Consider the following 72089-nt stretch of genomic DNA (forward strand, 5'->3'; position numbering starts at 1 on the left):
CGCAGATCAAATGCATGTTATTCATATCATTAGGTATATCGTAATTTTAATCAGATCCTACCCCTTACATCTTAACTCGAAAACAATCTCATTCAAGCTCATATAGACACCTAGGAGCGTGTTATAATGTTTTGACCGTGCTCTCTTTGCGTGATCAATGAATTCGTGCTTATCCCCGAGTCGACTCGTATAATCCAGGAAGTCTGTTTAGAGTATATTTATACCAACTGCGAGCCCGATCTAAAATCCTTGTAGAGAAATGAGAATTTTGCTAATTTATTTATTTTTTTGCTTTTTTCCCTACTTTTTTCAGTCCAAATGATATTGAAATGCTTAAAAAGGTGGAAAGGCCGATAATTGTTCACTGAACAATTAATCTACTAGTTTATGATATGTCTGTCTTTTTTAAAATAGAAAAAAAACATCCTGCATACAGATTAATAGAGGAGAACGGAAGACCTTCTTTGTTGCTGTAGCAACAAGAGTTTCTAGTTATGTTCCCCAAACGGAGTTTGGGAACATATTGTTTTTACTCGGTTTCTTATTATTATTATTATTATTATTATTCTTTTTTTTCTTCTTTGTTCTCCGGTACTTTTTTTGTCCGCGAGTGTTCTCAGAAACTGTTCACCCAATTAAGTTAAAACCTTTTTAGGGTTAATAGGTGTCAAGTGTAGGTGTGCACAACGAAGGTCATTTTGCGCGCATACGCATGCACGTGCGTGCGCGTGAAATGAGTGAAATGACTGATATACTTATTATAGCCATAACTTTTACATTTTTTATTGAAATGCTTTGAAACTCATTCTATAAGGATATATTAATAGTCATGGTATGACATGGTCAAATTAGCACGAACTCACGTGCATGCACGTGCGCTTCCCTCTGATTGGCTGAAACAAAGATTTCAATATCTCTTTTGTTTTTTGACGAAATGCTTTGAAATTTTAAACATAGTCATGCATTAGGATATACTACAATATAATATATAGCAGGTATCATGAAAACACGCGCATGCACGTGCGCTGCAATCTGATTGGCTTAAACTTTAAATGGGTATAACTCCTTTGATTTTCAACCAAACAGAATGGGATTTAGAACATAGATAGACATAGTGGATTCCTACAAAAAGGTAAGGTCATCATGCACATGCATGCACGTGCATGCACGTGAGATGGGTAAAATCAAAAATACACTTGATGAAGCGTATTTTTTAATACTTTTGGATTAAATGCTTTATTATCTTATTATATTAATGTATATAGATAGTGTAGACAAGAGAATATGGTCATTACGCACATGCATTTACATGTGCACGCGTGCAAATGCTAAAATTTGAATATACTCGGTATACTTCAGGGAAACGTTGTTAAAGTGTAAAATGCATAGAGTTTGTCATTTTTAATGAAGCTTAAAGGGAGTGTGGCACCAAAAGGGAGTTGGGGAGCGTTTGGGGAACATCTGTAACGGTTCCCGTTACAATTAGCCCTAGTTATTATTATTTTTCTTCTCGGGAAAATTTTGTCCGCGAATGATCTTGTAAAGTACACATCCGATTAAGGGGAAACCTTTTTAGGGTAAGTAGGCATGTTATGTAGATTTGCGGAACGAAGGTCATTTTGCGCGCACGTGCTTGCAAGAGCGCGCACGTGCAACACGTGAAATGACCAATATACTTGAAATTGCCGTAACTTTTACATTTTTCGATGTAATGCTTTGATATTTAGAATATGTAGACATATTATAAATGTGGATAAGATGACATTGTCAACATGCCATTTTGTGTGCACGTGCTTGCAAGAGCGCGCACGAGCAACACGTGAAATGACCGATTTAATTGATATAGACGTAAATCTTTACCGTTTTGATGAAATGCTTAAAAACTCATAATATAAGGATATAGTAGTAGCATAGACAATATGACAAGGTCAAAATAGCAAGATCTCACGCGCATGCACGTGCGCTTCGCTCTGATTGGCTGAAACTAAAGTCTCAATATCTTTCTTCTTTTTTTTATGAAATCCTTTGAAATTTTGAACATAGCCATGCATTAGGATATCCTACAACATGATATATAGCAATTATCAAGAAAACACGTGCATGCACGTGTGCTGCAATCTGATTGGCTGAAACTTTAAATAGCTGTAACTCCCTTGGTTTTCAACCAAACAGGATGGGATTTGGAACATAGATAGATATAATGGACTTCTACCAGAAGGTATGTCACCATGCACATCCATACACGTGCGTGTACGTGCGCTGCAATCTGATTGGTTGAAACTTTAAATAGCTATAACTCCCTTAGTTTTCAACCAAACAGGATGAGATTTGGAACATAGATAGATATTATGGACATCTACAAGAAGGAATGATCCCCATGCACATCCATACACGTGCGTGAACGTACGCTGCAATCTGATTGGCTGAAACTTTAATCAGCTAGAACTCCCTTGGTTTTCAACCAAACGGGGTGGGATTTAGAACATAGATAGATGTAATGGACTTCTACCAGAAGGTGTGTCACCATGCTCATGTATGCACGTGCGTGCACGTGAAATGAGTAAAACCAAAAATACACTTGAATGAGCGTATTTTTGAATACTTTTGGATTAAATACTTTAATATTTAGTATATTAAAGTATATAGATTGTGTAGACAAGATGATATGGTCATTACGCACATGCATTCACATGCGCACGCGTGCAATGCTAAAATTTGAATGAACTTGGTACCCTTCTGGGTAAACGTTGTTAAAGTCTCAAATGCATAAAGTTTGTCTTATTTAATGAAGCTAACAGGGAATATGGCACCAAAAGGGAGATGGGGAGCGTTTGGGGAACATCTGTAACGGTCCCCGTTACAATTAGCACTAGTTTATTGAATGTTGAACCTGTTTTACAAATGAATTCATTGAAATCTCGTCCACATTGACTCTAATTTCTTATTGTATAAATTTTCACTGATTCATTCAGTTGAGCTAAAAGATTGTCATGAAATACGAGTAGAAGAATAGTTTAATTCGGAATAATATCTAAATTATATCTAAATTATAGTCTAATTAGCAGTGATTAAAAAAAACACCAGAAATATATAAGAGATAAGTGTTTTGCGAAAATCAAATTCATTTCTCAGTGCCCTTGTCATTTGACTGAACTCTAATCTTTCAAGTTTAATATTTATCTCTTTTAAGTATATACATAGAGTCGTTTCATTTAAAACATTTCAGATAAACTCTAAAAGACATTTGTTAATCTGAAATTATTCAAAGTGGTCTCTACACGGTTTGCTATCAAGAAACGTGGACTGTGTAAACATTTCATTGTGTAATATCTGTGTAAACGGTGTAAAAGACAACCAGGAAGGATATTCGATTTTTTTTCTCTCGAAATTCTATTGGTCATTTTTGGGATTAAATTTCGTTATCTTCGACCTTTCATATATACTCTGCAGAGGTTACTGGTGATAGAGGAGTCCATACAAAAATGTAGAAAAAGGACTAAGAAGAAAATGTGGAACTGTTTATTATTTGTCTGTTTCTTCTTTGCATCATGTAAGTTGTAAAATTGTTAATAGCGTGTGTCTCATTTTAATTTGATATATATAATACTTTTCGCTGAAATAAAAAAAATTTATTAATAAAATTGATCCCATTCTGAAATTGAAATATCAAAGTACTAACATAAAATGCATTTTACTTCATAATTAGATTTCTAAAACTGCATTGAAATATGTCTTGCTTTAAAATACTTCGAAATATCTTTATTTCTAATTACATTAGTTTTTAACCTTTTAATTCAACGAGAAACTGGTCATTTTCAACTCTGGTAGCAAAATTTTCTCTTCTAGATATTTTTACGTAAGATGCACGAAGTTAAAAAAAATTGACATTTCATATGCATTTTCAGGTACAGCATACAATTTTGTGTGTAAATCGGGTTGGAGTTACCAGCATAATGATTATTGTTACAAGAAATTTTCTGGAATGTCAGTCAACTGGTACACGGCTCGAGGCATTTGTCGAGGACATGGAGGTTTTCTTGTAGGTGTAAGAGACAGGTCTAAACAAAACCACATACAAGGTATTAAATAATGTATTTTATTTTAATGCAATAAGTATTTTGATACCCCGGTTACCCATCAACTGGTTAATTTCTTTCCATAATCCTTTCAACTCTAGAACACCTTATCTTATCCTCCTTCAATGAGTAAAAAGTCTGTAAAACAGTTTGTCGTATGTTGCCACTTTTGTGACGTTTAATAATTTGTTTGAAATTCTCAAAAGTATTATTAATAATGACATATAATTTTTAGCAGACACAAGATATCAAGATGAGAAATAAAACCAATTTTTACCATAATACATTTACAGTTAAAATAATCTTTAGGAGTACATTGATAAGGTTTACCTTTATTTTTTCCTGAATCTTCATTATGAAATGAGAACACAACTGTAAATTATGAAGATAACGTTCGGTAATTAAACAGACAAAATGATATTTGACTACAAAATTGTGAGAGCTTAACTTTTAATTGTATCTCAGTATGCAATCGATGCGCAGTTTTTTCCTTAAAATACATGTATTGAAATATACGGCAGGTGTAAAACTCTTTTGTGTCTTTGAATTCAGTGCAATTCAGGAAAAGACGTCGATTCATAAAGGTGGTTGATATACAAAGTGTATCTCGAAAATTGAAGACCGCAGCATGTCTAAATGTAGAATGGTTTTTAAAATTAGATTAAAAAAGAAACTGATTTATTAGGTCCTCTGGTCGGCATGTTGAGCTAACATTGAATTCCATTTCAATTTTTTTTTTGTGGTCTGTTCTTTTGATTTTAATGTGCAGCAGAAGTTTGGTATTTCTAGGTTTGGCCAGAAGTGGACATCTCTGGACCGGAGGAAATGATCTCTCCAGAAAAAGACACTGGGTTTGGGACGAGGGAGATCGTATTTCTTTTTCGAACTGGGATTCACGTATGAAATAGAGCGTTATACGTAATTATGTGTTTGTATCCGAAAAAATTATAATCGTAGAAAATTGGGATAGCACTATGCTGAAGATATTCATATAATTTTCTTGTAAAAACAGATGAACCAAGCAATAGCAATGGAAACGAAGATTGCATAGAGCTTCGAAGTGAACATTCCTGGACCTGGAACGACGAGTCTTGTTCAAGTGAAAGGCCATTTATGTGTGAATTACACGGTAAGTACAAATCCTTTGTGAATATTACCACAAATTTTATTCATAAACAGAAACTTTGCAATTGTAAGTTATTGAAAGACACATATACTAGTAGGTACTAAAGTCTTATTTTCTAAGCAAGGAAACGATTTCCAAACAGAAATTAGGCTTTCATCTTCAGATCTATGTACAGTACGTTGCTTTCGAGGTTGATGACCAAACCTTGTGCCTGTTATATAAAAGTATGAAACAACGCTAATATAATGAATTTTTCTTCTGGTTATGTAGCTTGCCATCTTCCGGAACATTGTATATCTACGACTTGTACCACCACTGATGACTATCAATGTGCAAAATGTCAGGATGAAAAGTCAACACCTGAGTATTCTATTTACTGGCCTACTTCAAATAAGAAAGTTTGCAAAGGTATATAGATTTAGAGGGGTTTCCTTTTCTGATCACATTTTGTCCGGCGTCCGTCTGTCTAGCTGTCTGTCCGTCTGTCTGTTTTTTTAAACTTTTCACATTTTCGACTTCTTCTCAAGAACCACTGGACCACTTTCAACCAAACTTGCCACAAAGTATTCTGAGGTAAAGTGGATTCAAGTTTCTTCAAATAAAGGGCTACGCCGTCATTCAAGGGGAGATAATTGAGAAATAGTGAAAAATTTGGTGGCATGTTTTAAAAATCTTCTTCTCAAGAACCACTGTGCCAAGAAAGATGAAACTCATGGGGAAACATCCTCAGGTAGTGTAGATTCAAGTTTGTTCAAATCATGACCCCGGCCACAATGGCCGACCAAATTTTAACATAGAAATATACAGGAAGATTCTTTAAAAATCTTCTTCTCAAGAATAACAAAGGCATGATTGATCATATTTACCTGCAAGCATCATCAGGTAGTGTAAATTCAAGTTTGTTCAAATCATGACCCCTGGGGGTAGGTCGGCGCCAAAATCGCCGACCACACTTTTACATAGAAATATACAGGAAAATTCTTTAAAAATCTTCTTCTCAAGAATAGCAAAGGCATGATTGATCATATTTATATGCAAGCATCCTCAGGTAGTGTAGATTCAAGTTTTTTAAATCATGACCCGGGGGGTAGGGCGGGGCCACAATGGCCGATCAAAGTTTTACATAGAAATATATAGGAATTTTTTAAAAAAAAATATTCTTATCAAGAATAACAAAGTCATGATTGATTATATTTATATGGAAGCATCCTCAGGAAGTGTAGATTCGAGTTTGTTCAAATCATGACCCCCGGGGGCAGGGCGGGGCCACAATGGCCGACCAAATTTTAACATAGAAATGCATGGAAAAATTCTTTAAAAATCTTCTCTCAAGAATTACAAATCCATGATTGATCATATTTATACGGAGCATCTTCCGGTAGTGTAGATTCAAGTTTGTTCAAATCATGACCCCCGGGAGTCGGGCGGATCCATAATGGCCGATCAAAGTTTTTCATAGAAATATATAAGATTTTTTTTTAATCTTCTTTTCAAGAATAGCAAAGCCATGATTGATCATATTTATATGGAAGCATTCTCAGGTAGTGTAGATTCAAGTTTGTTCAAATAATGACCCCGGGGGTAGGGCGGGGCCATAATGGCCGATCAAAGTTTTACATAGAAATATATAGGAAACTTTTTTGAAAATCTTCTTCTCAAGAATAGCAAAGGCATGATTGATCATATTTATATGGAGGAATTCTCGAGTAGTCTAGATTCAAGTTCGTGCAAATTATACCCTCTCCCCTAAGAAATGGTTGGGAATACTTTTGGGCTTAAAATTTTCATTAATAAACTAATTTCTTCTTTTTTCCTAGCCAAAGTGCTCAGGTGAGCGATGTGGCCCTTGGACCTCTTGTTTGTTATTTACTTATAAAATCAATATTTGAAGGGGTTTTAACTGTGTTTCTTTCCTCTACATTTTTGAATACGTAATGTTACCTACAATGTACCTGATCAATACATAGCCATTAGGACTCACAGAGGATATGACAGGTCCACAGGGGATGCTTACCCCTCCTTAGGATTTGAAGGAGCCTGTGTCATATGCTCTATTTATTTGTATTGTTTATAGATTTTGTTTTAGATCGATCACTGTGCATTATCTTCATTTTTTACTCATTTTTTTAACCAGGAGTATCCCTTTGATGGGTCTTCCTTGTTTGATTTGAATGTTTCCTGGCTTGTTTTAGAGGGAGGAAGTTATTTTCTAGACTGCTTCTGTCTTCATTATCTTTATTTTTCATTAAGCATAAAATTCCTTTCTTTATTCTACTTTTTACATGTTTAATGTACTTGATACATGTTTTTTAAAAAATTCAATTGTAAGAGACAAATTAATAATTTTTTGTTCAAGCTACGTGTTCATGGAAGGAGAATTGGTGTTGGCCTGGCACATGCGCAGGAAATTTGGCAAAACACTGTGTTTGTAGCGATGGCTTCCTAAAGTCATCTTCTGATCCGGCTCGTTGTCAGTGTAAGTTAATTATGAGATGATTTAAAGGTGACCAGTTGCATCAGAACTTTAAGAATTTTTTACACGGGGCAACTGGAAATGCGGTTGTCAACTTTTTTAACGACTTATATTGAGAAAAAGAAGTCCTTAACGGCCTTAGGATTAAAAAAACACACAAGATAAGTTCTTTACGCCGATAAAAACCGAAATTGCTGCTTTAATTTAAATTAATTTTTTGACAATAAATATTTCAAATTTTTATTGGTTAGTGTCCAAAAAGCCACAGATTCTTACTTGTCGGTTGGGTGCTGAAAGTAACAAAGGTGAGATGGGTAATTCAACCTCACATGGAGAGTGCAAAAATGAAGAATCAACATCTATCAACTTTCAACCAAAATCGCTGTCTTTTAATTTTGTCATGTTATTTGAAACACCAAAGAGTCTTCCCAGCAAACCAATTCGTATCAGCGAGTCTCATTTTGGTGTTGTCCATGCTGAAGTCCAAGTATATAAGGAGGATTTAACAAGTAAGTGAATCTACACATTAGACGATTTTAATGCCTATTTATCTTATATTTTTCAGAGAAGTTATTTATTAAAATACATTTATCTATTGACACTCGAGGTATGTCATCGCATGAATAATCATACGATCAAAATTTCATTTTTATACAAGACGTTGGCTGGACGATTTTTATTTTTGACCTTAATAACTTCGTTGTCTCCATATGTCATATAATTTGTATGGTCATGACTCGCTTAGATTAAAATCAGCTATAGAATTCAGTGGATTCTAAAAAAAAAAATCATAACACAGAAAGCAGATTTGAATAACATGCATACAACATGCATATAAATAAAATAAACGAAATTTCTTTTAAAAATTCTGAATAGTGCGATGGGGTTCCTAACTCTTTTAAATTTGATTAATAGGGGGCACAACCACAGGCACTTGTTTCTGCAATAAATTTTTGACCCATAGTATAATAATAACACAAGGTATCTAACTCCGATTTACACCGAGCACCCCCCTCCCTTAGAATCGCGCTCATTTACACTTTCAGAGGAAATGCACGGGTAAACTGTTTATTCATTCCCGAAACAAGTGTCTGTGGGCACAACATGCAAGAAAAATTTATACATAACTTATGTCGAACACGTAAAATATTCACTTAATGTTACTCTTAGTGTTAATCTACTACTTACATCTTTTTTCCAGTGTGTTTACAAAACACTATAAATGAAATTTGTCATCTGCTCTGTGTACCATTTTGATATCCTGATATCATTAGATGATCACTCCTCCACGGCACCTGATCCCACCTCTGATGTTTTGGAGATTTGTTTGCTCTGCTCCTATTTTGTATTGTTTTATGGACTTTTGATCTTTTAAAAATATTGTTCATTATCTCCATATGTTTAATAATCTCTCCTTAGGAGCAAAGTCCACCTTGCATGTAGAACAGTTAACAGACAAATCAAAATGCAATTCACGGATGGACGATTTACATCCAAAGTCAGACCATCCTATAGAGTGTAGGCATGTTATTCTCAATCAATCAACATGGTTCTTAAACAATGGACAAAGGTTTGTAAAAGTTGTGTTGTATAAGTGATTTATCCGTATTTGCATTTTTTCCAGTTTAATTTTTCAATCATGAATACAAGTTTATTTCACTAGGCTCTGCTTATCGTATAAAACTGAGAGCGGGGGATACATGAAGTACAAAGACTTCAGTAACAAAGAGTACCCTGCAGTCACTTACAACAGAGTAACTGAATCAAATGATGTATGTTTCCTTTTTGATTCCTCGCCGCCAAAGCACTGTAGTGAAATCCTTACTTGTCCAGGACAAGAGCCAATAAAATTGATATCCGGTCGCTTGACAAAAGATTCGACTTTAAAGATCAAAATTGAAGGATGGAATGATCCATTCCCAAGAAGACCCGACCAAGCATCAGGCATTAAGAGCTTTTCCATTAGTATCCATGAAACAAAGGAAGTAGATAACCTTACACTTTCCATGGATGAAAAAGCTCTTCAGACTTTCAATATTTCTCATGGTGAATTCAATGTTACACTGCCTCACCAACCAGCCCTTTTTGGCATTTCCCTGGAAGTGTTGGATCATGCTGGAAATGTGAAATCTGCTAGAAGATTCGTTATGTTCGATAATTCCTCCGAAATTAAAATCAATGACGAAAAAAGGCTTAAGGTATATACAGCGAGCTCAAAAACCAATTACACCTGGCAGACAAATAAAGGTCAGAGTTGTCTTTCATGGGAAAACCGATATTACAATTCGTACAATCTGAGATATAATCTCCTACGCAAAATGCAAAAGGATTATCATGGAATATATCAAGGCGTGTACGAACAAGAGAGCGGAATTTTACCGATATCTGGAACAACCAATGTTTTTGGAATAGTATCATACCATTACTCATGGTTTAAAGAAAATAAAAGAATGTCCTCAGACGTTTTGGTACCACGCTTTCCTATCCAATCTTTATGTGTTGATCTTGATTTGAAAGATGGAGAAACTCGCACAATCACCGTGACTTCAAAAGATTTGATGAATAATTCGCTTTCTGAAAATATCACTTTTCATGTCGATTCCAGTGTACCTGATATTGAGAATATTTGGCTGAAAAAGGATGGCGTGAGACAGTTGTTTGTTCATAACTCCACCGATCTGTCAAAAATGAAACTAGAATTTAAAGCTTTTGACTCACACAGTGGCCTTTATTCAATCGAATATTTCCTTGGCACGTCCCTCGGAGGGAAAGAACTTGCATACAAAGCCATTGCAGTGCAAACTTTAGGAAATAAGGTAAAGTAACTGCGTTTTTCTTTATTTTGAATGTAAATAAATTAGCATTTAGGTATCAAAAGTAACTGTCTTGTCTTCATCAATTTCAGACTTGCGAAGCTCTTGTGGACTGCTACTGTCCTAGTGTGGGACCTTGTGAACACTCTATATATAGAGTGGAATTCAACCATCTTATAAAGAACAACACACATATTGGTCAGCACAATCGAGAATACCATTTTACAGTTAAAGTTACCAATGAAGCCAGGTTAGTTAGTATACAACACGTGGATATCCTTTCGGATGATTCTCCTCCACATAAAGGTGTCGTTTACGAGGGACCTCAAGGATATCCTGATATTGACTACACAAGTGAAAATTCAGTTAATGTTAGGTGGGACGGATTCATAGATCATGAAAGCGGGATAATGAAATACAGGATAGGTATCAGCGACCACTGTCTTACAAATGGAGAAATGGATGTATATTCTCATAATTTACCAAATAATTTTAGCATCTATGAGTCTACAGAACAATTTTTAAGTATAAGTCTTCCTAACGATGGTCTATACGTTGTATCCGTGATTGCATATAATAATGCTTTGGAACCTTCCGATGTTGCATGCTCTGATGGAGTGACTCGAGACTCTTCCAAAGTAATTGTTACCGATGTCGTTCTAGAATCAGCAAAAGGAAAGGCAGTTATTGGGTGCTACGAAAACAAAGCTTGGCATATTTTGCAAAATCTAACAGCTTACGAGCTTAAGACTACTGAGAAATGCCTCGAAATATGTAGTAGTAACCTTTCTATGTCACTTATAGCTTATCTTCCAAAAAGTAATCTATACGCAAATCATTCTGAATACTCTACAACCATGTGTAGCAAACTCTCACAGTATACAGAAAACTGGTTTATTTATCTTCCGTCCGATAAAATCAAAGTGACCTGGAAGTTGGAAGAAAAGGAATCTCAGATACAAAATGTTGAGGTCGGACTTGGTTCAACTGCAAGTACTTTTTCATTTCCTGATTTGATATCGTACTCAGATTCTCATAAGACTGACGAGTATCATATCATGCACGCAGGCTTAGATACTGGTTTGCCCCTTTATCTATTTCTCAGAGTAATAAACAAAGCTGATCTGAAAACGCTTGTGACTTTTGGTCCACTGATCATTGACGAAACACCTCCAATATACAAAGGGAATGTTGTTGTATTCCAAGATTCTGCAGATATCGTTGTTGGATGGAACAGTGATACATTTCTCGAAGCAGAACAGAAGGAGCCAATGGATTCAATTCTTTTCCGCTTAGGTAAGAAAAAATACTTTATTGATTTATTCAAATTGTTATTATAATACACCTTTGGTAGGGCATAGAAATATAATAGTTGATGATTTTTGCAGGAAGTGCTGGAACGTTGCTGACGCCTTATTTGGAAGCCAAGATAAAGGAACAGTGTCCAAGAAATCTTTCATTTTGCTTCAAGTACTCAATCAATCGTATCTTCAAACTGAATTTCAATAGTAACACCAGATTCAACTTCCATCTGTATATTTACAACATAGCCGGACACTTTCTCGAAGTTCGATCTGAATCTTTTCTCTTACCCTCTCGGTTTCCACCGTCAAATGGGACAATCATCGAAATTCTTCCAAATCATTCTTTAGCAGGGGAAGATGTTGACTTCATATTTCAAGCCAATAAAGTATGCTTTGACTGGAAAGGCATGTGGCATACTCAAAACATTTCTTTAGAAGTTGGCATTGGCTCAACTAAAGAATCTGCAGATATCGTATCGTTTCGGAATATCTCAGAAAATACGAAGTGCCTTTACAATTTGAAGTTAGCGCATTTCAAGAAATACTATACCATAGCACGCGCTACCGTTGGGCTTCACTCAACTTTGATTGTTTCGGATGGATTTGCCGTTATAGATAACTCAAGTATTTTAAATTCACTTGTTGTTCATAGTGGAACTAGCTGTAGGATGAGACGCAACAATCATATTCCGATTATTTTAAATAAAAATCAAGGAACATTATCAGTAATCAACGCTCTTCGGCAGATCCAGGTCTACACAATTTTAACAGACGGAAGCCCGGTAACCAGCCAAGATGTGGTTTGGATTGATAAATATCAATTTGTTCCTATTATTTCCTACCCTACTTTCCACATTTTGAATACCACCGCTTTAAGTAATGTCTCCATTTCCTCTTGCGAGGAAGGAAAACAATATCAGGAAAGTAAGCATTCTTTCGAAGTATTTTGGACTGCAAATAATGAGACTGCAAACTTTATCACTCATTACAAGTGTGGTTTGTTTAAAATTAACAAAGACGGGTCCAACACAATTGTGGAACCACTCAAAGACATAAGTAGGAATTCACAATTCCAGTTTACTGGATTGCATTTACAAAACTTCCACACTTACCGTGCATTGGTACAACCATGTTTCCAGAAAGTCTGCTTACAAGGCAAATTCTCGGAATCAGTCACTGTTGAAGAAGCTAAGTATCCTATAAATGAGACAGAAGCTTTTGTTAAAATGATTCCAGGAGAAACAAGAGTTGTAGATGTACAATTACGGTTTAGTGCTTATGAGTGTGGTTTATCTGGAGAACCATTGGGGTATGCGGCGGCCTTTCTTGATACTAATGTGCCACAAAATCAATTGACTTCATGGATATTATTTTCTCCTTATTCTGGGAAAGGACGTCTTAATGTAAGTGCACATAGATTAAGCTCAATTAAAGTATTTTTTTGTCTTCTTTCTTTCATTTTGTTAATCTCGAATTATATATGTAAGGAAATACGGGGCCACTTGTTCTGTTCTTACTTTTGGGTTCACTTGTCATTTGTTATACAACAACGTTCCTAAAACAATGCAATAATAATCAACATACCAGCACTTTCCTGAAGAAAGAATTAGTTTTATTCTATGATCATGAATTATACTCTTGTGTCATATTTACTATCAAATACTCTCTTTTACCAGGGCAATCTAACATTTCACTTACCTGTTTATGGACACAGAAGAATGGAAATTTGTATCAAGGGAATTTGTAAAACAGGGCAGTCAATCAACACCTGTACACGTCTTACTATGTTGTCAGATCCAAATGAATTTTCCACACTCACTCTGTACGAAATATACCCTAGCTCTGTAAACCTTCAGGATATTTTAAGACTAGCAAATAGTCAGTTCCTAGGAGATAAATTACAACTGCTACACGAAAACGAGGTTGATGTAACACCACCGGGTAGGAAAATATACGGATTTTTGAGTGGGACGTCTGGAAAGTCCATTACCTGGTATCTCACAAAGAAACAATTATCACAAAAAGTCTCCTGCCAAAGTGATATGGATTGTCTTCAATCAGTAACCTCAACAGATGGAATAGGAAGATTTAATACACAAAGACTCCCACCTAATCATAAATATTTCATATGTGCCTTTTCTGAAGGAATGAATTCTACTGAAAACAAAGTAAAGAGTGAAGATATTTCCCTCTGTGGAAATGGATTTATTGTTGATAATTCGCCTCCGAAAGGCGGAGAAGTTAAGATTTTAAGTAGCAATGAAGAATTTGTTACAAGCGAAAAGGAATTAGAAATACAATGGTCAGGCTTTTCAGATATTGAAGTAGAAGTTACCCATACTGAACTAGGCATTGCAAGATATGAATTTAGTATAGGTAACTCTCTCTCTCTCTCTCTCTCTCTCTCTCGCTGAACTTAATAAGTGAATATTAAAATATTGTTGTAATATAGTGCTAAAACGTGAATTTATGTTGGCAGGTTCCTTTCAAAGTGGGCAAGATATTTTACTGTCCAGAAATGTTGGATTACAGACATCAGTGTTTATTCCAAACTTGAACCTGACGAACGGAATGACGTATTTTGCTACAGTGAAAGGTAATGTCAATTAAATTTATAATCACATATACAATATGAATTTAACAGTAAATTCACATAATCAAACTCACTATCATTTCTTAAACAGCATTTGATCGAGCTGGTCATGTGACAGTCGTTTCCTCTCCGGGAAAGACCTTAGATGTGACCCCTCCTGACATTGGTACTATCTTTATTGGAAATCCTAAATCACAAACTGCAACTCTTTCCACGGATAATGTTTTTGTACACTGGGAGGGATTCGGGGATAACGAAAGCGGTCTAAAGCAGATTTTGATAGGCGTTGGTTCCAGTAACGTTTCTACAGATATTCTAGAATTCTACCCAGTGGATGGAGAGTTTGTTGAAATTCAACTACCAGAATTCATGACTGATGGATATCAGTATTATATTTTGCTAAAGGTATACGTTTTACGTAATCATATTTGAATTAATTTTTTTGACATTATTAGTAAGATTATTTGAAATGTATGAAAGAGATCTACTAAAAAGTAATTGTACGGTAAAGTAGTTTTCTCTTCGGGGGATTAATTCTGAGCATGTACGCATTTTTAAAGTGTATTTTAAAAGACAAGCCAAGAATTCCGCGTAGTTTTCTACCTGCAAAATTAAATAGAAGTGTGATTCTGTGGTATTTTGAACCAACACAAATAAACAGGTTTACAATATTATAATAATAACAGGAATTTTCTTAGAAGTATGTTGTACAAACATTACATCGTAAGCAATAAAAGTACCGAAATTTTTTTTAAAAAATATATTGATTTTCTGTAAAAAAAAAAAAAAAACAAACAAATAAAAAAATAAATAAATAAAAAGTTAATAAACCAAGAAATTGGAGTCAAAAAAAATTCTGAAAGATGAAGAGTATTGATAGCGAAGAATCAGTTGAAGGTGTAAGCGGAGAGTTTTTAGATAAGTATCTAAATGTATTTTTGCAGATTGTAAATCATGCAGATCTGAGTGTGATCGCTGCATCAGAAGCATTCTTGTTTGATCGAACTCCGCCACTTCGAGGACTTGTTCAAGATGGTCTAACGGTTCGTTTCATTACGAAAATATTTTACTAACAAAAAGTATATCAATCACTTGTTCATGTTGTTATCAGTGTGTGCCTTGTGTTGTGCTTAGATATCTTGACAAACTAATAAGCAGCTTTACATCTTAGGACGATGTTGATTTCCAAAATGATACCGGGAAGTACGCATGTCACTGGTCAGGTTTCCTTGATTCTCACACCGGAATTCAGTATTTTGAAGTAGGTATTGGAACACAGCCGTTTAACTTTGATGTATTTCCAGCCAGCAATGTAGGACTCTTAACGGGTATGTTTTGTAAAGAAGGTAATAAAGACATTGGCATTACTTATCTGACTTTTTAAAAATAGATAAATGCAGTTTTAAAAAGGATTTATTTCAACAAATTCTGATTACTGTTTTTTAATTTATTTGATTCGTTAGATTATTATTTGCATGCGTCAACTTTCTTTCTAACTTTCTTTCTAATAAGCTATTCGTTTTATATTTGGGAAAGAACCCCTTTTTATTGAGTTAACACAAGTTTTAATTGTATTTAATCTTCATGGACCCTTTAAGTGTAATTAATTCTGTTTTATATGCAAGAAGAATATCAGTATTCTTGAGGATAAAACAAACGTACCAATTTTTTTTAATCAAATCAAAACTTTAAAAGTCAATCACTGGTATTCAGAAAAACTATAGTTACTGAATACATACGAATATACAGCAAAACTGTTACGATTTACCGCTAATTACGATTACCTTATTAAATATACCAGCACTTGGGTTTCAATAAAACTTAAATTTTCTTTAACAAAACAAATTCTTTCCAGATTTTACTTGGAACAGCATATTTGAACCTGGTGTTAAATACTTTGCTACTGTGACAGCTTGTAACCATGCTGAATTGTGTACCAGCGTATCGTCAGACGGGGTGATCATGGACAATTCTCCTCCAATCCCTGGACTGATCCATGTCGGTTTTAGCGACCAACACGAACCTTTTATGCCTTATAAGTACGTAATCTATTCATCTGACTTTAAAAGGAGGAATGACACACCCAAAATTTTATTAATATATCTCTAAGATTTTCCTTCTTAACGATGGTTTCAGCATTGAGATACTGATATTAGCTCATAAATATTTTATATTTGTAATTTTTTATGAATTTTTTTTGTATAATTTTTTTTAAATATAAAATAACTTAGAGCTAATATGGGCATTTCAATGTTTAAACCATGACCGAAGAGGGATGTCTTAAGATCGTTGAAAAATTTTCAGTGTGGCTTTACTCCTTAAAGAAGGTTATTAATTTGAAATTAATTACTTGCCTCATTCTTTTTAGTAACTCTATTTCTGCATCGTGGGTTGGGTTTGTGGACCCACATTCTGACATTGACCATTTTGAGTGGTGTCTGGGAACTTCCCCGGGATACTGTCAGATCGTAGCTTTTGAAAACATAATGCTATCTAACCGGGTGACAAGGACAGGCCTTCACCTTCCTCATTCAACCGATCTCTACCTAACACTTCGAGCATTTAATCAAGCTGGCTTGGTGACAGAGCGTACTTCTCCAAAATTCCAGGTAGATCCAAGTCCTCCAGTTTTAGTCCAGAAACCAGAATTCATCACAGGTGCTCATGGTCTATCACTTATCAACGGAACGCAGTTTGACGGTTCTTTGATTACTATTAGATGGCTTTTTCAAGATAGGGAGAGTTCCATCATTAAGCACCATATAATATTGATTAGCAGTCGTAATGGGCATGTGATGTTTGAAAAGAATGAAATTGGTAGCCAAACACATATAACAATTAAGTCTTCTAATGAAACCTTACTTAGAGATGGGGATTCCTATGTTGCTAAGGTAACTAGCTGTAATGGCGCTGGTCTTTGCACATTTGCAACATCAAGTACACTTCTTATTGACTCCTCTCCGCCGTCACTTGGGGGATTCATGAACCCATTGTTATGGCACAATAATGGGACGACTACTACAATTCACCTAGCATGGTATGGTTTTGTGGATAATGAATCAGGACTTCAGAAATACACTATAAGTGTTAGTAAATCATACTCTGGGAATGAACTATCAAATGGTTTGATTTCTGTGCAGCACAGCAACAGAACTCAGCAAGTGTTGTCATTGAACTTATCAAACAAACTTTACAGCAATGACGTTATCATATTATCAGTCACTGGAACAAATAATGTAGGCCTGAAAAGTAAAACTGGAAAGGTGTCTGTTGTCCTTGTGTCTAACAATAAAAATAATACACAGGGACACCTCTCAATTCAGCGTTATTCCTGTGTCTCTCATTACTGCAATAACGACTGTACCTGTGCAGTAATAGGTAAAAAGTGTTTAAATAAAATTAATGCACCTTGCACAGAATTACAAAATGTTTCCAGTGCAAGTCTTAATGTACTGGTTCATTTTGGGTTATCGCCAATACCCTCAACAATGTCTGCCAGTTCCTCTTGTATATCAGGATTTTGGGAGAAAGAAGCAGGATCGATAAGTACAGTGATGCGGTATGAATGGAGTCTTGGTGAAAAGGGGGAAAGTCCAGGTAGTGGAATATTTGACGCAGCTACAGAAAGTATATGGCATGATAATGGCATCAGTCAAGAATTAGTGTATTGTTTGCCATCCCACAAAAGACTGCAACACGGACAGCACTATATTCTCTATATAAGAGCGTGGGTCTCCGAGTCTGAGTTTGCTATATTCACATCAAACTCTCTTTTGATTGATTTTACTCCTCCACAGGTAAGACTTGGTCGAGCTGTGATTGAATCAGTAGATGACTGCAGAAATGATGTCGATTTCATTGGTACTTTAAGACTGTTTAAAGTATGTTGGCAAAAACTATTCTCGGAAGGACAGGGACACATAGTAAACTATGATATAAGTGGTGGAACAAGACCTTATGGTACATCTTTATTCTTCTTCTATATTTCATTATATGTACTTATAGTTTACTTTTTATCGATCTCAATACATGTATGTTCTTTTTTTAATATTAGGTGACGACTTTATATCACGAAGATCTGTCCATCTATCTACTTCTTTAGACGTTAATCAAACAATGATAGCAGGAACTACTTATTATTTCACAATTTTTGCGAAGAATAATATGGGACTGGAAACCGCGGCAGTGTCAGATGGAATACTTCTTGATGTTGATAACCCTGTATCTGGTATTGTATATAACACCAAACATTTTCGAAACATTTTACATCAGTCTTCAAACTCTTCTCTTGCAACATCATGGCATGGCTTTGAAGATCATCAGTCGTCGATTAAACTCTATGAGGTAGGTGTTTATGAAGAAGATGATGGAACAGTAATTAAGAGAGATAAATCAGCCTCCATTTCAACTTTCTACACATTCAATAACATAAGTCTGCAGCACAACAGAAGTTATCACACTCGGGTTCGAGCATTCGATGCAATGGATCATCATTCTCAATATGTAAATTCAAACCCAATAAAAATAGATAACACTCCACCTGTCGGAATAAAGTGCAAATCGTTTGAAAAAATTGAATTTCAAGTGTCCTCAATTACGAATAATACAGACATTTATAACATGAAGAAAAAGATGGTGAATGGCGTTTTTACTGCTACAAAGAATGAAATTTACAAAATTTTAATCAAGTTACCTGGTAGGTTACAATTTAGTACCCTCAAGTTGCATATTGGAAATAAAACAATGCTACTGTACACGTCACAAACTGCTGATTCAAGTACTTCCGCAGAACACGAGTTCTTGTCCAGCAATGATGGTCCAGTCAACTTAAGATTTAAAGTTGCAAGTCGAAAGGATATACCTGATGAAAGTATTTCAGTACGTCTTCAACATTGTAGTTTGTCTGAAGTCAGTACAAATCCATTAACTGTACGTCAAATAAACCCTGGAACATTGTCCGTCTGCAGTTTCATCTTCGATCCGGAAAGTGGTGTTGAAAACGTTTTAGTTGGAGCTGGAACAACCAGAGGAGGATATCAAGTGAGATTATTGTCTCCTTTCTCAAAATCCAACCACGGTTTAATACATACGGATGCTCCACACGGCAGTCGAATCTATCTAACAGCTATTGCAAGAAACTATGCTGATTTATCGTCAATGTTTCAAAGTGAAATAACATTAGATCACAGTGCTCCTATTTTGAAAATTTTGAATGTCGATGTTCGAAACTTTGCAATAGGACAGGATTTGGATTTTCTTAACGACACTGATCAAGGTGCTGCAGAAAATGATACAACCATCATACCTGGAGAGCCGACTCGGACGATCAGAAAACACACTGAAGTTACAGTGACATGGAATGTAACAGAGGAGGAAACAGAACTTTTATCTTGTTATTGTTCTGTTGGTATGTATTTATATCTATACTTAGTAAATGAGCTGATGATACAAAGTAATTTTTAATATCAAATGCTAGTTTTATTCTGTTTCAGGTCATTCCCAAGCTTCTGCATTATCGGGACGTTGGCAAACTAGTCCTGATAACAGAAAATGTAAATTGTCAAACTTGTCATTCCCCCATGGAACGACAATATATGTTACTGTTCAGTGCATAAACAACGTCCAGCTTAAAGCCGAAGAGATAGCAGGACCTTTCAAAATTTACCATAAATCACCACAGATCGAAAGTGCAACCCTCTCATTTTATCCCAATAACCGTAATACATTTTTGAGAAAAGAGTCTGCAATTCCATTGCAAGAAAACTTGACAAATATCGACTTTTTCTGGAAAGGATTTCAAGATGAAGGTGGAATATCCACCTTTGAAACCCGGGTACGAAAGAATGGAAAAGTCATTGCGCCATGGAATTCGGTTGGTTTAAGGAATTGTGCAACACGCGTAATACAGAATTCAAAAGCAGGAGACATCATTGATGCTGACGTTCGCGCAGCAAATGACGGTGGATACCGAAGTCAAATATTGAATTCTTCTATCGTTCTGGACAACAGATCACCAGGCTTAGAGGGTAATTTATATACGTGTAATCTTTAATCATTTTGATGAGTTTCTTTTAAATTCTGTATACCGGTATTTACCCAAGTTTGTATTCCATAGATGAGTCAGCATCTTTTATGTCAACTGGTGGGTATGTTTCAATACGATGGAACAACGTTTTTGTACCCTCACAATATGGTGCCACGGTCTATCAAGTTTCGGTGGGTTCCAGCGCTGGAAGTTCCGATCTTCAATCACCCATATCCACTCTCGCAGAAGAGGTACAGTTTGAATGGACACCAGGTGCCTCCCAACATCAGATCTTTGTCAATATTCTGGCCTTTGCACCAAATGGCGAGTTCTCTCGATATAACACCAGATTTTATGTTTGAGAACCAAACATTCAACACGTTATGTTCTCTAAATTACTTCTAATGCAAAGAATCAAATTCTTCATAGCGATATACCGTCCATATAAATTATCTAAATGTTAATTGATGTAAACATTTCCCGTGTGTTTTTCTAGAATGGATTATGTAGAATAAACTTTGCAAATGAATTTTTATCTGTTGTTATTATTTTGACGTTTATTACAATCATTATTTAGCAAAAAATACTTATTGTGCAGGAATTACTTAAAACACCTACACGTGGGTTGCAACAAGTTAAAATGAGGTTTTTTAGCAAATCCCGGATAACTACTGTTTGTATAATAAAAGAATAGAATAAAGATATTTGTACGAATTTATCCATATACATGTATTGTAAAAGGAGATTGAAAATGGTTTATCTATAGTCACTCACAAGTGAGTTTATCCATTAATTGTGCGGTCCTAGTTTTTCTTTTTTGATATTATTGAAAATTATAAACAAAGTTTAAGGTAGTATAAAACTAATATGTTCACCTTTAGCAAGATAGCATTCATGTATCGACCTTTCAGTATTTACATCTCTCAGCTTGTAAATTCTCAGGGGATACATATCCGATAAACAGTTCGATTATATATTTGTTTGGAGTGTTCCTAGGCGCGGCTATTCTTACCTCACTGTGATAACGTAGAAAACTGTGAATAAGATTGTTTGTTTTCTTCCCTCAAGCAGAGAATTCTTTGACATTTTAATGTTGATTTAATATTCAAGAAAATTCGGACTTCAAATTATAATATCCCACAACATTGCTAAGAGACTTAATAAAGAAGTAAAAATATAGTATCTGATAAGAAAAAAAATCACTATAAAGAAAAGGTATAGATTGCTGGCAATACACCTTTTGGGTCTCACTGAATATTTTTTATGCCAATTCTTAAAAGGTATTGACAAGGAATGAATCTCTCTCTCTCTCTCTCTCTCTCTCTCTCTCTCTCTCTCTCTCTCTCTCTCGTGTATGGGGGAGTGTGTGTTGCAAAAGAATTTGAATTATATGTTTTTATGTGAGATATCAGATTCTTAAGAAACTACATTCTTTAAAAATATTTGATAAACCCTACTATATCTCTGAATCTTTAACTAAAATACCCATTATGTGAAATGTAATACATTAATTGCATTTATGCAAAACACATCTTAGCGACATTTTAAAAAAAAATGATTCAAATAGATAAAGACTGTTGGGTATACAAATCTCGAGATAAACAAATTTTAGTCCTGAGACTTAATAGAGAAATAAATGTACAAGGGCAGTGAAGTCGATATTCGTGGATTTGTCTCTTTTACAAAGTACTTTAAACTATCAGGGTTTTTATCATGACATAATAAAGATTATGTTTTTATGCTTTAACAGAGATATCGAATTGATTTTCAACTCAGTCAATTGTCCTTCTACAAAAGATTGAGAGAGAGAGAGCACAATACTTTTGCAGTATTTTCCAGCTTCACTTTACTACATTGTCATATTGTTTTCAGTATGCGCCTTCGGTAAACATTTAAAGTTGGTCTTACTTTTTTTTCTGGTTTGATAACCAATCACAGCTGATATTGAAAATGCTTTTTTTATTGAGATCTAGTTTTGGTTTCCTTTTCGGTCTTTTTTCAACATAAACTGTAAAAGAAAGTTAAGGGGAAAGTTTGCATTAGGTAATAGACAAATGGCTACGTTAAAGGTACTTGGACACAGATTTGAAGTTCATATTTTCTCTTTAATATTACAACTTATTTATCTTAATAGCATTTCACACAAAAATTAATTAAAAATCTTATTACATTTCAAAGTTATTAAAATTTTAATTTTTTTGGCGGGTTTGATTGACACATCCTTGCACTTTCACAAATTTTAAATTTATTCTTAATCCTTAGGAAAAGTGGCAATCTTGTGTATTAATGAAAAATATTAATACTACAATCCAGAGAATTCAGAGTAGACATGTTCGAAAGCAAAACATACACACAATATATTGTCAGTCCGTGCAGTTTTGGTGAGAAGACTTTGGCGATTGAACACACCCAGTGTATCGTAAACATCAAACAATAACAGAGCTCTGCCCTGTTTACAAAAACTGTGTACATAACACGAGTGTGCTCGATTTGCTAAACTCTGTACACAACGGAATGACGATACTTGTGAAGGAGTTTTGCTTTCTAACATGTCTACTCTGAATAAAATTATTTTTCTGGATTTAAGTTTTAATATTTCTCATTAATACACAACAAGATTGCCACTTTTCCTAAGGATTAAGAAAAAATTGAAAATTTGTGAAGGTGCAAGGATATGTCAATCGAACCCGCCAAAAAATTTAAAGTTTTAATAACTTTCAAATGAAATAAGATTTTTAATTAATTTTTGTGTGAAATGCTATGAAATATATAATTCGTGATATTATACAGAAAATATGAACTTCAAATCTGTGTCCAAGTACCTTTAAGGAATTCAATCGTTAAAACTTGAACGTTTTCCCTTATTTATATCTAATATCGATTGAAACAGAATAAAATATAGCGCTATGTATGTATTTTTCGTCATAAGACCTTTCCATGGGTACAAACATTTTGAACATTTTGACCATGGAGTTTGACCCACTGTAAAATAAGATGTGTTTGTGAAACACTGATGCCCCCGTATGGCAACATATCGAAGATTATACTCTTCTTCAATGCAAATTAATTATGTTGGCACCCAAAGTAAGGTCACAAGAAATACAGTTGTGAAATAAGAAAGCCCTATCATCACCTGTTCTAAAGTTATGGCCAAGGATAAGTTTTTGACAGGTAAGTCAAACTCCAGGACCAAGGTCAAAGTAGTTGGATTCTAAACGAAGGTCTTGTTACAAGGATTATACATGTAACACATGGTTGTCCCAGTCCTATCTAAGTGTGAAAACCCTAACCTTAACCGTTCAAAAGTTATGGCCAATATTAAAGTTTTTAAAAAGTAGGTCAATATCCAAGGTCAAAGGGTTAATGTTTTTGGAATACAATGAAAGGTCTTGTCAGAAGGATTAAATATTCGAAGTATGAAAGCCCTAGTCCTAACCCTTCAAAAATTATGGTCAAGGTTTGCTTAAAACAAATATGTCAAAATACAATGTCAAAGGGTCAAGATCTTTGGTATGCAATGAAAGGTTTGTCACAAGGATTACATATGTGAGGTATGAAAGCCCTAGATCTTGCCTTTTAAACGTTGTTGCCGAGGTAAAGTTTTTTAAAGTATGTAAATCTCCAAGTTCAAAAGGTCAGAGTTGTTGTTGGTATTTAATGGTCTTGTCACAAACAACAATATATTTGTGAAGTATAAAAAATATTAGTATCTACCGTTCAAAAGTTGAGACCAAAATAAAAGTCTGGAATTTTTGTGTAACAGTGTGTCAACCCCCAAGGTCAAAGTCAGAAGGCTAAATTTGGTGGTACCCCACAAACAAGAGGCCCAAGGGCCTTTTAGGTCACCTGAGTATCATGTAAAAACTTTCCAACAATCGAATTTGCTTCTGTTTTAAAACAGAGGCCATAAAATTCACAAATTTGAAAGAGGCACAATTGCTTAACAATTGCTTATCATAATTATAAACTTAGCATGCTTGTAACTCTATTTACTTAAGACCCAGAGGTAGATCAGAGTAAAAAAGAGAAAATGCACTTCCACTTTGTAACCCGTTGTGCACCCCACCCCAAAGAAACACTGACCCTGGAGCTAAATATTTCAAAATTTTGGAAATTTCATCTTAATTTTACTTCATCATAAATGGTTGATTAATACCTAAGAGCAGATTTCAAAGCATTAATTTATTTTCAGACTATGTAACCCTCCCCCTCCCTGACCCAGGGGTATGAAATTAACCATTTTGCTAGATGCACCTTTCTTCATCCTAAATAAATATACTTGGATCATTAGCTTAACACCCAGGAGCAAAGGAAAAGATTGTCAAAGAATTAATGTATTTTCACTATATAATCAAAAGAGACCCCCCTTTACACCAAATGGCAAAACCCCTGACACAGGGGCCATGAAATTCACCAATTTTGTTGAGGCATTATAACTTTATACTAAGTTAGTTCATTTAATACCAAGGAGCAGAGAAGAAGATTTTGAGAAAATTAATACATTTTCACTGTATAATAGAGCCCTGCCCTAACACCAGAACCCCTGACCCTGGGGCCATAAAATTCACAATTTTGCAAGAGGCACTATTGCTCATCATAACTATGTACTTAGTTAGTTTATTTAATACCCAGGAGCAGAGAAGAAAATTTTCAAAGAATAAATGCATTTTCACTATATAATCAATAGAGCCCCGCCCTAACACCAGAACCCCTGATCCTGGGGCCATAAAATTCACAATTTTGGAAGAGGCACTCTTGCTCATCATAAATATGTACTGAATTTTGTTTATATTGATACCCAGGAGAAGAGAAGAAGATTTTCAAAGAATTAATGCATTTTCACTATATAATCAATAGAGCCTCGCCCTAACACCAGAATTCCCGACCCTGGGGCCATAAAATTCACAATTTTAGAAGAGGCTCATCATAATTATGTACTTAGTTAGTTTATTTAATACCCAGGAGCAGAGAAGAAGATTTTTAAAGAATTAATGCATTTTCACTATATAATCAATAGAGCCCCGCCCTTACACCATAACCCCTGACCCCCAGGGGCCATAAAATTCACAGTTTTGAAAAACGCACTCTTGCTCATCATAACTATGTACTAAGTTAGTTTATTTAATACCCAGGAGCAGAGAAGAAGATTTTTAAAGAATTAATGTATTTTCACCATATAATCAATAGAGCCTCGCCCTAACACCAGAATTCCCGACCCTGGGGCCATAAAATTCACAATTTTAGAAGAAGCACTATTGCTCATCATAATTATGTACTTAGTTAGTTTATTTAATACCCAGGAGCAGAGAAGAAGATTTTCAAAGAATTAATGCATTTCCACTATATAGTCAATAGAGCCCCCCCCTAACACCAGAACCCCTGACCCTGGGGCCATAAGATTCACAGTTTTGAAAAACGCACTCTTGCTCATCATAACTATGTACTTAGTTAGTTTATTTAATACCCAGGAGCAGAGAAGAAGATTTTTAAAGAATTAATGTATTTTCACTATATAATCAATAGGGCCTCGCCCTAACACCAGAATTCCCGACCCTGGGGCCATAAAATTCACAATTTTAGAAGACGCACTATTGCTCATCATAATTATGGACTTAGTTAGTTTATTTAATACCCAGGAGCAGAGAAGAAGATTTTCAAAGAAATAATGCATTTTCACTATACAATCTCTATAGCCCCGCCCTAGCACTAGAACCCCTGACCCTGGGGCCATGAATTTCACAATTTTGGTAGAGGACTCAATGCTTATTACATTCATGCTAACAATTTGACTGCTTGATGTCCAGGAGTAAAGAAGAAGATTTTTAAAGATTGCAATAATTTTAGTGGTTTTGGACCCACCTCTCAGGCCCCAGGGGGGCAGGGACCATGAAATTTACAATTTATGTTTCCCTTTACCAATAGATGCTGTATACCAAATTTGGTTGAAATTGGTTTATTGGTCTCAGAGGAGAAGCTGAAAATGTTCAAATGTTAACACACGACGGACGACGGACGACGACGGACGAAAACGAATAGCAATAGGTCACCTGAGTGACTCAGGTGACCTAAAAAGGTCTTATCACAAGGAATACAGATGTGAGATATGAAAGTAATAGCTTTACTAAATCAAAAGAAATGTGCAAGGATAATGTTTTGTTGACAAACAAACAGACAGACAGACGGACACGATAAAAACTATATACCCCCGACGGGGACATAAAAAACATTAACCTTTGGCATAAGTTTTAAACGGTTGGAGTTCAGGCTTTCATATTACATATTCACCCCCAAAAAATCGTGTTCCAAGTGACAAAATCTTCCCTTTGATACCAACACGTTGGACCTTTGACTTTGGTCTTAAGGGGGATGTACAAGCCATATTGGATCTAGTCTGGTGTAAAATAAGAAATACCAAGAATGCGCTTAATACTCTACTAAACTAGCCCAAAGTTACTCAAAGTGCTAATTCACTAATTACCTACTGTTAGAGACCAAAATCAGTTAATAATTAAGTTTATTTTGTTTTAATTAGGAGGAAATAAATCATGTTAGAACTGCGCAACTACAACATTCATGAGATGAAAAATGCATTGAATATAGTGTTAGTTTGATTCATTGATAATATGGCTACAACCATTTGTTTCGCTTTTTTCTTGTCATTATCCATAATTCTTGAAAATTTGATTTTTCATATGGGTGTCTTCCTGAGGCCATGTGTTTATTTCGTCCGCCATTCCTCTGTCACACAGAGTTCGAATAGCATTGGTTTTAGAATAAACGCGACCATAATAACATAAAGACAAGAAATTACTAAGTAATAATCATTAGGTTATATTACTTACTACTTTTATTTGTTGCATTGCATCGTCTGATTACTGAAAAAAAAAGCTATTTTAACCCTACTTCAGCAAATCGGGAAAAACTGTTCTGTTTACAGCTCGAGTTTCCTCGATAATATCATTCCACTGAGCACGTGGTTGGCATGTGCATATATCTGCTGTAGATAGATGCGTTTATTACCATGATTATATTTAATTTTTCATGGAACAAGTCTTGATGATTTGTTGGTTTCTTTAAAACTCAAGAAAAAAGATAAAACATGTCCTAAACATATGTGATTACGGTGGGTCTTTTTTCTGTGGCGATAGAAGTTATTTTCAAATGGGGCACTGCAAGGAGGATGCTTAGCATTTAATTTGAAAATGTTAAACAATATGCGGTGCATGAAAAACAAATTGTAATTACATGTCTTACATTCGAAAAGTTGGTACATGTGTCTATTTTGTTTAGCAGTTAGATAGAAAAAAATAGGCAGTTATAGGATTTCCTTCAGGCACCTCAAATAAATAGCTAGATTGTTTGCAATGAACCACACATTGTATGGAGTAATGTTTGGACATAAAAACGCATCATGTCTCATTATGTTGACAACATTGTAAGCTCTCGCTCAATGAACATACGAAGCTTGATAAAATATATTGAGCTGTTTCTTTGAAATTATAAGCAAGCACAATGTTTGCAAAGAAAAGTCCATTGCATATGCTATGACTATCACGCAAAAAAAAAAAATGAGAGGCTATACCCCCCCAAAAAAATCCTATTTTTGTTTTTCAAAATAGACTCAGTGCCAAAGATTCAAAAATTTTGCATTACTAAGTATATGATGGAACATGTACTAGCCTTATAAGACAATTTGCTATAAAAATATTTGGTTGCCCTCTCTCCCGATCTACTGCCTAGAAATGGCCCGACTCAATATTTTTTACATCCCATTACATGTATACATGTTTTTTTTTCCGTCAACGAATATGTTTAAAGTTTTAGGAATTTTTTTCTCACCTATAAATACGGACCCAATAATTTTACCCTGAGTTGGGAGGACCACCAAACGTCATTTTAAAGTTGGTATAAAATATTATTAATGTTGATTTTTTTTCTTTACTCTGTAAAATTGTAATTTTGACAAAAAGGGCAAATAGAAAAAGTTTTTTAATTCATTAAATCTCCTAACCCACTCTGAATGATTTCATTCCTTTTAAAATGTTGCTCAAATCAAAATTGTAAATGTTTATTTGACAGAGTATACGAGGGTAGATCAAAAAGTAAACGATATATCTTAGGTATTTGATAGTTACTGTAAAAGTATTACATTTGGCTGTGTATTCTTTTTAGCGCCTTTCGTGGAAAGCAGCCTCCGCTAAATCAAGTACATCGCTATAATATAGCGATGTACTTGATAAATATATGCTTTGTGGATAAAGGTTTATGTAACGCACATTCAAAAAGTGCTAAATCAAATCTACGCCAACTTGTTGATAATTCAATTTTCCGCCAAATATCGTACACGCCAAATATAATACATTTACAGTATATTATTGTTGAAATATTCTAGTATTTTTCAAAGTGTAAATTGGAGGCTTTTGATTTTCAAAGTGTAAATTGGAGGTCTTTGATAGCATATTGCTTAATAAAAAACACATATCCCTTTTCAAACTTGCTAATATATCACCGGGCAATATAACAAGTAGCATATTTAACCATCTGCCTTCCTTCACTAAAACGCTCTATCCAATCATTGATTAAATTTGTAGGAAGTCATTTGTCTTAATAAACTATGAACAAATTCTTATATGCTACTTCAAAGGCATTTTTAAGATATACCATAAATATTTTAGTCGTTTGTTCAACGAGTTCCACTGAGGCAACCATTTTTCGTCACAAGTACCTGCATAATGACGTCATTATGCTATTTTATAGAACTTGTGTTTGGCTATGTGTGCACCAAATTTGTTTCTAATCTGAATTGTGGTTTTGTAGATATAGAGATAGTTCGCGAACTTTGTGATCATCTCTCGTACTAGTAGGTACTAAATCAAGGTCATTCATATCGATTTTATGTGTTTAATTTCTTTGTGTTTCATTGGTGATAATTAAAATTTTGATATATATTATAAGTTATCTGTGGCACATTTCTTAACTTTGATGGTGCTCATTTTTCCTTACCTGGAAACAAAGAGTTTAAGATTTTTTTCTTTGATATGAATAAGTACATTATTTAACAACTGTTCGATAATAATACTAAATAGATTACTTGAAGCCATACTATAACACATTTCCTCTTTTAAAAGTGTTCATACTATTTGAAATATTTTGCAACTGTAATTCTCTTCTACAGTTAAAGATTGTTATGTCCCTCCATATTAAGAAGAGGTCTGGAAAACAAAACTCTGTGCTAAAAATAGACCACGTGCTGCTACCCATGAACTACTTTCATGGTTCTTTACACTCTTTTTGAAGACAACGATACCTTGTTTTGAACTTGAAATTATCATTTAAAAGTGCAAAATTTAGACATTTTCTCAACAAATGGTTGTAGAGAGAACATTAATGAATAGTTTGCGTATTTTTTGGATTTTTTAAAGGCTCTGCTGAATTCTGTATTGCGCAGTTCTAAGGAGCATATCAGAAGCATTTTTCTGCAAAAAATATAGATTATATATGCACAACATGCATTCAGTTATGAATATTTATTGTAACTTTATCATAAGGACTCAAAATTTGATCAAAATATGATGTATTTTAGCCATTTGAAGAAATGTTTACATTTTGTTCTCACCGCACTAAAGGTGGCCGTACATCCCCCTTAAAAGTTTGTCCTGCTTCTTAAAAACTTTAATCTTGGCCATTATCGTTGTACAGTTGGTGTTTAGGCAACAAGATCTTCCCATGGGCACCAATATATAAATATTGCATGTAGTTGAGTGTAACATTGAAAATTTTCACCCCAAGAAAACCATTGTCAACCGAGGCGCAATATAATAAATATAGCATGTAGTTGAGTGTAACATTGAAAATTTTCACCCCAAGAAAACCATTGTCAACCGAGGCGCAGCCGAGGTTGACAATGGTTTTCTTGGGGTGAAAATTTTCAATGTTACACTCAACTACATGCTATATTTATTATATTATACTGAATGTTTTATACAAATACATATAACAATGAACCGTGCGCGCATAAATTCTGCGCAGTCGCTATTTTTTGGAATACCACCCGTCGTCAAGCAATGTTGACTGTTGCTACGCTGGAGGGCATGGCTCCATTATTCAGCGGTTAATAGTGTTTTTTAACAAATGTTTCTCGACCAATCAGATTCAACTAATTTACATGAAAGTATAATATTAATTTTTATCCTTTGGCATTAAGCTTGGATACTGACTTACTTTTGAAACCAATTTTATTTGACCATAAAGTAGAACTCGGTTTTAGTGAAGTAAGAGGAACCTATGAAATTACTTCGCTATATCCGTAATTTGTTATATCTATATAAGTAAATCGTTAAATTTATACAGCTCAAAAATAACTTTGCTTTATCCGTGAATTCGCAATATCTATGTTTCTACTACATAAGTTTTACTTAAATTTTAACGATTGGTGCTAAGACTTTCACGTTTCACAGGCGTTATCATATTCTTTATACTAGACCTCTCTTGATTTTGTCCCCTATAACCTACATGAGCTATCATATGGGGTGATCTCACAATCACATTTATAATTATTTTTCTGTATGGACAGGAAAGATCAATTTACTTTGTCTTATTTAAATGAGAGATCGTCTTACTTTCAAGCTGGTTAATGCGAAAGTCCAGCAAAAAATTTGGTGAATTCTAATGTTGAACTTCACATGTGTTGAATTTATGAAGATATGTTGTTTTACAAAATGTATGATAAGAAAAGGATTATATAGTGAACAATTGAAAATTTGTCATATATTTCAATAATTTTTATGTCCTTTTCTTCGTGTAATTACTTCATAGGTTCTGCAAAAACTGGATCAGTAATATCAACGGATGATACAAATGCCAATTCGGGTACTGCAATTAAAATATCCATACCATTATCAACTCAAGTTCCTTTATCTGATACGTTTCCCTCTGTAAGTACAAAATCTGTTGGCACACCGTCAGAAACATCAGACGCCCCCGTAACTACTTCACCTCTGTCCGGACTGTCTGAGGAAATGGTCATCATAATCAGTACTGTGTTTGCAGTTGGGGGAACCTTGCTGGTAGTGATTATTGTTGTTGTTTTCTTCTGTCTCAAACAAAGGACTGCGGCTGCAAAGGGAGAGGAATCAAAGACTAGGGCTGGCAAATTACATACTATAAATGAGAAAAATAAAGATCTGAATTCAAACTATAAGCAGTCACAAAAATTTAAACACTCTACTCATTCAGGAAGGAAAATAAATGAAGGTACCGGCTTAAATCAGAAACATCCACATAATGATATTTGGTATGGAGGTAGGATGCCCACTGGAGTTGAATTTTCAAGATCCAAGAAGTATCATCAACAGAACTACTTTTCTAGAAATCAGCACCATTATAGAAACCAAAATAGTGCATATTGCCTTCCCTACACAGATCCAAGGAATGTGATGTACTATCAGAGATACCCAGGAAGTGAATACAGTGAGGATATGTCGGGATACAGTAGAGAAGGTCCATACAGGATGCAGCAGTTTTACCCACAGTCATACCCCAGACAGGATAGATACACTGAAGATGGACTGGAAAGAAGGATAGGGCATAGAAGAGGAGATTATGGGGGCTACTGGGATAATGATACTCTGTACTAAAGAGGCACGGCGTTTGAGAGTAGACAGAAGTGTTTTATTTAAGTTAAAGCTTGTCATGAATAACATTAATAACAGACAGAATGAAAATTCCAAACACCATTATATTCGTCCAAGGCCTCTAATAGGAAAATTAAAATCACATAAACTTGTTAACTTTTATAAATGTGCATACCATTTTACTAACCTTTTGGTTTTTCTTAATTAATTACTAGTAGTCAAATGATATGAATAAGTTTTAAATGAAAGAGTGTGCAATTTATGTAATAATAATCAGATAGGAGACGAATTCCATTATTTACTGGAATGTAATGCATTATATAGTATCCGAAAAGATTTTTTGTTGCAGAAATACTATGTACATCCAAATATAATAAAATTCTGTAATTTGATGACAAGTACAGATCCAGCATTTTTACGAAAATTGTGTATATTTATTACAAAAAATTTTTGACACTGTCTGTCCTCCTGTAATTTCTGCTCGTCCATAATTATTGTAAATATGTATATATGTACCTCTTGTACCATGTATATGGTTTTTTGAGAGAATAATTGAATGAATGACAATATGAGAATTATGATTTAATTTACAACATATCAAAAAATTAGCCGATAATTGTCCTAGTAAAGATGAGATTAAAGTGTGGTCCAATGTACAGGCCTTTAGATCGCTTAAATCCTACTTTTAATCAAAGTACTCAGAAGTACAGAGAGCCGGGCTCATTTACAGAGTAGAATGGATTTCTTACATGAATCACGTTTATATTCTGATGAAAAAATTATTTTAAAACTATTAATATAAATGATAAGACACTGACAGTGAGTTTTTCAATCCTAATACCACGGTCCGATTTTGTCAGAATCAGAATTAATCTGGTACCGCAGCTGAATGTAAACAAACAGGCCTGTCTGGTTCCCTCTCCTGCTTTACCTTGTATGTGTAGAGAACTACGGTAACACTGATTATAAAAAATCCTTACGCTAATGAACTATGTTCTTTGACTTATGAATTAAGTTTTCAAAGTCATTACTACTAATGTTTATTTTATATAGATAAACCTTCGTTCTATTTTTGTTGCTTTATTTAGCGTTTGTATTATCTCAAAAGCGGTTGAGAGTAAGAACTATATTTTTCCACGTAACTTTAAAATGGCGACTATGGGGTCAACATCCTGCCTTGAACAGGATCACATAAGCCGGCAATTGCTCTTTGAGCAATAAGCCCAGCTAAAAATGGTGTATAAAGATGTTTTTTTTTATAAAATAACACTTCAATTTTTTGTAAGCGATTTAAAGGCCTGTGATCCTATTATATTAAGTTTTGCTTTATGCAACTAATGATACACTGTATATGTATTCATGGAACCTGCACCCTGTGTCTTACTAAATGAGAAAAAATACCTATATTTTCGGCTTTATCATATTATACTTGTCTTGTCTAAATGCACTGTCTTGTTGTCTGTATTGTCTTCTCTGTCCTTCTTTCAAGAAAAGATAAATAAAAGTTAACAGTCAATATTGCATCTCTTCAAGATACTGAGTATACATGTATTCATAAGGTTAAATATCATAAATATGAAATCCTTTTTCTAGAGCGAAAGTTACAGCCAACATTTAAATTTGAGATGAGGTCAAAATTTTAAACCAGTACGGACAAACAGATAAACAGACAGACTGACCGGGTAAAAACTATATACCCCAGAATCTTTGATTACAGGGGCATTAAAACATGTTTGCTAAACACTGATGCCACCTTGACCCCCATATGGCAGCTTTTGGCAAAGAACACTTTTTTTCAACTGCAAACCAAACTTCAAGGTCAAGAGATCAAAAATGCTGTCAACCAGAGAAAATACTTCTTTCATTGAGTACCGAGGTACTATAGTATACCAGTGAAATAGTGTACCAGTGAAATATGAATGCCCAAGCACAAACCATTCAAAAGGTATGGTCAAGGATAATTTTTTTTTCCAGTGTGGGTCAAACCCCAATCTTAAGGTCAAAGAGTCAAATTAAAGGTAAATGTTTTGACATACAATCATACATATTTCTTATCTCTTGACCATGACCTTGAAATTTGACTTTGGAATAAGAAAATTTATCCTTTTTTTTGAGCTCAATAAAGGCAACAATGTTTCACAATCATATCTTGTTTTTCATCTTCTTTAAATAAAGGTTGTAAAGATGACTTTTTAAAAACGCTATGGTGCACAAACAAGCAAAAACATATTGCTTGTTTAAAATTTCTTTAATGACACAGTGAATAATCAGCAAATATGTAGATGGTGATGAAAGTCAGATGGCAGTGTTGATAAAACTAAACAATGCCAATAACATTCTGAACACTTTGTTTTCCAGCTAAAAGTGTAATCAGTAGAATAAAATACTGATTATCATGATGAACATGTTGTATTATCAAATAATTAAATCCATGCATTCATTCTACATAAAATAATCAAAGCAATGCCTCTATTAAATAATGATAATTATTAAATCATGCCATGTCACTATCGGTAAATGCCTGAAATTGAACATAAAAATTTTAAACTTTGAAATAATCAAAGGACAAGATTTAAAGCCTTACTAAACATTCATGGCTGTAGTTCAAAATACCCTTTAATAATATGATTTTGAAAGAAAATTAAATATTTCTTATCATAATGCTTTACATTGCATATATTACTACACATCATATGCTTGATACAAATGCCACACACAGCTACCTGTTTAATATTATCACACATTCTAAGTACAGCATAATGCCAGCTTATAAGTGACACTCACTTTTAATCATTAACTATTGTACGGGAAAAAATAGACAGATTGCCCGGAGTAATGTCCCTTATCTAAAGGTCAAGAAGAAGTGGTCAAAACACCACAGAAATGCTTTTGTCTTTCCCTCCAGGCACAAGTCAGTAAATGTATAGGCTCACCTTCCCTTAAATGATGAGGTGAACATAACTAAAGATCACAGTCAATGTCCTTTGTTAAAACTCTCAACCAAGAACTAAACCTATTCCAAACCTATATGAACTCTTCTGAACATTGGCAAAGTTAGCCATAGCACTAAGCTGTAGGGTGAATGGTAAGGGCATCAGTTTCTTTTCTAACACAGCTTCTGCTACCCAGTTTGAATCAAAAGAACCTGGAATATCAAACCAAAGTACAATTTATATAAAGTATTTGTATTGTAACTGACCTAGTGACCAATCGGGTGATAAAAAGATTGAAAATAACAAAGGGGCACTCATACACAAAATCATTAATGGTAATAAAACTTTTTGACTCACCTTTAAACATTGCATTTCCACTAGGTATTTCTAGCTGGTAACAACCTTTACCTACACTTTCTCGCGTCATGAGACTTGTCTCTACCTCTGCTCCGATTGACAATTGTTCATTTACTTTATGATAGTAGCAACAATGTGCTGCTACTGCTGATGGGCACACATTGGCTGTGAATTGCCAATTTTCCCCTGAAACAAAGTATAGACATGCACTTTTATAACTTCTGTAGTATACACAGTATGTAAAGCTGTTTATAACTTCTATAGTATACACAGTATGTAGAACTGTTTGCAATTTCTGTTATATGCAAGTATAAAATAATCAAAGAAAGAATTAAATATTGACTGCACAATTTTAAATGACATGTATTTTTAAATTCTGTTCAGAGTAAAACTCACCATATTCTATAATTTTTCATTCATTGAACACATACAGTCTTCACAACAATTTTTTTTCAGCACATGCCCTTCGGGCATGTATACCTATAATTTTTACCAAGCCCATTGAAATTTGTACATGCCCTACTCAAAATTCATTCATATAGCAGTTATGACTGTACAACAAAATATAAGGTTTTTATATTTAACTATAAGGACAGTGTTTCTGTTTTTAAATTCTCTCTATCTTATGTTTAAATTATGTATAGAGTCGTAATTTCGTAAATCAACCATGGCCTGCCTGTCTGCCATTTTCATATGTCGCGCCTTTTCCTTGGATTTTTCTGTTGTATGAATGGGTGTGCTAACTTCCATGGAATTAAATAAAGTTTAACCCTTGCTTCTAATGCTTCAGAAATTCTATCTACAAGTTTTATACCACTCTTTAAAACAACATATCGTATACATCAGTATACATGGTATATGGACATGTAACACTAAAGAAATGATGTTTCTAATTTGTTTACCGATCCCGCGGTTGGTTTATTCCATAAATGGACAAGTCCAATAATAATAAACAACGCAGTTCATGCCATCATCTCCAGATGCCATCGTCGCAAACCACGGCCAAAATGTACGATCCTCTCCCATTCTGGCCCTGGTTAAACGAGGAGAGAATTCTTCATAGCTCATTGAAATATTGACCAATGCGAGTAAAGCATAGTCGGATGATGAACTTTATCGCGACCTTTCAATATCCAATCGTAGTATAGGAAAGATTTCAATTGCAATGGAAATAAAACTTGCCACTGACTGAATATGACGTCACAATAGGGAGGCGTAAATACTCAAGATTTCGACACTTTTTGTGATTAAGCAGCCACGGGTTGGAGAGAGCTATATGCGGACTCTGGACCGTGGCTTGAGACGATGTCCAGATGCATGATCTATTATATGTCTTTGTTCAGATGCACACGATAAATAAAAAAGTAGTGAATAATCTTGGATATTTCTTTCTACAAAGCCTAACTTTTGAATTTACTTATTTCATTCTCAATATATCATGTATTATATGATAGTGTCATCCCCCCTCCCCCCTTTTAAGAAAAAAAAAATAATGAACACACATTACTACTGTTTACTTAAGAGGAGAAAATACACTCCAACAAAATGTGTTTTTAATTATATCCATCTTTTAAAATGTTCACAATGCATGATTTGATAACAAGTTTTATGATAGGTGTTACAATGTAGCTTAAAATCAATTTAGATCCAAGGGAAGATCACTCCACTTGCAGGCCCCCCCCCCCCCCCCTTCAACTACAAAGTTCTTTAGTATGCAGTGTAGAGATGATTCTTCTACAAGTTCAGTAAAATCAAAATTTCAATTACATAAGGTTCTCAAAATATAAAGTTAGGATACTTTTTAAACCCACAAAGTATTGCTCAAAAGGGTCATCACTCTTCATGCAGATAAATTGATTGATTTAGTCAGGCAAGCTTTTTAAAAAGCTGTTACTTGTTTATACAGAAACTTCCATAAAACAAATAGGTCAAATTAAACACTTTAATGATTACGATTGACAATCATTTGACAGGTTGTACTGAGAATGTAACGTAAGAAGAATGTAGACTGGCAATTCATTTTAAGACATTACGTAGCAACTTTACGTGAATAACTGGGGTACGACAGAACAAATGGCAAGCAAACATTGTGCATCGAAAGAAAATTCACACATGCCCTTCGGGCATGCAATTTGAAAATTTTTACATGCCCGCTGGCAAATTTACCAGGTCCCGGGCATCGGGCTCCCGGGTTATTTCGAAGACTGCACATAAACCTTATTGAACAAAGCTTTCTCCTAAGTACTCTGCAAGTATTTCTGACCTGTAATTTTGGAAGCTAATGAGATGACTGTGATTTCACCTCCAGGAACCCTGGGTCCCCTCTGATACACTAATTCTGCTCCTAGAGCTACGCTGGGGGTCACTCTCTGTAGGTAATGGCCGACAATCACACCTGAAAGTCAAATTACAGGCTCAGTAACTCTGCTTCCCTTATGAATAAAACTTCTTTAAAAAACTTACCAAACAATGTTACACTATTTTCACATATACTCACCAGTTTTGTTCAAAATATCAATATTTCCTAGAGTCAGTGTTGAGGTAAAGTCATCCCCTAAGTAATCTATTGATCCTTGACCCATGAATTTTCCTTCCTGCACCTATTCAGCAATAAAAATAATCCAAAATTACTAACTGCTTTAATGACTAAATCAAATGATGAACACATGTTTGGGGCACACTCATTTTCACACACACTTATTACACTGCTTTATGAGAAATATTAGAATGAATTTAAGACATCAACAATTCCTTGCTTGTGAATTAATTTTGAAACTGAAGCACATAAATTTGATAAGATACTCACTGAAGACTGGAGTTTGGTTCTTATTTTCCTAGTGAATGCATGTATGATATGTGCATTTAAATTCAATGAGGGGTCAATATCTCCCATCATAACTGGATAGGCCTGAAAAGAGAGGTGTATTAAAAAACTATTAATGAGCAGGCCTTTATGAAAGCATGATCAACATGGGTGTGCTAGGCAATCTTAAAATATGTTGGGTTTTTTTTTGGTTGGTAGGTAGTTGGAAAAATTTTTCTTGAAGAAAATTTCAACCTACAAGTTTAAGGATCAGAAAATCTAGAAATAAAGAAAAATATTTTTCCCCTAGGGAAGAAAGGTTTTGAGTCAGGCCATTTATAGCCAGTGGGTCAGAAGACGACAATCAAACATTTTTTCAAAGAAGACCCTAACTACTTGAATATAGTTCTGTAAGTTTTATGCTGCCTTTTCTCTCTGATTACCTCTGAGGGGCTGTACTGTTTGGTTCCTATGTAAGTAGCACCAAACTTGTATCCTGATTCCTGTGGAGACACCTGGGACATGGTGAGTGTGTGGCTGACTTGGAAATGACTGCTCAACCCCTTTGACACAAGGAATCTACCACCCTCAAATGTCTGAGGGAAAAGTTCTAAAAATATGAAAAGAACATGATCAAGAATGAGTGACATAGTTCATATTATTACATTTTTACCCGTGAAATTCTCTAATTTATTCATTGAATAAAAATGATATCCTGTCACAGTGTGAAAGGATATCAAAATGATATCCTGTCACAGTGTGACGAATATCAGGAGTGCGGGAAAACTCTCGATTTCCCTTCCCATAACGAAGATTGCTGTAAAAAAAATCTTCCTTGGCCTAATATAAGATAGATGGAAATAAAAAAATCATTCTGACAGCGAATAAAACTGTCAAAATTACCAAAAATGTGTTGCTAAATCCATGTTTACAGTGTTTTCACCTCACTTAGCTATGACGTCTCAACCGCTCAACTATGACATCACGAGCCTATAACTGTATTACAAAACAAGAGGCCCATGGGCCTTATAGGTCACCTGAGCATTATGCAACAACTTTCCAGTGATTGAATTTGATTCATGTTTTAATCCAGATGCTATGGCATTCACAATTTTGAAATAGGCACCATTGATCATCATAACAATACACTTAGCAGTTGCTTAGTTTGTTTACTAAATACCCATAGGCAGGGTAGGGGAACAAAAAATGCATTTCAAGTAATCAGTAATATTCAGCATGATCAGTAATGCCCCAATCACACATGAACCCCTGACCCTTAGGCCTAGATCCACACATTGCACAATTTTTGAAAAGGCACCCTTGCTTTTCAAAAATATTTGATAAATACCAAGGAGCAGATTTCAAACAATTCATCCAGTTTCAGTATATAAGTACAGCCCCCCCCCTCCTTTATGGTACCCCTGACCCTGGGGCCTTGAAATTCACAATTCTGGAAGATTAGGACCCTTACTCATCATAACTACATAGGTAGTTCATCTGCTTAATACCAAGGAGCAGAGAAGAAAACTTTCAAAGATTTAGTGTATTTTCATTGTATAATCAATAAAGCCCCCCCCTTACACCAGAACCCCTGATCCTGGGGCCATAAAATTAACAATTTTGGTAGAGGCACTCTTGCTCATCATAACTATGCACTTATTTAGTTTATTTAATACCCAGGAGCAGAGAAGAAGATTTTCAAAGAATTCATGTATTTTCACTATATAATCTATAGAGCCCCCCCCCCCCTTACACCAGAACCCCTGACCCTGGGGCCATAGAATTCACAATTTTGGTAGAGACACTCTTGCTCATCATAACTATGCACTTATTTAGTTTATTTATTACCCAGGAGCAGAGAAGAAGATTTTCAAAGAATTCAAGTATTTTCACTATGTAATCTATAGAGCCCCCCCCCCCCCTTACACCAGAACCCCTGACCCTGGGGCCATAAAATTCACAATTTTGGTAGAGGCACTCTTGCTCATCATAATTATGCACTTAGTTAGTTTATTTAATACCCAGGAGCAGAGAAGAAGATTTTCAAAGAATTTATGTATTTTCACTATATAATCTATAGAGCCCCACCCTAACACCAGAACCCCTGACCCTGGGGCCATAAAATTCACAATTTTGGTAGAGGCACTCTTGCTCATCATAACTATGCACTTAGTTAGTTTATTTAATACCCAGGAGCAGAGAAGAAGATTTTCAAAGAATTCATGAAATTTAACTATATACTTATTTAGCCCCACCCTAACACCAGAACCCCTGACCCCGGGGCCATGAATTTCACAATTTTGGTAGAGGACTCAATGCTGATTACAATCATGCAAACAGTTTGACTGCTTGATGTCCAGGAGTAAAGAAGAAGATTTTTAAAGATTGCACTAATTTTAGTGGTTTTTGCCCCACCCCCCAGGCCCCAGGGGGGCAGGGCCCATGAAATTCACAATTTTTGTTCCCCTTCTCCCATAGATGCTATATGCCAAATTTGGTTAAAATTGGTTCAGTGGTTTCAGAGAAGAAGCTGAAAATGTTCAAATGTTAACGCACGACGCACGACGCACGACGAACGACGACGGACGAAAAGTGATAGCAATAGGTCACCTGAGTTTACTCAGGTGACCTAAAGACAGAGGCAAAGGAAAAATCAAAGAATTTTTTTTAAAAATGTAATAAACAGAAAATTCAATGTTTTGTAGTTGAATATGGAATTTATTTCACTCGTGAGACAGGATTTTTTGATATTTTCACTCGTGCTTCGCACTCGTGAAAATATCAAAAATCCTGTCCCACTCGTGAAATAAATTCCATATTCAACTACAAAACACTGAATATCCTCTATGTATGTTGTATATTTTCTGCTTTCAGTTTATCTACTGATTCAAACCCCTCCCCTTCCTTTTGGAAGATGCCAATCACGATTAAAACTGAAACTGCATCTGCGATTCTGCCATCTCATTATCCCAATTGTGCTAAATTTAAGACTCCCATTGCACTAAATGATTTTTGTGCATATGCAATTCTTATAAAAAATTATAATGTGGTAAGAGATTCAATTTACACCTAAAAATAAATAGCTCATTCTTCTCTGCAAGATAAATGTTTCAATGAATGACTTCTTGAAAAAAACATTTTGGAAACTCATTAACTGCTTGAATTCATAACATTCAATTTTTCAATACTTCTTTCCTGTTGATCTGCTTTAAAATAATAAAAATATTTGAAACTGCATTATTTGACCTTGGTGTTTTCATTTTCAACACTCATGCCTTGTCATCAGCAAATTAAACATCTTCAAACCTTTGCACTTTCGATGCATCTCTTCAAATGTGCCTGGGTTACTGCTTGTTTCTTCTTTGACTTCATTTGGAGGTTTTATCTCTGACGTAACTATAGACGGCGGTGGTGTCAAGTTGGAAGGTTGTGAGGGTGTTGCAGGTGGTGGTGATGGTATGCTGGAGCTTGAGGGCGGAGGAACTGTCGGTGTAGACGATGAATTCCCCATATTTTTTTTTAAATATGCCTAACTAATGCCTCTATAACTATTAAGTTTAAATCAAACTATTCGTGCATTATGTAAGAAAATACCGGTGATTTACTATCTCGTGGTCGCGGCCATGTGTGGATAACTACCAACATGCGCACATACGACTTCCGGTTCCTATTTTAAACTTTTTTTAAACAGTTCGATCAAATTTTAGTCGGATTTCAGTTATATATAAATGTATTATGTTCCAGCAATCACCACAAAATATGAACACCATTTGCCTTATAAACATCTCTTTACATAAACCGATAAAATGAATTTAATGCATAGATCTATAAATACGTTTTTATACTTGTGAAAGCAGGACGTGATGCATATGTGTAGTTACACGTGTATACACTTGTTTTTTCAGGAACAATTTATCAAAGGAAACATTCAACTATAAATTTATGAAATTTTCACTCTACTTTAAATACATTAAAAAGATGTTTTAATAAAGTTACAAGCTATTTAAGGAAAGAACTGAATTAAAATAGCAACCCAAGTTATAAACATGTATAAGATGCCGTATAACCTGGGTTGGGACAGTTTACGCTTTATAAACTGCATCTTTGACATCTTCGCGAATTATAAAAAAAAAATGTAAACTGTTCCAACCAAGGTTATACCTATATAACCTGGGTTGCTTTTTTTAAAAAAAATCGAGGCAGATTGATTTTTGACGTAGGCACTAGGCAACCAACAGGCAAGCTTATAAATGAAAATTTGTAAGACGTGTCTTAAGATATCTTAGGAATATCTATTTTTATTTCAAAAAGTTACATGTCATGTTACATAGATTTTTAGTCATATTCTCACACACATTCACACTTCCCCGTCTTGGGAATATCTTGTTAAGATACGTCTTAGATAGTAAAACGAAAGCATCTTAGGAATATATCCTAAGTTAATCGTAAATTTGATCATAGGCATTTTCTTCTTTTTTGTAAATGAAGCAATACAGGAAATTCCTATTACAAGTGTGAACTTTCCATTATATACATGTGTGAATGAAAAAAAGGGAGGGGGGTAAGTTAAAAAATTCATATGCAAATACGATCACACCCTTGCGTATCGAACTATAATAGTTGCGTGATAAACACCCATATATAAGCGACTTTGTGAGTTTAGAGCAAACGTACTTTACCATTGGCCACGTGGGCGAGGTGATAACGGTATATTGCCATATAAAGAATAAAAGAGATAAGTAAGAAACGGGGATCGAAATTTTAAAATAATCACGTTTCATGACAATTGTGTAAGATTACCATTAACGCCTTTTCCTGGCAAATTATTCAAATGTGAAACAATGGTCAGATATTAGTAGCATTTATTTCGAGTTCAAAATATATATCTAATCTAAGTAGGAACGAAAATGGAAAGTATTAACTGATAAATATGGCACGCCAAATTCACAAATATGAGATAAACCTAGTTTCACAATTGATAAACTAGGTTTATCGACTGTAAACTATAGTTTACAAACCGTAAACTATAGTTAACGACTCGTTAAGTATAGTTTTCATCTGTAAAACTATATTTAACGGTTGTTAACTATAGTTTACGAATGATAATCTAAGTTTATCTGTCTGTAATAAGCGTTAACAATAGATTTTGTTGATAAACATAGATTCACGTTTGTAAACTATAGTTTACGATCGTTAACTATAGTTAGGAGTTGTTAATCATATTTTTACAAATCGTGAAACTATATTTATCAGATCGTTAACTATAATTAACGGTTTGTAAACTATAGTTTACAAATCGTGAAACTGTATTTATCAGATAATCTATATTTTGCAATCGCAGATTATGGCACGCCAAATTCACAAAAATGTGCTAAACATAGTTTCACAGTCGATAAACTAGGTTTATCGGTTGTAAACTATAGTTTACGGACTGTAAACTATAGTTAACAACGTTAATCTATATTTTACATCCGTAAACCATAGTTAACGCGATAATCTATGTTTCACAACCGTAAACTATACTTAACACTGAAAACAATCATTTGCGATTGCAAAACATAGATTATCTGATAAATACAGTTTCACGATTTGTAAACTATAGTTTACAAACCGTTAACTATAGTTAACGATCTGATAAATACCCAGGTATAGTTTCACGAGTTGTGAAACTATGATTAACAACTCTTAACTATAGTTTACGATTGTAAACTATACCGGGGTAGTTTACAAACGTGAATCTATGTTTATCAACAAAATCTATTGTTAACGCTTATTACAGACACATAAACTTAGATTATCATTCGTAATCTATAGTTAACAACCGTTAAATATAGTTTTACAGATGAAAACTATACTTAACGAATCGTTAACTATACTTAACGAATTGTTAACTATAGTTTACGGTTTGTAAACTGTCGTTTACAGTCGATAAACCTAGTTTATCAATTGTGAAACTAGGTTTATCTCATTTTTGTGAATTTGGCGTGCCATAGCAGATGATTGTTTTTGGTGTTAAGTATAGTTTACGGTTGTGAAACATAGATTATCGCGTTAACTATACTTTACAGATATAAAATATAGATTAACGTTGTTAACTATAGTTTACAGTCCGTAAACTATAGTTTACAACCGATAAACCTAGTTTATCGACTGTGAAACTATGTTTTTTCTCATTTTTGTGAATTTGGCGTGCCATAGATAAACTATTGCTTAAATGCGTTCTTGAAATCCACAGCATGGAATTTCTTTTTTCAAATACATGTAGAAGAATTTATATAGGCGTCGGAAGCAAATTAAGGGGGGGGGGGGGCTATAATCGAATGTAGGGGGCTAAACCAACAAAAAAAGGTTAATCCCAATTTTTAATGCCTATATGATGACTATTTTTGCAAAAAAAAGTGAGGTCTAAGCCCCCCGCCCCGGTTCCGACGCCTATGGCCATGATAAAAAATTCTCACCTCTGATATGGAAAGAAACTAGTGCTAATTGTAACGGGAACCGTTACAGATGTTCCCCAAACGCTCCCCAACTCCCTTTCGGTGCCATATTCCCTGTAAGCTTCATTAAATAAGACAAACTCTGTGCATTTTTGACTTTAACAACGTTTTCCCAGAAGGATACCAATTATATTCAATTTATAGCATTGCACCCAAGCGCATGTGAATGCATGTGCGTTATGACCATATCATCTTGTCTACACTATTTATATATTTTAATATACTATATATTTAAGCATTCAGCCAAAAAGTAATAAAAATCACTCATTCAATAGTATTTTTAAATATACTAGTTTCAAATGCACGCACGTGCGTGCACGTGCATGATGATCATACCTTCTTGTAGGAGTCCCTTACATCTATCTATATTCTAAATCCCACCCTGTTTGGTTGAAAAACAAGGGAGTTATAGCCATTTAAAGTTTTAGCCAATCAGATTGCAGCACACGTGCATGCCCGTGATTTCATGATTTTTTTTTTTACATCATTTTGTAGGATATCCTAATGCATGAATATATTTAAGATTTCAAAGAATTTCCTCAAAAAACAAAGGAGAAATAGCCATTTAAAGTTTCAGCCAATCAGATTGCAGCACACGTGCATGCGCGTGATTTCATGATTTTTTTTTCTATATCATTTTGTAGGATATCCTAATGCATGACTATATTTTAAATTTCAAAGAATTTCGTCAAAAAACAAAGGAGATATTGCCATTTAAAGTTTCAGCCAATCAGCTTGCAGCACGCGCACATGCGCATGCTTTCATGAAAATTCTTATATATCATGCGGTAGATCTTCAAAATGTAGGACTATGTTCAAAATTTCAAAGGATTATGACAAGAAACAAGAAAGTTATTGAGACTTTAGTTTCAGCCAATCAGAGGGAAGCGCACGTGCATGCACGTGAGATCTTGCTATTTTGACCATGCTATCTTGTCTATACTACTAATGTATCCTTACATTATGAGTTTCAAAAAAATTCATCAAAAAATAGAAAAGTTACGGCAATATCCATTATATTGGTAATTTCACCTGTTACACGTGCGCGCTCTTGCAAGCACGTGCGCGCAAAATGACCTTTGTTTGGCAACTCTACATAACATGCCTACTGACCCTAAAAAGGTTTCACCTAAGTCGGATGTGTAGTTTACAAGATCACTCGTGGACAAAATTTTCCCAGGAAGAAGAAAAATAATAATAACTAGGGCTAATTGTAACGGGAACCGTTACAGATGTTCCCCAAACGCTCCCCAACTCCCTTTTGGTGCCTTATTCCTTGTAAGCTTCATTAAGTTGCCAAAAGTAGTCCAAAAGTATTAAAATCACTCATTCAAGTGTATTTTTAATTTCACTCGGTCCAAATGCACGCACGTGCGTGCACGTGCATGATGACCATACCTTCTTTTAGGAGTCCCTTATATTTATCGCTGTTCTAAATCCCATCCTGTTTGGTTGAAAAACAAGGGAGTTATAGCCATTTCAAGTTTCAACCAATCAGATTGCAGCACACGTGCACGTGCGTGATTTCATGAATATTTTTCTATATCATATTGTTGGATATCTTAATGTATGACTATGTTTTAAATTTCAAAGCATTTCTTCCAAAAACAAAGGAGATATAGTTATTTAATATTTCAACCAATCAGATTGCAGCACACGTGCATGCGCATGATTTCTTGAAATATTTTGCATATCATATTGCAGGATATCCTTATGCATGATTATGTTTTAAATTTCAAAACATTTTGTCAAAAAATAAAGGAGATATAGCCATTTAAAGTTTCAGCCAATCAGATTGCAGCACACGTGCATGCGCGTGATTTCATGCAAATTTTTATACAGCATATTGTAGGATATCCTAATGCATGACTATGTTTAAAATTTGAAAAGGTTTCGTCAAAAAACAAAAGAGATATTGAGATTTTAGTTTCAGCCAATCAGAGCAAAGCGCACGTGCACGCGCGTGAGTTCGTGCTAATTTAACAGTGTCATTATATTAACACTATTAATATATCCTCATTTAATGAGTTTCAAAGCATTTCATCAAAAAATGTAAAATTTATAGCTATATAAAGTATATCAGTCATTTCACTCATTTCACGTGCACGCACGTGCATGCGTATGCGCGCAAAATGACCTTCGTTCCGCACACCTACACTACACACCTATTAACCCTAAAAAGGTTTTAGCTCAGTTATGTGTACAGTTTCTGAGAACACTCGCGGACAAAAAAGTCCGGAGAAGAAATAAGAAGAAAAAAGAATAATAATAAGAAACAGAGTAAAAACAATATGTTCCCCAACTTCGTTTGGGGAACATAATAATAAGAAACAGAGTAAAAACAATATGTTCCCCAACTTCGTTTGGGGAACATAATTATAGCAATATTTCATTTTAGCGATTTTAAGAATTTTGTAAATTATGCCCCTCATTCGTCAGGAGAGGTAACATTTTATCATTTGTTGAATGTAAATCTTATAATTCACTTGGATGCCCCGTAATTGAACACTCAGTGGTATACGTTTTTCACTTGTCCGCCTGTCTGTTTAGCTGACTGTTTGTCTGTCTGTCATGTCAAACTGAGTGTCTGTAAAAGCCTTAACCTCGTCCATAATTTTTTATTTGAAAGCGCTTTTATATTTCATTTGTGTATTCTTTATGGCGGGGCCTTTTTTGGATACCGACATACTAGTATTTGTCCTCATCACCTTGTATACTTTGTTATCGGCAAGGTTAAAGTTTTAAATTGGCGGACATACAGACAAACATGCAGACATGTGGACGGACAAGACAAAAGCTACTCAGTATACCGGTATATCCCCGAAACCTCGATTATGGGGGAATAAAAAGGATTTAAACGCTTTAAATAATTATATATATAAACCGTGCGCTTTTCGTGTATTTTTATTGCTCCAAAATTTTATACATCTATCGTCTGATTCGCTTCATGGACTACATTTGTAGACTTCATGTGAAGTCAGACAAAAGACTTATGAAATTACTTTAGAAATGACTTATCACTTCGCTTCAATTAATCGTCAAACCATATAAATTATAATCAATGAAAATGATTGGAATCAAGAATGAGCCTGGTCCTTCCCAATAAATCTGCTTTATGTAATTATTCTCAGTCATATCAAATTTGAAATTGTGCCCGTTCTTCTGAAATATTTCATCAATGCACTTATTTCTGACATATAAATTATAATGCAAAGCTCTTTAATTAAAGTTGATCAATGAATAATTATATGTTTTGTTAATAAATCAACAGAAATGTGTTTTAGGTTTTATTTGTATTGGTAAGTGGGATTGATTTTTACTAAATCAGCGAGATCTAAAGTATCCTAACAGCTTCATTGAGAAACTGATTTTTAAATTGCTTTCAAACAATGCATGCTTTTGACAAACAGAGGTACCTAAATCGATCCTTATTAATAACCATTAGTAGCCGTATCAGTGGCTGTCAAAGATATGGACGAAGAGTAGAGGAGTTTTGGTGGCATAAAAAATGTTGCTAAAGAATGTGATTCTTTCGTGTTATTTACATCAAATTTACATGATTAAATTAGGTACGTATACATTTTTTATATGCTTTGTAATCAGTTATATTTTTTACTATCATTTTATTCGATATTATCTTCATTATGTTGAGATCGATATAGTCTCCCCAAGTTGTTGTTTTGTGTGTGTGGGGGGGGGGGATCCCAAAAATAAGTCTCGTTACCTTGAAAACAGATAATGGGCGAAATTATAAAAAAAAATCTGCCTTTAATTTGATTAATATAATTGCTAATGATTTTTATGGCACTATAACTTACAATTATATTTACAGTTATGCACATATTTAAGAATTTACGAATATACATATATCTATTGAATGTGTTTTCCTTTGGGAGGGGGCAATTTATTGTTTTTGTTGTGTGTGTGGTTTTTTTTTTTTTGCAAAAATGCTTGTACAGCATTTTTTATTCGAAAAAATGGCATAACATGTAGTGAGGTTTTTAAATATTATCGTTTGCAGCTAACTGTAAAGTTTCGTGTTACGTCACGATCTAGTTGACAGCTGCACTCATGGTAAATTGTACACGCCTCCTAACCGCAAGCTTTACGACTGGAACTTTCTTCTTATCCCTGATTGGTTGCTCGTGCAACAGACTATTTCCGTGTCAATGTTGATAATTTGAGTTGACCAATAACGTGAATTGTTTACGCTGGATGCATCTGACGAAAAAGATCGTGACGAAACGTGAAACTTTACAGTTAGCTGCAAACAATAAAATGAATTTCTACCTTTTAGTACATTGCTTGAGCTACAGTCACATGGTGTTCCAGCGTTACCAAGAACCATCTCTTCCTCTTACGTTCAGTTCTGCGGCCCTTACTTCAAGCTTAGTAATGAAGTGGACAGAATGTTTTGATCTATGTCGAGGAACATCTCAGTGTGCTTCTGTGTTTTTTGACGAAAATAATCTCAACTGTTCAGTATTTGGAGAAAACACCGAGGTCAAAGGGGTCGGAGAAAACCAGCGATATTATGTTATGCAAAAGAAAGTTTTCTACCAAGATATATTGAGTGAGTCTAGATCTCATTTGTCATTGATATGATTTGAATAATTTCCAAATACCAAAAAAGAAACGTTTCAAATACAGTCTGGAATGAAATGTGTTGGGATAGCCAACAGTATTCAAGCTCAAGAGTCCATTAAATGTTTCAAAATAGGAGCAGAGAAAAACATGCATTGATCGCTAAAAGCGGGATCAGGTGCCATGGAAGAGTGAGCAACCCCTGCCGAATATATATAAAGTCACTATACTCTGCATCTCAGAGGGGTTTTTAAAGTACCTTTACCACTGATAAAAGAAATTGCTCTTGCGAAGACAGATGAATATGAATGCCATATCAAATTGAATTCATTTATTTATTTATAAATACGTTTTATTTTGGTATTTCTTTTTCTTTGATTGGGTGAAAAAAGAGACAGGATGAATCTTAAACGGATCAATTAAAAAAAATGACAAAATTTGTACAATGTACACAACAATTTACTTATATAATGTAGGTTATTCCCAATTCCTTTGTTCCGAGGGCGGCTCTGGATATGTTTATGACGCAACTGTTCCCGTATGCTACAATGTTGACCCTACTCCTAGAACCAGACCAAACGCCATTCTGTCCTGTGAGAATTTCAATGGACATCTTTTGAGAATAAACACACAAAGAAAACAAAAATTCGTAGAGGATCTAAACCTTACAAGAACAGGTAAAGAAAAAGGCTGAATTTATCAATATTATGTCTGAAGTTAAATTTTACATATAGGAATTACGTGAAGTAAGTGGTATTATTTTGGAGAAAACATTTGCCAATCGAGATGCAGCTTTTAAACAAGATAAAAACGATTTTTCTAACTCCTCCGCACCATGCTCACATGCAATGTACGTGAATCTATAGATAATTCCGATGTCCTTTCTAGTATACCAGTTAACCAGTATACTTAAAACACTAAACAAGAGTCCCAGGCTGAAGTTTAAATATAAAAATGGGTTCGGGGGAGGGGGGATTTGAACAAACTTAAATCTATACTTTTTATGTTTTTATATGAACAATCACAGCTTTGCTGTTCTTGAAAAGAAGAATTTTTTTCTATGTTGTCCTTCTTAAAACTTTGATCACCCATTTTGGACCACCCCTTGTCCCAGGGTCCATGATTTGAGCAGCTTGAATCTACACTAGCTGAGTCTTGGATGGTTTCTCATAACTATAGCTTTGCTGTTCTTTAGGAGAACATTTTTAAAGTTTTTTTTTCTATATATTGCTATACTTGCTTTATTCTTAAGTTTCATCTTTCCTGGCCCTATGGTTCTTGAGAAGAAGGTTTTCAAAAGATGCCATTAATTTTTCACTAATTCATAATTATTTTCCTTGAATATACATGTATGTGAAAAATATTGCGACTGTTGAGCCCTAGTAATCACCAAGGAGGAGTAATATACACTAAAAACGAGTGGCTAAAGGTTCTTGGTAAGATGAAAATGTGAAAAGTTTACAACAACGATGACGACGACGACAGACAACGGACAAATTTTGAACAGAAAAGCTCACTTGAACCTTCGCCTCAGGCGAATTAAAAGCAAAGAAATTATCTAGGTGTTCCAAATTCTTTTTCTAATTATCTGCATACTTTTTTTTTATATCGAAGATTTAATACATAAATACCGAATTGATGGAGACAAAACAAGTGGCGTGTGGAAATTCTCAGATGGAAGGCTCATATCCGAGTTGTACTGGTACCCTGGTGAGCCAGCAAGCTCGTCAGCTACATCAATAGGCCTGAGGGACGGACACATGGGTAAATGGGACGACATAGGCGAACAAAAACAACATGGCACCATCTGTGAAAGGGATCTAGCATTCGGATGATTATTTTTACATCAATGACGGGGGCTTTATAATTGCTTTTTTATCAAAATGTAGATTTCTTTATAATTTTAAATTTGTATCTTTTACCAATAAAATTTATAGTTTCCATACTTTTCCCCTTGTTTTTACCAAGATACTGTACAACTGGTGCAGAGTTTTAAGTGTCGGATTGTGGCAGTACTGGTACATTATAAAGGATCCCCATCTTCGCCAGCCAAGGGTTTCCGATCCGATACCTACTCTACAACCCTTGGCAGATTTGGCCGAAAATTTTAGAACTCGCGCAAACGAATTTGATTGGCTGCGAAGTCCGAGTCTACGCAAGGTTTTTACTAATCGACGATTTTCGGCTGAATTAAAGTCTGTTCGTTTTTTATGCAAAATAAAAGTAATATTTACAAGGGATGAAAGTTAGGACGTGATCTATGCTTAAAAAAAACAAGGGATTAATTAATTTGATTTTTTTTCTTTTAATCATATATGTTTTGAAGAATTATTGAAAGGACCACATAAGTCCGTGTTCCGCATTTTAGATGCATCAATTTAAGCCAATCAAATGTCACGGCTCATTGATAATAATTGATACGGCAACAAGTAGAAAGTAGTGTCAAACTCTTGACTAAAAATCCACGAAGAACGATATTTTCTACCACTTTTGAGGTGTGCCCACTGCCCACAGCTGTATGAAATTGTTTGGATATATTCCACATGGAGATCGCCATATTGTTTCAAACGTCATATTGATCTACGTATGTTACAGCTATTTTCATTGGACAAATATTAAAGAGCTTCAAGGGACTTAACTCAATTACGGCGATAGGCGGCGCAATCAAAGTTCCCGTTTGATAGGCTAAATCTGCCAAGGGTTGTAGAGTAGGTATCGGATCGGAAACCCTTGGCTAGCGAAGATGAAAGGATCCCTAGTAATCAAAGTTCTTGACCACCTGTCTTTGTGGAAATGCCAGATAAGCCATTTAACAGCTTCTACTAACTGCACACACTCAGTCAACACAGAACACTAGTTTTCAAGGAATTTGTCTTTAAAGAATTAAATTTTAGAACTCTTGAGAAAAATAAGTTAATTAAACATTGAAATTGTGTTCAAGGCGTAAAATCAACGTTAACATTAAATGTCAAATTAACAGATGCTATAGAGAGGTTGTACGTGTGTTAAAGAAGGTTTGACTAAATCTGTAGGATAAATGGTATCTTCTTCTTCTTCTTCCATACGAGTTTACTCTAGCTAGAGCGTTGTACTCGGACTGTCACACGCAACGGACAAGGCTAAAAACCCGATCAGGGCTATGTACAATAAAAAGTTAAAAACTGGCACACTTAGTTGTTGTTTGTGGGCAGCTGGCACCTCGTATATGAGTCCAGCTGTGTCCGGAAGGACTCTAATGTTGGTGCTGAGGCAACTACAGATGGTAAGTTGTTCCAGTCTAGGATTGTCCTCGGAGAGAAGGAATATCGATGTGCATCAATCCGGGTGTGTGGTAGACGGTACGTGTAGCTGCCTCTAGTCCTTCTGTCACTGGATATCAGGTACATATCTGCAGGAATAGCCACCAAGGTATGCTCGATCTTGTAGAGCAGGATGAGTTCTATCTTCATTCTTCTTGTTTGTAATGGTTCTCAGTGCAGATCTTGAAGCATCTGGGTAACGCTGCCAGGATGGTAGTCATGATAATTCTTGGTGGCAAATCTTGCTGCTCTTCTTTGCACTTTCTCAAGCTGTTGGACTTGCTTGAAGCTCCAGGGATCCCATGCTGCACAGGCATATTCTAGGATTAGTCGAACTAGTCCCTGGTATACTGCAGATCTTGCAGATGTTCGACATCCCCTCATATTCCACCTGATGAAGCCCAGTGTCATGTTGGCTCTGGATGTGATGTTATTTATGTGGTTGTCCCATCGTAGATCTTTACTGATGGTGACTCCAAGGTATTTGCTGGAATCAACCACATCTAGGAGGTGCCCGTGTATAGAGTAAGTAGCGGTGATGGGTTTCCGCTTGTTGGTAATTTGTATTACATGTACTAAACATTTTTATGGGTGGAATGCCATCTGCCAGTCCTCCTCCCATCTGGTCAGAGAATCAAGATCCTTCTGTAAGGTAACTGCATCATCCTTATTTGTAATGAGTCTGCACAGGAGGCAATCATCTGCAGAAAGGCCAGTATCTGACAGCGTCCTTTCAGGTAGGTCGTTAATGTAGAGGAGGTACAGTAAAGGTCCTAGGACTGTCCCTTGTGGCACTCCTGACACCACTGGTGCAGTTGAGGAAGTATGGCCCTCTAGAAGTACTTGCTGTGTCCTATCTGATAGGAAGTCTCTAATCCATTGGAGAGTGGTGCCTCGTACCCCGTAGTAATTTAGCTTATGAGCTAGTCGCTGGTTGGGGGGGGGGGGGCTTATCGAAGGCTTTAGAAACGTCAAGCAGGATAATGTCTACTTGACCTTTTTCTCCTAGATTCTGGGCTAGATTGTTTATGGTGGACACCACCTGAGTTTCACAGGAACGCTTAGAGCGGAATCCATGTTGACTGTTGGAGAGGATGGAATTCTCATCTAGATGGTCCATGACTTGGCTATGTATAATGTGTTCCAGTAGTTTACAAGGGATAGATGTTAATGATACAGGTCGACAGTTCGAAGCTAGATGTTTGTCCCCATTCTTGAAAATTGGAACAATACTTGCCCGTCGCCAGTCGTCTGGAATCTTTCCTGTGTATTGATTCAATGGACCTGGCTTTGAGTATGATTGCTATTCGTTATCTTCTTAATCCATCGATATTTGTATACTGATACTAATGTACTACAATTCATTCATCCACTCCAATTAAGCTAAACGGTTGCAGCATGTACCCATTTTACTTCCACAATCCAAGATTTTACTATCCCCATCCTTCGATCGATTTCTCCGTCTATTATTTTTCTTCTTCTTACTTTTCAACAGGACCTGTTTATGCCATTGCGTTTTCATTTCATTTAGACCTGAAGACGTGCATTTAGGTTTCGGAGTTTTGAAAAAAATATCCAGGTGTTGTTATTTAAATGTGCAATATTTTTTCTCTCAAAATTTTCATTTTGGAAATTAATTCATTAGAATCATAAGACTCCACATGCTCAATGTATTTAATTTATGCTCAATTTGATTCATGTACGCGTACATTATAGAATTATAGAATAAATATTTTACAATTTCATATTGCTGGATTTTAGTCAATAGGATGATGTAGCCACTTGAAGGCTCCAATATCTAAAGGGCAAGCTTAAAACAAGCAAATTCAAAGAATTGTGGTCCCCCGCTTTCGGTGTCTTTGTGGGTGAGATGCTATTTTTTATGACATATTGTGTTTAATAATATATGAACATCCTATCATATGTCATTTATTTAGCAAGTAACATTGAAGTTGATTTCTTTTGAAGGTTGTGGTCAAGGTTAAAGTTTTTTCATAAGTACGTAAATCTCCAAGGTCAAGGTCAAAAGGTCAAGGTTGTTGGTATCCAATGAAATGTCTTGCCACAAACAATACATATGTGAAATATAAAAGTCATAGTATCTACTGTTTAAAAGTTGTGACCAAGCTTAAAGTTTTATTAAGTAGTTAAAACTCCAAGGTCAAGGTCAAAGGGTAAAAGATATTGATATCAGTAGTATAAGCCTCCCCGCTAGCGCGGAAGATTCTGATTGGCTGAGAGAAAATCACGTGATTTGATTGGTTGAGGGGAAAGGGGGGTCAACTGAGTGCAGTCCTAACCCTAACTAACCCTAGCCCCCTAACCCTAACCCTAGCCCCTTAACCCTAACCCTAACCTAACCCTAACCCTAACCCTAGCCCTAACCCTAACCCTAACTAACCCTAGTCCCCTAACCCTAACTAACCCTAACCCTAACTAACCCTAATCCCTTTTTTAACCCTAACCTATCCTATCCCCTAAATACGGGGTGCTTACACTGTGTTTACATGGGTACGTAGGTACTACTTTTTTTTTTGTTTTTATGCTGACTATACAGGTAAAAAATGCGCCGTGTGCAAAAAACATTTCAAGAATGTGATTATGACGTCACGCATTCACAGTCTAGACAGTCTAGCCTAACCGGCTTGAACTGGTTTTACTGAAAACAAGACAGATTAGAACACAGATTTTATTCAAGTGAAAATATACATACAATTTACATTTTCTGTTTCTTCTTCTTCTGTCCCTTATCAGTGGTCAGGGATAGTTTCCTCTTGTGAGTAGTGCTGGGGCCTGGAATCTCTCTGTTTTCTTCCTTTTTCTCTTTTTTGTCTCCTTCTTTCACTAAAGGTTTGGTCTGGTGGGTCCCTGAAATCTTGGGTTCTTGATGCTTTTTTTCCAGTTTTTGTATTTCTTTCACTAACTGGTGTGTCTTCCTTCCTTGTTGGCGAATCTTTTCCATCACTTCTTTTCTAAAATCACCTATATCATTATGAATTATCTGCATGATAAAGGCCATTTGATTTAAGATACCGCATATCATTCTCCTGTCATCTACGTCTAAAAGATCCTGTGTTTCTGGTACGGTCTCCTTTGTATTTTCCTCTGCCATATTTTACCTGTGTTGAATTCAGAATGCTAACGAAGAATGATCGTCGATGTCCAGCTCTGGTTTATATACCTTTACTGTAAGGGCCCTGTGCATCAATACGTTTTACCTACGTTTTCTTATATTTACCTGTTTGCATCCTCTATAAAGTGCCGTGTGCAAAAAACTGAGGGTCGTGTGCAAAAGAAATATACCTTTTACCTGTGTTTTCTTATATATACCTGTTTGCATCCTCTGTAAAGTGCCGTGTGCAAAAACTTACCTTATGCATTGTGACGTCATCCACTGTATAAATACAATGTGATTATGACGTCACACTTTTTTCATTTACAGTCTAGACCGCTTATAGTCTAGCCAGCCTAACCAGTTTGAACTGAATTTTTTACTGAAAGACAAAAACAAATAACACACAATACAAAAAACATATGTGTGTTATGTCTGTCAAGTTATAACACCAGGTCACTTTTTTTAAAAACTTAGAATTTCTTTTTAAAATAACTTTAAATTTTTTTTTCTTATTAATTTTTTTTTTGGTAAACCCCCCTTATAGTTTTTAAGAAATAAAATAAAAAAAAATCATGTAATACTACATCAGTGTTATGTTATTGTATGACTTCATCTTTTATACAGTCGGGTTCGGGGTTTCGGGCAGCCATGGCGAATTTCGGCAAAGATTTTACCCCAGTGAAAAAGGCTTGTAATCCACAGTGTAGGTCCTTTAAAGTTGTTTCACATTGTTTATGATTGTGATTATGTTATCGCTCACCTATATGTTTAATGTCAGCTATGCTGAATAACCCATTTCTGTGTAATTTGAGAGAATGTTTTGACATGTGGTGAAAGTATGGCGTGCTATTCATGTTATCATATAAAAAGTCGATCCTAAATAAATCTGTCTTAAAAAATACATTTTACGAATGACATTTAATATGATTGATTAGAGTATAGGTATCCATATATAAGAGATATTATTTTGCATTACTGTAGCGGGAGCAGCAATAATGAAAAGATTCTGATTCACTGTTGATGATGTTTAATACAGTTGTATAAAATAAATCATCATATACCATACCAGATTCTGCAAAATAACATAAAATACATTTACTCAAGTTAATATCACATATAACAGCAGAATCTATTGTCATCATAAATCAAATAATTACTATATAATTAATTAGATTATAAAATATTAAATATTGACACATATCAATGAGTTATACCTCTTGACTTTAAATATACAAATGATATTACTCTTATTCACTTCATAATAGTGGATATAATGACTATTTCCAATTATATACTTGCTTTATGTACATATAGCAACATACCAGACTATGGGTATGAATCCCTCTCTAATACATGATTTGTGTGTATGGCTTATATGGATTATCAATATCTACAATTTATAAATAACATCCATACACTATATATCATATTCTTTGTGTCATAAAATACATTCATTACAAAGTTTAAAATCAACTAGTTCATCAGCTTTTGACAAACTTAAATAATTTAATAAATCTCTCATATGCCTCTTTCATTCAGTAATTAATAGGAAAATATTAATATGAAATAGGAATGTCAAAAAGTCAACTTACTGTCAGTGGTCTTAAAGATTTCTCCAAAAATACAAAAACACAACTATACACATTGACTGCTCCTGGGCTAGTAATTAGCTGGACACACTGGACAAAGGGGGTCAAAGGTTTTGGCGGGAAATTATTGACCAATGGCTATTTTTACTTATGTATTTATTCAAGGTTAAAAGTTAAGTTTTAAGTTTAGGGCTCTAGAGATTTCTAGACTTTAATTATAGAAAGTTGTTACAAATTTATTTATTACTTGTTTAATGTTTATATAAAACATATTTATTTTAAATCAAGTTTATTATTGAAAGTTATTTTATAACTTTCAATGGCATCTGAAAGAAAAATACAATAAATTAAAATCAATATAAAATCAATACTATCACATTACATTTAAACATGTTTTCTGTCCTGTTTGTCTGTCAATTGTTGCTTTACTTCCTTTGTAAAATGAGATTAAATTGAGTATCACTGAATATTGTATGCTTTTTTTTCAGGATCAGCTAAGATGTTGTTTCACTGGATTATTTAATTGGGCATATAATTGGATAATTCTGGTAAGTTTGTCTTTGTTTTGTTTACATTTCCTATGATGGACATATCTTTGCATTTAATCATGATTATGTAAAGTTCTGTTTTGAATGTAAATGTACTGTATTTATCCTCATTTCATGTGATTTACACTTGTACATGTATAACCTGCATGTAACTCAGAGTACATTTAATATTTCTATGATGGGTCATTCTATGATTGAATTTCAATCAGAAAAATATTCACTAAATTTTAGTAAAATACATGGTATCTTTTACATTTCTATCCCTTTTGTCTGTAAATTATTACTTTACTTACATTGTAAAATGAGGTTAATTGTGTATCACTGAATTGTATGATTTTTTTTTTCAGGATCAGCTGAGATGTAATCAATCACTGGATTATTTAATGCATAGGCTAATTGGGCATATAGTTGAATATCTCTGGTAAGTTTGTCTTGTTTTTTTTAATTGTTTATACTTTTCCTATGAAGGTCATCTTTGCATTTAAGCATGATTATATGGTTAATTTAATTACTGTGTAATACTTATGTGATCTGTTGTCTCTAACTTACATTCATATAAGCACAGTCTTATTTTGTCTAAAATATATTAACACATGATTAAGGGATCTTCAGAATATTAATAAGTCCTTTTGTATAAATTATATGATTTAATTTCATAATTCATTATGTATGTTACCCATGGCCATGGAATTCAGACTTACTAAATGGTGATCAAAGAGATATTAATTAGGAATCTAATAAGAGAAAAGGAGGAAGTTACAAAAGATTTAATTCTAAGTTATTTACTTTTTGTTTTGATTCTAAATATGTGTGATATATGGTATACATATATTTTCATTTTCACTTTTGTTTCTTGGTAATGAGCTTTTCAAAAAATTAAGGACTACATGTTGTACTGTGATGATGCTAAAAAAGATGTATTTTTCTGTATGCAGTACTGACAGATATTAAACCAAAATTGAATCTGCTGTTAATAAAAAGTCTTTTAGTGTCTAAATAATTAATTTGATAATCATTTTATTTGTAATATTGATACAGTAATTGTGCTTTTTTTATTATCTAAAGATAACATGATGAACTTGTCTCATCTGGAGTTAATGTTAAAAACAATTTGTTTTGAGATTAAAAACAAACATTTTCATGAACTTTTTTGGCATTGTACATGTTTGTTCAATTTTTAAACATGCATTGTTTCACACAGTACTCTGTCATATTAACAAAATGGTTTTATTTCTACAGTCCTCAACCTGGAAGATATGTATTGTTCCTAACCATCTATAATCCATTCTCTATGAAGTTCAGACTGTCTGCTCTTCCTTTGGAAATACACAGTTAGTCAACCAACATAGAAACACACAAACTTGAAGGTAAAGTTTCAATGAGATACAATTGTAATATATATTTATTTATTATTTTATTTATTTTTTTTACATGTGCATGTTTATAATTTTGAATTGATATGTAAATGATATATTTAAATAAAAAGGGCTTGGTGGTCATGGTCATTTTTAGACTATATTGATCTCCTTTTAGAAGAAGAAGAAGAGCTCCATTTCAATATATATACAAAAATGCATGATCAAAGTTTGAAACTAAAATGTATGAAAGTTTTCTTTGCCAAATGATAGTTAACAGCTGAAGATAGCATATCTATAGAATAAGTTAAATATGGCTAATTTGTAACCCCCCCCCCCAACTTCCTTAATATCATAGTTGGTAAAGATAGCAAGTTTTGACTCCAATTGCTGATGAATTCTGAATTTCCCATTTAATATTAACATTATATCACAGGGAAAGAATACTATAATGTAGCACATCAGGATGACCAGAAAAGAAATCTTAATGACCCTCTTGACTATGTATAAAGATTGTAACCTTATAACTGATGTAAGATGATCTGATTGTGTGGAAATAAAATTCCCTGGTGTTTCTACTACCCAAGATCTTCTTATGAGTGTATGGGACTGTTGTAAACCTTATCCTGTTTATAAAAATAATACCTTGGAGCATGACACTTTATTCATAAAAGGTACTTTCAATATCATTTCTATGAGTTTGTGTTCTTTCTTTTTAATAATGTAGTAATGAATCCAAGTGTTATATCTCCTTTAACCTCATCAATATGTATGCTTCCAAAATCTTAGATCTGTCTGTATTAAGTTTCTTCAGCTCTTTGAACACAAATACCCTGATTCAATCTTTTGAGGTAAACATCCTAGAGACATCATAGATGATTATCAGAGTGTATATATCACAATCTTGACCATAAGGTCAATTTAAATGGTCAAAGGCACAACAAATAAAAGTGAAAACTTTTTTTTCTTTTTTTTAATCAGAATACATAATTTTGTAATAAACAAACACTGGAAAGTTACTCTCATAATGAGCCTTAATGTCTTCCAAGAGTTCAGTTTGGACTCCCTCCATTAATCCTTGTATCTTCTCCAATGGTTTTGTGGGCTAAAATTCATGTGTCTTTAACAAAATTTTTTTACTGACAACTGTTTTCTCTTATCATCTATAAACTTGACTTCTTCTTCTCTAGTCAAAGGTCTTTCAGGGTAATCCAAGTAATTCTTACCTTCTATGGGTAATAAAAGGTTATATTCCTCATTGGCTTCTTCTTCCATCAAGGGAGGTGGTATAAATTCTACAGGATGTTCTACCATCAAGGGAGGTGGTATGATATCTTTTCCTCCCTCCTGTTTAAGTAACCATTCACTTTCCTCTAATCTAGAGTTTTTACTCATTTCTTTGCTGAAGCTGTTCCCCATAATGAAGCCAGTTCACAACTGAGGTCTGTTTATACAAATGTTTACTATTTTATACTTTTTTTTGGTCTATATTTAGAATTCCATCAAGCTTATATTGTATAACAATTTTTTTTTTTCAACTAAGACTTTTTTTTTTTTTTTATATTTTTCAGGATTCTCTAGTGAGGGCTTATGGAAATGATCTATGTCTACTCTCAGAATGGTGAAAGACTATCAGATTATGCAAAGACTAACAGAATATCCTCTCTTGGAACACTGAAACAAGAAAATCAAACAGGAGATGGATGGAGGATTTAAGAAGCACATAGATAAATATAATTTCCAACGAATTTAACCAGTATTATCATAGACTGTGGTTTACAGGATGACAAAGTAACAGGATTGTATCATTTTACTGTCAGACACTGACTATGGATAAGATGTACCCATTTATTAAACTGAGATCTAGTCAAATCAAGTATTGAGAACATGATTTTCTGAAAGCATGAATTTAATCTCACCATCTTCAAAGTATCTGAATGTGACTTTTATTTTTTTACCAATTTCTATTGAAGACTGTTGTTATGTATGAGAAGTATACATTTAAACCTTTTATTTTTCATCTTATTTCTATAACCCCTTAGAAATTACATAGATATCCAGATGCTATATTTAATGTAATTATTACTTTCCTGGAAATGTAAATATATTTTATTTGTGTATATGTGTGTATTGTGGCCTATAATGAAATTTAGAAATTGAAATATGTAAAGGTCCCTTAATATCCCACATCAAGATGTAGGTGCCCAATAATCTGTGATGCAATAATATCTTGAATATTATTTATCATCTCATACACTTCATATGCTTACTACACATATCAGGTTATAGTAATACACATAGTTTTATAGGATAATTTGTCATGGTCAAAGCATGAGATTATTGAGATGACTACATTTGAAAATAATTTGTAACATACAAACTTCACATCATTAGTAAAAAATGAATAGGAGATTTTCTATAGATTTTTGGATCATTTACTCCTGAGTAAAAGTTAGTTCCTGAGATTACTGATATGAATCATTTAATGCAATAACTTCAAAATTGTGTGATAACTTATAGACTTTATAAAAATTAGTTGTAAATTCTTAGGAAAGAATTAAAATATTAATCAAATGTACAATGTCCAAGGGTGTTTATTTAAATATTATTATGTAATATCTTGGGTTTCTGTTTATTTATCATATTCAAATTGAAGACAGTTGTTATGTCTGGTTATTATACATTGGATCCTTTATTTTTAATTTCTACAACCCCCTAAAAATGACACAGATATTCAGAAGCTAGCTTTGGTGTATTTTTTTTTTTTTACTTTCCTGGAACTGTAAATACATTTTGTTTGTGTTTGTCCTATTTTGAATTTAATAGGTCTCAATAAGACCCCTCCCCCCATAAAGATGCATGTGTCCTATAATCTGTGATAATATGTTGAATATTTTTATTATTCCATAAATTTTATTCTTACTACACATGTAGTGTTTGGAGTAATGCACTTAGTTGTATAGGACAATATTCAAGGTCAAAGCATGAGATTATTGAGATAACTACCTTTGTCAATTATTTGTAACCTTCAAACTTTACATCTTAAGTGAAGAATGGATAGGAGATTTTCTATAGATTTTTGGATCATTTTCCTACAAGATAATATTACTGACTTGAAACATTTCATGGTGATTTACATACCTGCAGTCATAAATAGATACATGTAGGCATGGGGTAGACTCCTATAGATTTTAAGATCTTCATTCAAAAGTATGGAAAGTTTTTAAGTTTGAAAGATTAAATGTCAGCATATCATTTGCTTGTGAATTTAAAATAAATTCAAACATATACATCTTTAGATGATAACTAGTTATTTCAATTCCTGGACTTTCTGTCTTGATATTTTCCTTTATTATCTGTAAAATTTAATGATTGCTTTTTAGTTTAGTTGAACTAGTTTCTTATTAGCATGTGAAAATGGCATCATCCAAATAAGTTCATCTACATTTTATATGTAGGAGAGAATTTTTCATCACAGGGAAAGAAAGAGATTGTCTTGTATAATATAATGCATTGGTACACAAAAATATCTTTCAATTTCTAACATGTTTCATTTTTGTTACGTGGAATAAGTTCTGTTGATTTCCTACCAAAGACATACTAGTACAGTAATAAATGTATATGATGTGTCAAAAAAGCATGTGGAAACCTGATAACTTTATCATTTCTGATTAAAAATCAAATTATGAGTTTCATCTCTGTTACATTATTTAAAAAATTCTAAGTAGGGCACACACCAGAAACTCTTAAAATTATTATATCAGGGTTTAACACAACAATTCCAAATGATTTTTGAACGCTTTTCATGTATCAGAAAGACAAAACAGAATGTTTGTTCACAGATGTTCCAAAGGAAAACAAACACAAAGAAATGATTTGTAATGTTCTTTATGTGATTCATGTAAAATGTATTTTAAAAGTGTACCCTAACATTCATCTTTTGCATAAATACATTTTTTGTGGAGAATTTCTCATAACTTTGAAAAAAGTAGTCTTATTGTATAATAGGGTTAGCTTAAAATCTTGTAGACTTTAAAGTTGTATATGATGTGTTACACATCTTACATATGTAACCATTTCAGGGTTTTCAGCATATATTGTAGTTTTGTCTTAAATTTGTTTGTTCATGTAATCAATAATTTGCTAATACTCAAATTAGGAAATATATGAGAGAATAAACAAGAAAATCAGGTTTAAAAAATGTTTTTTACTACAAAGGGGTTAGTCAATATATTGAATCTATAAGTACATTTAGTCTATACACTTAAGGTATTTTTGTATGAAATAAACTTACATTTGAGCATTTTTAGACAATTGTTAACATTACTTGAACCAGTTTTAAAAAAATGATTAGATTCACTGTCAGCATGTTATTTCATATAAAATAAATGAGAAAACAATTTTATTTGAGTCAGTTTTTTTTTTATGTAAATAAAAAAGCATTGGAAGTTGGGAATATTTCACAAAGTTGATTGAGCATAATTCTCACTAGGACAGTAGTATAATGATTTAAGCATTAAAGAAACCATTTCATATTTCAATATACAAACCATGTTTAGTCAAGCAGTATATAGTTTACTCTTGCCAAAAAGTAAATGGTATCTCTATTCAGGGTCAATCCAAAGGTAAAAAAGAAATGAAAAAATATATTTCTATTTATGTATCAAACATGTAGGTATTATTGCCATAAATTCACTGTATTCATTTTTTGTTCTCTTTCTATGTATGAATATCTCTGATTTAGGCAATCAGAATACAAGAAGTAAATGAGTTATGTCAAATGATGAAGGTATACACCAGAAAATTAACATGGACAGAGAATTCTGAGTTTCCCTCAAATATGGCCGCCAAGTGATGTGAAATAAAAACAAAATGTGGATTCATCTATTAGGATTGAGACTTGTACATATTATGAATGATGGGTACTATGACATTAAGAATGACATGAAAGAAATAAGTTCGATTCAATTATATGAACAGTTCTTAATCCATACAGTCAAAATGGAAGAAATATTTTACTTTATAGGCATAAAGTAACAAACACTTACCCAATGCATCAAAATTTTACTTTTTGAAGAAAAGGAACCTTACTTACTTTGTTGAGTTGACATATTTTTTGTTTGACAGGTAGACTAATAGTTTCTGACTAGTATAATGAGAACTTTTTATTTAAGAGTCCTCAGATTATTCTGATATTCTGGTTAAGATATCTGTATGACATCAATTAATTTGTTCATACAAAGGGATAAAAGCTTTTTTCCAGGTTTCCTCTTTACTCAGATTAGATTGTGTCTTGTTAATATATCCAACATATAAGATACTCATCAAAGTTACACAAAAGGTAAATAAATGACCTTATTAAGTTTTTAGTCAAAAGGTCAAAGTGAGGAGGACATCTGCTAAATTTAATTATTTAGTTAATATTCATCAATGGATAGGTTAATTAAACAAACTTCATATATTTTTGAATTTTTAGGTTAAAGATCAGCACAATTTTTTGCTATACCATTGTTTTCCATGAATATCTTAACACCTCACTTTTGACTTTTCAGGTTAAAGGTCAATGTATTCCTACTACATTAAAATCTTCATTATTTAAGGATCTCAGAGTGATATTTTTTTATTTGTAAGGAATTAGGTATAAAATCTCAGACTCTTTCTATAATATGTCACTGAATGGGCTTCTTCATTTTAGAGAGTTTTACGAGCAAAATCATATACTGACTTTCAATCCTTCAAAACACAATATGTATATTTAAATCTTGAGATTCAGACTTTTTCAGACTTTTAGGTTTTCAGACTTTTAGGATTTCAATTTTAAAAACTTTCAGACTTTTAATCTTTTAAAACTTTCAATCTTGAGGACTGAGTATTTTTGATATTCATTTGGTATGCCATGTCTTTTAAATCATTACCATTAATCCTTAGTCATTCAAACTTTTCATATATGTAATACCAGAGTGTGAAAGTAACAGTGTATGTGCAATCTTCTTACTGTTTATCTAAAATTACTGATTTTAATACAGTCAAATAAAATTTTCTGATGATGGAAATTTCCAAAACTGTCTGACTTATACATATTTAAAGTTCACACTGTTGAATATCCATAAATATCAAAATATAATGATTCAGCATTAGCTATCATTCATACACTTGTTGAAATTCCTCATGCAATTTTGAAGAATCTCTGTTCTAAAGGATGCTAAAGACAAAAGATCCATACATTTCCAAGTAGTCATAATGTTTTAAAACTATATGTATCCACATTAAATTAAGGAACATTGGACCCCCCCCCCCCTTTTTTTCCTTTATAACTCATGACATTTCATGTAGATAGTGGGTATGATGTGTAAAATAATCTTTTTATGAAAAGAGGATGGTGTAAAAGTTACTCTTACCCCACACCCAAGGGGAGTAGGGAAGGGGGTTGAATCCCTTTCTTTTTGTCCAAGGAAAACCTGAATTTTAAAGATTAAACATAAGTTATCAAACGAATTAAATTAATAAAATTAATTTATTTTCTAAAAGTTTCTTTTTTAAATCTGAACATTTAAATTTTTTTTCCTTTTGATTACCAGACTGTCTAATAGGTGAACTGTATAAAACTGAATACAGATCATTTTAAAGTCTTGCATTTTTTATGGCAAATCATTAAATAATGGGATAATATATATATAAACCTCACCCATACATAAACAGGAGTGAAACTGAAAAGCCATGCAGGTTTGCATTCTTAATCTTATTTTTTGTTTACTATATGTATGACTTGTACCACTCCAATTGAATAAATAAATAAATAAAAAAAAAAATAGGCTTTCCTCTCCTTAAGTTTTCTGTAACCATTAGCACACTCTCAAAAATACAGCACCTTTTAGAAAAAAATTATGGCTTTTTTTTTTTCCTGTTTTATGTTAGACAGACTTATTTTCTATGAAACTGTGTTCATGTGAAATTGAATCCTTTTGACCTTATATACCTTAAAATTGAAGAAGTAAAAAAAAAATTATACCTGTTTTAAATGGATGACCATGTTCAGTGAGATACTTTAGTGAGATACTTTAGCAACAAAAATACAGGACCTGTGACCCTTCTATTTATAACAACACTTCTTTTTAAAAAATTCAAAAATTTATTCAATGATTTACACTTCTATTTCTTCTGATGATGATCGGTCCTCAATCAGTCGCGTCAACACCCCAGGTCCTTTGTTTTCCATCGAGTCTTTAATCTGGGAAAAAGGGATGCGACAATACACGTACTCTGTAGGACAATAATGAGGTGGAAACGTCAGTCCTTTTTTCTCCATCTTGATATAATATTTCAGACAATCTCCAATGTCCGAGAACCATGAACTTTCATTCCGAATGGTGTTGATGGGTGTCAGAAGATTCCTTTGAGTACAAGTAACCCATTTGTATTGCTGATAATGTTGGTTGATTTTCACCCTCACTGTAGATCCTGTTAGAGGTGGGATTTTCATTCTTTTTTCCAACCACACATTGTCCAGGGAATAGCCTGGATGATTTTCATAGAAATCCATGATGGCTCCTATTTTAGTTTTCATCCAGTCTCCTTGCATGTACATACACTGACTAATGGGACTCTCACAATACCAACGATACTGCATCTTTTGGGGAAAAACACGTCTGACTTGTTTCGTGTCCTTTTTCAGAATGAGAGAGAGTTGTTTGATATATACCTCTTGAATAAAGCTCCGCTTTATATATATATATATATATACCTTTACTGTAAGAGCCGTGTGCAAAACATATACGATAGACCTACGTTTTTTATGCTGACTACACAGGTAATACTGGCGCCGTGTGCAAAAACCTATACGATAGACCTACGTTTTTTTTTATGTACACAGGTTAATACTTGGCAGCGATTCAAATCCCTGATTGTGACGTCATCCTTACAAAACCTAATGTATAGAGAGAGCGCGTAGTTGTGTGTTTATAGGGAAAAACAACACTAGAATTTTTGGGTTTTTCTTTTATTTTTTATTCATAACAACAAGAACAAGAACATCATTATAATAATAAACATTCAAAACTTTTCTTCAGTTCCTTTTGTATGGGAAAAGGTCTCCTCATGTACAAATAGTGTGTTTCACAACGGTTACCACGGTTAATGATATCGTATCTTTTTAGGGGGCCCACTTTCTTACCATAATCTTTAATACAATCTCCGGGTTTTTCTATCCATTTCCCTTGAAACAAAGTGCTTTCGGGTCCCTCTCTCTGGTGAGGCAAGACGTAATTGATTTTCCATTTGAATTCCCGATACTTGGGATGTCTTGGTCCTGCTAAGAGCAGGATGCTGTCCCCTATGGGATCAGGTAACTTGATTCTCTTATACAGGTAGATTTCATGGAGACCTGTTTGTCCTGGATTCTGATCAAAGAAATCTTGAATACATTCCTCTTTGTTTTTCATCCATTCTCCCTTTAAACTAGTACCCTCTTTAGGTTCTACTATTTTCCAACGATACTCTGAGTTTAAAACTTCCATGACGTGTGTGCTCTGTCCCTCACTCAGATCAGAAATGATCTCTAGGATTTGTAGGTCTCCTTTTTATATAGAGACTGGAGTATTTATTTTTTAACTTGCAGAGGAAAAAACCAATAGAGAATTTTAAATTAAGAATAATTCAATAATCTCATTCTTTTATCACTGAAAAAAAATCTAGGTCTGATTGCTTAACAATAGAAAACACTAAATTTGAGTTCTGTCCTTTTATTTATAGTTAACACAGAAATATCCGTTTGGACTGTTGAATCTCGCCACGACAGATGGGGCAAAAATGAAAAGAAGGAGCACACAAAGCACAGCAGCATAGGTGTCCACAAGGTAGAAAAGCGATTTGTAATTCCTCGTCTAAACAAATGTGACATTTTCCTCGAGCCTGGACGTCTGGTTGTGGGTTCAGTAGAGGTTTGATCTTAATGAAAGGTTTATATCCCTGCTTCTCTAAGTCCCCGACAAATATACTCATCACCCAGCTTCGACCCTTATACTGATTGATGTAAGGACAATTGGGATTCCAATAAGCATGTTCTGCATAAGGATCCTCCTCAAGATCCCAATTGGTTAAAGTCATTCCACAATGAAAACAGGTAGCGTTATCTTTCACTCCCCTGTAGAAAAACCCAGCTCGAGCTAGGTCTGGTATTTTCCCTAAGAGAGGTTCTGGCCATCCCTGCTCAAAAGTAGCTTCTCTCTTTGAGAGCTGAGCATACTGGGGAAAACGCATGGGTTGGTCTGGCTCGCGACTCCCCATGATTAGAAATGACCTTTGATTTTGAATAAGAATACCTTTTTATAGAGAAAAAAAAACAACACATAAAAACAATTCAATTTTTTATTTGTAACAAACAAACAAACAAACAAACAAACATATCAATAACCATAAGGTAAAGTGTTATAATTCTCTACAATTTGTCTCTTGTCATATACAATTCTAACTGTTTTCTCTGAAGGTTTGTTCACGACCTCACAATCCCGGGTCCTCTGGATTTTGCTGGGATAGGGAACTTTTATTTCCTCTATTTCTCCCATGAGCATTTTTTGTAAAGTCTCTGGGCACACCAACTGAGAGGTTCGATGGTTGAGAGTGACCCCTTTGCATTTATGAACCTCGGTTCCTTTGTCCGTTCGGAAAGCATAATTTTTAGGACCTGCCGACATGAATTTAGTGATGTGATCCCCGTCTAATTCGTCGGTCCATTCTCCTAAACTATGGCCCAAAGTAGGATTAAAAGCTCCTTCCTTATGTTGGTAAATGATACTGTCCGTATCGAAATAAAGGCCCCGTTCTTCTAAAGGTCGTAAAGTCTCGTAGAGATGTAAGCGAGCATAGGCGGTGGTAAAACAAGCTAGGATCACGTTTCCAAAGGGACATTCTTCGACGAATTCCTGTTTGTCTTGAAAATTCACTAGAATCTTGTCTTCAATGGAATCTTCTTTATTGACTAAGAGTCGCACACCCTTGATGTCGACCGTCGAATTTTGTAAGAGTTGATGTAATTCCTCTACTTCGTCCAAGTATCTGACTTTGGGTAATAACAAGCGTTGAGCAAATTTTCCCCACAGACAATTTAAAAAGAGTTTAGCAATGGTTCTTAACACTGGATTCTTCTTGATACTGAGAATGTCCATCATGAATCCTTCTTTGTATAACACTTCTCGAATGTAATCTTGTTCTTGTTCTGAGGTCTTACATTCGGAGGGAAATCCGGACGCTTCCTGTTTGATCTTGAGGAAGGTATCGATGTACTCTTTAAATAAGTCTTGACTGCGTTCTTTGAAATGCCACACTTCGTAAGTTTGCTCTAAGGTATACCCCATGTCCAAGGCTTTATGTAATTCGCACGTCACCCAAGTACCCGTGAGACTACGTTCCCGGTCGGTGTGTTGACATGGGTGTTGAGACGTAGAGTCTTGTTGTTGGGCACAGGTGCGACATAAGGGAAATAATAACTTACCTCCCGTCCGATAAGGTAATACGGGGTGAAAGAGGCCTCGGGGTGGTAAGACCCGACAGTGAATGAGACCGAAATAACTTCTCACGTCCTGGAAGTCGTCTGTGATGATCTCGGGATGCCCTAAGGGAAAAGGTCTGTGTTTCAATACGTAAGGGTATAAGGAACACACGTCCACGTATCTCATGTCCCCTTCATCACAATATAATTTAGTGGCATTGGTCCGGCCTCCGTACAGGGCTTCTCGAGGTTTCAAAGGATCCGGAATGTCCAGATCTCGTACAAATTGCTGTAAAGTCTCATCTTGTTGCACTTGTTGATCGAAATCGTGCTCCCAGATACTACACACGTTGTACCCCATGTCCTCTAAATCCGCAGTCCTTCTGAGGGTTTTCTCGTGTAATTGTTGGTAAGTAAATTGGGTCCGGTGAGGATGAGTTTCCGTCTGTAAACTGGGATAGCAAGTGGGGCATCCGTGCCAATAGCATCCGTAAAATTCGTAGACGGTACGAGTCGCTTCCTGGTATCCGTCGACGGTATAATTTCCGATCGGGACTTCGCCTCCGTTTCTGGCATGTCGTATGTGACATCCATTCTGATGACTCATCCAGGTGAGCCATCGACAGGCTTTGGCCGAATATTGTCGTGCCGGATCATACCCGAGGTTCGGAATGATGGCAATGCTGTCTTTAGGCATGAAATTTCGACGGTACGCTAAATTAGCAGCACTGGCAAACGTGATGGATTCCTGGAAAGGGTCCACGTTGACCAACTTCTTGAGGGTGCTTCTAAACCGTGCACAGCATTTGTGTAAAATGTCGACGTCCGAGATACAATACCCTACAAACTCTTTCTGGAAATCAAACACTTTTCCCCTCTGTTGGTCGTACCATTCGTAAAAAGCTTTTCGTCCACTGGTAGTCATTTCGTCCGGATTGTAGAAAGCTGCCGGTGGATAAGGTCCCACGTAATTCTGGTTCTGTTCCGTATTAAAAAAGTGAGGGAAATAACCTTTCTTCATTTCCTTCAAATCGAAAGCGGAGGGCATCTGGGCCAATGGAAAGGTTAAGAAACTATAAGAGTCGATGAATTTGAGTCCACATATTTCCATGGACAAGATCTTACTCCCGTTCATGATCACGCTAGGTTTCAGGGGAGAAGAATGCACTATGTAATTCAAAATGAATTGTCCGTCGTATCCTTTGAAGTTATGGGCGATGATGATGGCCCCATCGTGTACTAAAGTGGAATTCTTAGTACCTGTAGTGGGTTGAAATAACCAGTCCATGAACTTCTTTAAGGTGTCTGGGCCTTGAAATAGGTGCTGACGGGGTCCCATGTGTTGACAATGAGGACAAGGTTGGTCTATGGGTAAGTCATCGCAATGTTGACAGACGCGATGTGCCACACACAGATTAGGAACGTGAATGCCCGATTCCTGAGTGCATTCGAAATCGAAATAAATGGTAAACTCTAAGGTGCCTTTTCCCTTCTTCTTCTTCTTGGGCTTCTGTCGAACGTAGCACCGATGATCGGCATCGACGATTTTCTTACAGATCTTACACTGTTTCTGATCTCCGCATTTGTGATGAGGAAATAATTTCTTAGGTATCCAGGACTGACATTTCTCGCATATCCCCATTAAATTGCAGACAGTAGTGCTGGTCTTCTTACTATGGGATTTTAAATGATTTTCGTAGCAGGTCCTGTTCTTAAACATTCCATGGCATTCCTGGCATTTAATCTTGATCCCTTCATCGGGACAATTAGGGTGATGTCCTAAACAAAAGGTACAGCGATGAGGGCATTTGGAGCGATGGTCTGTGAATTTAGTGTACCCCACGTCACAATGATCACAGTAATATTGGTTCCCCGTTACTCCCGGCATCGATATGATGGCATCGCAATGACGGTTGTCTAACAAAATGTTCAAACAAGTTCCATCTCCCCAGCCTTTGAAGATGCGCTCTAAACAGAGTTTAGTGGAAGTAGATTTGAACTGAAATATTTTCAGACGATACTGAGGAGCTAATACCTGTTGTAATTTCGGCCACTCTGCAGATCCACACGCTTGAGTGATATCACATCCGGCCTGTTCCATGAGAGCTATGGCTTCTCGTTTCTGGTCTAAGTATTGATCTCCTAATCTCATGCGTTTCCATCGTTTTTCCCATTCCGGGTCTGGATGTTCCGGTTTCTGACTGTGTAATCGAGTGACGACGATGGCTCTAGCCAAACAAAATTTATCATTGGGATTGACGATCCGAACGATGGATTGTTTATTTTTCTTGAAAGTTTCTTTATCCAGTTGTAGATGTTTGGTTCTGTTTCCACCACTCCCCTGGGGATTCTCGATGTGTAACAGATCGAATTTCGTGGAGCCGTCGCCGATTTTGAACTCCTTTTTGGATTGTTGCACACGTTGTATTTCTTTAAAAATGACGTCTTCGTTTAAATCTTTACATTGCATAAACCCATAAGAA

General features: G+C 34.6%; 7 protein-coding genes and 1 long non-coding RNA gene across 9 annotated transcripts; 5 read left to right on the top strand and 3 right to left on the bottom strand.

The window, feature by feature from the left end:
- Positions 1 to 3363: 3363 nt before the first annotated feature.
- LOC134251556 (perlucin-like) lies at positions 3364 to 5618 on the top strand. The gene is made up of 5 exons (XM_062733958.1): positions 3364 to 3550; positions 3906 to 4079; positions 4866 to 4973; positions 5089 to 5205; positions 5473 to 5618. The coding sequence occupies exons 1-5, from the start codon at positions 3508 to 3510 to the stop codon at positions 5616 to 5618; spliced, it is 588 nt and encodes a 195-aa protein (XP_062589942.1). The 5' UTR covers positions 3364 to 3507.
- Positions 5619 to 9141: 3523 nt separating this feature from the next.
- LOC134251560 (uncharacterized) lies at positions 9142 to 20930 on the top strand. The gene is made up of 14 exons (XM_062733962.1): positions 9142 to 9245; positions 9339 to 10491; positions 10581 to 11784; positions 11877 to 13195; positions 13469 to 14168; positions 14272 to 14388; positions 14477 to 14790; positions 15330 to 15428; positions 15557 to 15713; positions 16241 to 16424; positions 16754 to 18345; positions 18440 to 19792; positions 19878 to 20411; positions 20501 to 20930. Exons 1-14 carry the CDS (start codon positions 9154 to 9156, stop codon positions 20770 to 20772), a joined length of 9090 nt encoding a protein of 3029 aa, XP_062589946.1. The 5' UTR covers positions 9142 to 9153; the 3' UTR covers positions 20773 to 20930.
- A 1291-nt stretch (positions 20931 to 22221) lies between these two features.
- LOC134251555 (uncharacterized) lies at positions 22222 to 32064 on the top strand. Its single transcript, XM_062733956.1, has 2 exons — positions 22222 to 22294; positions 31226 to 32064. The coding sequence occupies exon 2, from the start codon at positions 31429 to 31431 to the stop codon at positions 32044 to 32046; it is 618 nt and encodes a 205-aa protein (XP_062589940.1). The 5' UTR covers positions 22222 to 22294; positions 31226 to 31428; the 3' UTR covers positions 32047 to 32064.
- Positions 32065 to 34272: 2208 nt separating this feature from the next.
- On the bottom strand, positions 34273 to 41805 carry LOC134251561 (mitochondrial import receptor subunit TOM40 homolog). The gene is made up of 7 exons (XM_062733963.1): positions 41443 to 41805; positions 38580 to 38746; positions 38140 to 38241; positions 37831 to 37933; positions 37597 to 37728; positions 35334 to 35519; positions 34273 to 35188 (listed from the first exon to the last, which is right to left on the bottom strand). Exons 1-7 carry the CDS (start codon positions 41645 to 41647, stop codon positions 35040 to 35042), a joined length of 1044 nt encoding a protein of 347 aa, XP_062589947.1. The 5' UTR covers positions 41648 to 41805; the 3' UTR covers positions 34273 to 35039.
- Positions 41806 to 48123: 6318 nt separating this feature from the next.
- Positions 48124 to 51078, top strand: LOC134251554 (uncharacterized). 2 transcript variants are annotated; one of them, XM_062733955.1, is made up of 4 exons: positions 48124 to 48202; positions 48931 to 49206; positions 49694 to 49894; positions 50832 to 51078. In XM_062733955.1, exons 1-4 carry the CDS (start codon positions 48142 to 48144, stop codon positions 51050 to 51052), a joined length of 759 nt encoding a protein of 252 aa, XP_062589939.1. In that variant the 5' UTR covers positions 48124 to 48141; the 3' UTR covers positions 51053 to 51078. The 2 variants fall into 2 exon arrangements, with proteins under 2 accessions (XP_062589939.1, XP_062589938.1); XM_062733954.1 differs by lacking the exon at positions 48124 to 48202 and having other exon boundaries at positions 48640 to 49206.
- A 5086-nt stretch (positions 51079 to 56164) lies between these two features.
- On the top strand, positions 56165 to 63055 carry LOC134251552 (uncharacterized). Its single transcript, XR_009988781.1, has 5 exons — positions 56165 to 56334; positions 57709 to 57768; positions 58116 to 58189; positions 59008 to 59135; positions 60695 to 63055. It is a non-coding gene; the product is annotated as an uncharacterized LOC134251552 (long non-coding RNA).
- A 4816-nt stretch (positions 63056 to 67871) lies between these two features.
- LOC134251557 (baculoviral IAP repeat-containing protein 7-like) lies at positions 67872 to 68405 on the bottom strand. Its single transcript, XM_062733959.1, has one exon. The coding sequence runs from the start codon at positions 68403 to 68405 to the stop codon at positions 67872 to 67874; it is 534 nt and encodes a 177-aa protein (XP_062589943.1).
- Positions 68406 to 68524: 119 nt separating this feature from the next.
- LOC134251558 (uncharacterized) lies at positions 68525 to 70741 on the bottom strand. Its single transcript, XM_062733960.1, has one exon. The coding sequence runs from the start codon at positions 70739 to 70741 to the stop codon at positions 68525 to 68527; it is 2217 nt and encodes a 738-aa protein (XP_062589944.1).
- Between the last annotated feature and the right edge of the window lie 1348 nt (positions 70742 to 72089).

Source organism: Saccostrea cucullata, unplaced genomic scaffold (genome assembly GCF_032062105.1).
Source record: "Saccostrea cucullata isolate Sc308-1 unplaced genomic scaffold, CSIRO_AGI_Scuc_v1 ctg1580, whole genome shotgun sequence".
Lineage (NCBI taxonomy): Eukaryota > Metazoa > Mollusca > Bivalvia > Ostreida > Ostreidae > Saccostrea > Saccostrea cuccullata.

What these genes read in the sequence shown, in the direction of transcription:
- LOC134251555 (XM_062733956.1), top strand. Translation starts at nt 31,429, where the DNA reads ATGGTCATCATAATCAGTACTGTGTTTGCAGTTGGGGGAACCTTGCTG.
- LOC134251558 (XM_062733960.1), bottom strand. Translation starts at nt 70,741, where the DNA reads ATGAACGGGAGTAAGATCTTGTCCATGGAAATATGTGGACTCAAATTC.
- LOC134251557 (XM_062733959.1), bottom strand. Translation starts at nt 68,405, where the DNA reads ATGGGGAGTCGCGAGCCAGACCAACCCATGCGTTTTCCCCAGTATGCT.
- LOC134251560 (XM_062733962.1), top strand. Translation starts at nt 9,154, where the DNA reads ATGGACGATTTACATCCAAAGTCAGACCATCCTATAGAGTGTAGGCAT. An exon ending in CTGGGAAAGGACGTCTTAAT is followed by an intron (nt 13,196 to 13,468) that starts GTAAGTGCACAT and finishes CTCTTTTACCAG; the next exon opens with GGCAATCTAACATTTCACTT. An exon ending in GTATTTTGCTACAGTGAAAG is followed by an intron (nt 14,389 to 14,476) that starts GTAATGTCAATT and finishes TTTCTTAAACAG; the next exon opens with CATTTGATCGAGCTGGTCAT.
- LOC134251554 (XM_062733954.1), top strand. Translation starts at nt 48,849, where the DNA reads ATGCATCTGACGAAAAAGATCGTGACGAAACGTGAAACTTTACAGTTA. An exon ending in TTTCTACCAAGATATATTGA is followed by an intron (nt 49,207 to 49,693) that starts GTGAGTCTAGAT and finishes TATATAATGTAG; the next exon opens with GTTATTCCCAATTCCTTTGT. An exon ending in TCTAAACCTTACAAGAACAG is followed by an intron (nt 49,895 to 50,831) that starts GTAAAGAAAAAG and finishes TTTATATCGAAG; the next exon opens with ATTTAATACATAAATACCGA.
- LOC134251556 (XM_062733958.1), top strand. Translation starts at nt 3,508, where the DNA reads ATGTGGAACTGTTTATTATTTGTCTGTTTCTTCTTTGCATCAT. An exon ending in TAAACAAAACCACATACAAG is followed by an intron (nt 4,080 to 4,865) that starts GTATTAAATAAT and finishes TGGTATTTCTAG; the next exon opens with GTTTGGCCAGAAGTGGACAT. An exon ending in TTTTTCGAACTGGGATTCAC is followed by an intron (nt 4,974 to 5,088) that starts GTATGAAATAGA and finishes TTGTAAAAACAG; the next exon opens with ATGAACCAAGCAATAGCAAT.
- LOC134251561 (XM_062733963.1), bottom strand. Translation starts at nt 41,647, where the DNA reads ATGGGGAATTCATCGTCTACACCGACAGTTCCTCCGCCCTCAAGCTCC. An exon ending in GATGCATCGAAAGTGCAAAG is followed by an intron (nt 38,747 to 41,442) that starts GTTTGAAGATGT and finishes TCATATTTTTAG; the next exon opens with AACTTTTCCCTCAGACATTT. An exon ending in GAACCAAACTCCAGTCTTCA is followed by an intron (nt 37,934 to 38,139) that starts GTGAGTATCTTA and finishes ATTGCTGAATAG; the next exon opens with GTGCAGGAAGGAAAATTCAT.